Raw genomic sequence first — 70,533 nt, forward strand, 5'->3', positions numbered from 1 at the left:
CTTTCCCGCCCACGCCCCTCTTTCTCCACGAACGACTCAACCTCTTCACATAAATTGCAATCACATCAGACCAGCAGTTGCAATTACACCAGACAGTAGTTGCAATCATTTGTTTTGTTTAACAGATTTTTGGACATAGTTATATAGAAGTTGGAATCACACCAGACCAGCAGTTGCAATTACACCAGAAAGCAGTTGCAATCACACCAGACAACAGTTGCAATCATTGTTTGTTTAACAGATTTTTGGACATAGTTATATAGAAGTTGCAATCACACCAGACCAGCAGTTGCAATTACACCAGACAGCAGTTGCAATCATTGTTTGTTTAACAAAATTTTGAACATAGTTATAAAGAAGTTGCAATCACACCAGACCAGCAGTTGCAATTACACCAGACAGCAGTTGCAATCATTGTTTGTTTAACAGATTTTTGGACATAGTTATATAGAAGTTGCAATCACACCAGACCAGCAGTTGCAATTACACCAGACCAGCAGTTGCAATCATATTTTTTAACAAAATTTCCAGAGTTATTCAGTACTTGCAATCACATCAGAACAACTCAGCAGTTGCATCCACACCACACCAACAGTTGCAATTACAACACACCAGCAGTTGCAATCATTTTGTTTACATTTTTAACAGATATTTGGGTAGAATTATACAGCAGTTGCAATCACACCTAATGCGGGGGACATGGAGGCGCGCTGACAGAGAGGCGCGCGGCGGCGCGGGGACAGTGAGGCACGCGACGGCGCGGGGACAGGAAGGCGCTCGGCGGCGGTGGGGAAGAGGGTGGCGCTCGGCGGCGGTGGGGGAGAGGGTGGCGCGGGGACATGGAGGCGCGCGGCGGCGGGGGGCAGGGAGGCGCGCATACAGGAGGCCGAGGCGTGCTCGGGGTGTTATTGCAGGTGGGTGCATTCAATATAGAGAATGCACCCAGGTATATATATATATATACTGTATTTATATATTACACCTGGGTGCATTCAATATAGAGAATGCACCCAGGCCGAACCTACGCGCCAGGAGCACCTAGTCCGAGCCAATCGTCCCACCCAGGTCGAACCGACGTGTTGGGTCTATGCTTCGTCGCCGAAGGTCTTCAAGGAAGAAGCGGCTTTCGGAGGGTGTTAACATTTAACATTTTATGTTGCCTTGTTCTTAATTCATAGCATTTGAGAACGAGTCCCCAACATTGGCGCCCACCTCCGGTGAACTCACTTCCACTTTTTGAGCTGATGGCTTCGTTCAATGATCGAGTTGGGGCTGCTTCGGACCCGAAGCTGGTGCTCCCGATTACAGGCGGTTCGTCCTCAGAGCCAGCCAATAAGAAGCAGAAAAAAGACGCACAGAGAAGGGTACAGCATGTTGGGGTGCAAGGACCCTTCATCAAGTCAAGATGGTCTCACATTCCTATTACCTTCTCCCAAGAGGACCTTCAGCTCAAAGATTACCCACACAACGATGCCATGGTTATCTCTTGTGTTATCAAAGGATTTCTGGTTCACAATGTCTTGGTTGACACAGGCAGTGCAGCTGACATCATATTTGCTAAAGCCTTCAGGCAAATGCAAGAGCCAGAAGATAAGATTCATGATGCTACACATCCTCTTTGTGGCTTCGGAGGGAGACAGAATGTAGCACTGGGAAAGATCACCATGTCAGTGACCTTCGGATTCATCAATAACACTAGAACTGAGCAAATTGTGTTTGACATTGTTGACATGGAATACCCTTATAATGCAATTATTGGTCGTGGTACCCTCAATGCCTTCGAAGCAATCCTTCACCCCGCTTATCTTTGCATGAAGATACCTTCGGATCAGGGACCCATCGCTATTCATGGAAGCCAGGAAGCTGCCAGAAGGGCCGAAGGAAACTGGACTGATTCAAAAGCAATCCATAACATAGATGGAGCTGAAGCTTGCGAACAATACAAATTCAGAAGGGAGAAAGCAGCTTCAGCAGATCAGCCGAAGCCCATGCTCTTATGTGAGGATGTAGCAGAACAGAAGGTGCTGTTGGGCTCTCAGTTATCCGAAGCACAAGAGAAAACCTTGCTAAGGTTCTTGTTCAACAACAAAGATGTTTTTGCATGGTCAGCCAATGATCTCTGTGGAGTTAATAGAGATGTTATTGAGCACTCGCTCAATGTCGATCCATCCTTTAGACCCAGAAAGCAAAGGCTTCGGAAAATGTCAGATGATAAAGCTGAAGGTGCTCGCAACGAAGTTAAAAGACTCCTCAGTGCAGGAGTTATCAGAGAAGTGAAGTACCCAGAATGGCTAGCTAACACTGTTATGGTAAAAAAGGCCAATGGCAAGTGGCGAATGTGCATCGATTTTACAGATCTTAACAAGGCTTGTCCGAAGGATGAATTCCCATTACCAAGGATAGACTCTTTAGTTGATGCAGCAGCTTCTTCAGAGCTCATGAGTCTGTTAGACTGTTATTCAGGCTATCACCAAATTTGGATGAAGAAGGAAGATGAGCCGAAGACTAGCTTCATAACTCCAAGTGGCACATATTGCTATCTTCGGATGCCTGAAGGGCTCAAAAACGCTGGAGGAAGTTTCAGCCGAATGACTGCGAAGGTTCTCCAATCTCAAATAGGCAGAAATGTGCTAACTTATGTTGACGACATCATTGTAAAAAGCACGAAGCAGGAAAATCATATTGCTGATCTGCAGGAGACCTTCGTCAGTTTCAGGCAAGCTGGCTTAAAGTTAAATCCAGAAAAATGTGTCTTCGGAGTGAAGAAGGGGAAATTTCTTGGATGCTTGGTTTCAACAAAGGGAATTGAAGCTAATCCAAGTAAAATTGAGGCTATACTTCGGATGGAGCCACCAACTACAAAGAAGGGGGCTCAAAGATTGACAGGGAGATTGGCATCTCTCAATAGATTCATATCTAGATCAGCAGAGAGAAACTTACCATTCTTCGAAGTGCTGAAGTCAGCCGAAGTCTTTCAATGGGGACCAATCCAGCAGAAGGCTTTTGAAGAACTGAAACAGTATTTGATAGACCTAACAACATTGACTCCACCAATGCCAGGGGCTCCTTTATTATTATATGTGGCAGCTTCGCACTCAGCGGTAAGTGCAACACTTGTCCAGGAAAAGATCGATGGTCAAGACAAGAGACAGGCCCCGATATATTTTGTTTCCGAGGTTCTTAGTTTATCAAAGAAAAATTATACAGAGTTGGAGAAGGTACTGTATGCTGTCTTGATGGCTTCCAGGAAGCTTCGGCACTATTTCCAAGCTTACAACATAATTGTTCCTTCTTCACAACCTCTGAAGGATATCATGAGGAACCGAGAAGCTACTGGAAGGATTGGAAAATGGGCTGCAGAACTCAACGAATTCTGTATTGAATATGTTCATAGATCTTCGATTCAGTCTCAGGCATTAGCAGATTTCATTGCTGACTGGACGCCAGGGGCTCAGGAGGAAGAAACAAGTAAAGATGCCGAAGCATGGACAGTGTTTTGCGATGGATCTTGGGGAACCTTCGGAGCAGGAGCGGCTGCTGTGTTGGTTTCACCTTCCAAGGTTAAAACTTGTTATGCGGCAAAGCTTGACTTTAGTTGCACAAATAACATTTCCGAGTACGAAGCCTTGCTTTTAGGTCTTCGGAAGTTAAAAGCAATGGGAATAAGAAGGGCCATACTTAAAACTGATTCCCAGATTGTTTCGGGTCATGTTGACAAGAGTTGCAAGGCTAAGGATCCGAAGCTTGAAAAATATCTGGATATGGTTCGAAGAGTTGAAGCTTCCTTCGAAGGGTTTTCTGTCAAAAATATCCCTAGAGGACAAAATGAACATGCTGATTTGCTAGCTAAGTCAGCAGCACAGGGGCTGCCCTTACCTTCGGATGTATTCTTTGAAACAATAAAAGCTCCTTCGGTAGAACTTCTTGAAAGAGCAGTCCTCAACATATCTCCTGTTTATAGCGAGGATTGGAGAACTGAGATCATCTCCTACCTTCAGGGAAAATTCCTTTCAGATGACGAAGCTTATAACAGGAGGATAGAGGCAAGGGCTCGTCCATATGTCATGATAGAAGGAGAATTGTACAAGCATGGAGTTTGTGCTCCGCTACTCAAATGTTTATCCAGAACCGAAGGTATTGAGTTGATGAAAGAAATACATGCAGGCCTCTGCGGATCTCACATTGGATCCAGGCCATTGCTTGGAAAAATTTTCCGCCAAGGATTTTATTGGCCGAAGGCGGCTTCGGATGCAGCGGAGTTAGTTCAAAAGTGTGAAGGTTGTCAGAAATGTGCACGAGATCAAAAACAACCTTCGTCCTTAACACAACTCATACAACCCATTTGGCCATTGCAAAGGTGGGGCCTTGACTTGTTAGGTCCGTTACCACCGGCCCAAGGGAACCTAAGATACGTTGTAGTGGCGGTGGAATATTTTTCTAAGTGGATTGAGGCAAAGCCTTTAGCTACAATAACTTCGGCCACCGTCCAAAAGTTTTTCTGGCAGAATATTGTTTGTCGTTTCGGGGTACCAAAGGCTATCACTGTGGATAATGGAACACAGTTTGACTCCGAAGCTTTTAGGGATTTCTGTGATCAAATTGGTACGAAGATCCATTTTGCATCAGTCAGACATCCGGAGTCAAATGGACTTGTTGAAAGAGCCAATGGTATTATAATGACAGGAATAATGAAGTCAATTTTCAATCAACCAAGGGGAAAGTGGCCAGATCAGTTAACCAAAGTGGTGTGGAGCCATAATACAACAACATCAAGGTCTACCGGCTTTACCCCATTCAAGTTATTATTTGGTGACGAAGCAATAACTCCAGAAGAAGCTAAAACCGGATCAATAAGGGTAATAGCTTCGGCAGCATCAGGTTCCGAAGCTGATTATTCTGTGGAAAAAGATGCTTTAGAAGGGATCAGGTTGCAAGCCGTGGAAAACATCAACAAATATCAAGCCGAAACAATTAAATGGCGAGATAGAAAGGTTCGACTAAAGAATATTGAGCCAGGACACTTGGTGCTTCGGAGAGTGGCCAATCCAGAAACAGTGGGCAAGTTACAATTGAAATGGGATGGACCTTTCTTAGTAGCATCTTCGTCAAGACCCGGTTCATACAGATTGAAGGATATGGACGGCAACGACATTCCTAGATCTTGGAATGCGGATGAGCTTCGGCGATATTATGTATAATTCGATGTAATTTTTCATATTTTTTATTTTTTATTTTTTCTTTCATGGCACCCTTTTCCTTTCCGAAGGGGGAGAAAGGTTTTTAATGGGGCCATCACGTGTAATTTTCTTTATTAGTTCTATAAGAGCAAAATCCCCCAAAGAATGTAAATGTAAAAGCTGAGAATGCACCATCGAGTGCCAAAAAGTAAAGGCGAAGAAGCTCCAAAGTCGTTCCTAAGGGAATGCAGAGCTTACAGCGAAAAGTCAACGCTGATTCCGCCAAAAGTAAAGGCGAAGAAGCTCCAAAGTCGTTCCTAAGGGAATGCAGAGCTTACAGCGAAAAGTCAACGCTGATTCCGCCAAAAGTAAAGGCGAAGAAGCTCCAAAGTCGTTCCTAAGGGAATGCAGAGCTTACAGCGAAAAGTCAACGCTGATTCCGCCAAAAGTAAAGGCGAAGAAGCTCCAAAGTCGTTCCTAAGGGAATGCAGAGCTGAGGTGTGATTGTTCTTAAAATGGTTATGAATATGACTCCGGATACGTGTTTGGCCATGCATTTGCACATCACATTACATCATAACATTTGCATTCATAAACATTCATCTAGGCATAAGTAGGATAGTCATCTTCATGGCATAAATGGTTGTTTCAGCAAAAAGAGGAAAAAGAAGGGGAAGAAAGAGCTTCGTGCACAAAAAAGAGAGCTTCGGAAAAAAAGGGAAAATGTTGTTCTCTATGCTTCGCTGCGTACGAAAAGAAGGGAAGGTGTTTTTTCGCCGACGGCTCAAAAAAGAAAAATTTCGTCCACATCAAAGCATTTCCTATACAGCAATGGGATGGTAAGGATATATAATAAGGTATGAACAGAATTCATTAAAGACCTTCGGCATTGTTTACATTTACAAAAGTTACGTTTACAAAAGCTCTCAAAAGTTTCTCAAGCATTGTTTACAGTCTACTATCTAATCCCCAAGGAGCTTCGGCTTCGGCGGCTTCGGCATCATTTTTGACCTTCGACTTCAGCTTCGTCATCCTACATGAATAAGATCGTTGTAAGTCAAAATCGATCTTACAAGAAAAGGTAAGCACAAGGTATGGTTTCTTACTGGTTCAAGGTGGCTACGAGCTTCGTCTCCTGCCTTTTCTCGTCCACCTTTTGTCCATATCATTTTTATAAATCTATTCGAGATACTTCGGGCAAGATCAGGAATGTCGTCCAGGATTGATGGCGACAAAGTGAAATTTGGCCTATTCACAATTTTTCCATGCTCGCAGCCAGCCTTCAGGAAAGCCGCAGCAGTGCCTCGAGAAGCCACCCAGGCACAGAAGTCACCATGCCCAGCTATGACTTCGTCGAGCTCGTCAATCTCCCCCTCAATATGTTCGAACGTTTTTGGTAGATCTTCAGCTGAGGGGGTAAATTTTCCACTGCTGGCTCCAACTGAGTAAAAAATCTTTTTTAACCGATGAATGCATCTGTGGCTGAATTCCAAGCAGTTTTCTTGAAGACTTGCCAGTAGTTTTTTCAAATCTGAATTCTTTTGAGCTTCGGCTTTAAGTTTTGCATTAAGATCTTGTTTTTCTTGTTCGAACTGCTCAGACTGGCGGAGAAGCTTCGTGTTCAGTTCTGTTATTTTTTCTTCAGCTTCTGCCAATAGTCCTTCGGTTGCCTGGAGCTCAAAGTTCTTTTTCTCGAAGGCATCTGATTGTTCCTTTATTTTGCTTTCCAAATTTTCAATCATGACTTCGTGCTTTTTATCTTCAAAATCTTGTTGCATCTGCAAGGCTTTGCTCAGAAGCATACTCTGCACGAAAACAACCTTCGTCAGACATGTTTTCGTTCTTAGAAATAATAAAGGTTAAGGGAAAAGCAGTTCACCTTGAAGTTGGAATAAAATAAGCTGCCAACGACATGTTGTCGTCGGTAGCGGCTGATGTCCGTTTCTAGCTTCGGAAATCCGATATTCTTGGACAGAGTACTGATAATTTTGGCTCCAGTTTGATCTCGGATACAGCCCAATTTTTCATCATCAACGCCTCCGAAGAGGAGCGCTCCAGGCTTGTATCCGCAGGATTTGGCGTATTCTTTAAGCTCTTTTATTTCCGCTTTTGATAATTGTTCTCCGATTAAATTCCGGAACATGAAAGTTTCGTTCTCCGAAGCTTCATCAGCAATTTCTTTCCCTTTCACCGACGCTACGGTCGCGGCCTCTTCGGCGGTGGTGGTAACTTCTTCTGTAGTCATGTCTAGCAGTATTTGGTCAATATGTTCAAGTGTGCTCTCTAGGTTCAGATCTTCAACTGAGGCAGCTTCGGCGGCTGTGACCTCCGAAGGTGCAATTTCAATATTTGTCTCTTCCGCAGCCGCTGATATTTTTCGAGCTGAAGCCCTTGGCGGTGTCTTGTCGATAACTTCTGTCACACCGATCATCCTCTGTCTTTTTACTTTAGTTGTTTTCTTCATTCTTTCGGGCTCCTTTTCCTTCGGAAAAAAATTTGTCAGTCGAGGCCCTAGTGGACTTAGCTTCGCAGGCATGGATTCAGTCATTACCTGCAGAATGGCCTCTACATCAGTGGTAGAGGGTGATGCGGGGGATTTTTCTTCATCAGATATTTTTTGTTTCGGAGAAGATGCTTTCTTCTTCTTTGGAATCTTCTTCTTCGGTGTCTCTTCTTCATCTTTGTTTGAAGCTTCGGTCATCCTCTTCCTTTTTTGGCCTCCGGCATTTTTGTTTAAATTTTCATAGTCTGGGTATTCAAACTCCAGAGCGTCCAACACTCGGTTTAGCCTTCGCTTCGGACGGGTGCCGAAGGCCGCAGTCATCAATTGATCTTCTTTTTTAGAGTAATTGCCAAGTATTTCATTGCACATTGCTTCAATCGTATCTAGCCACTCTTGGCAAGGTGCTTTAAAGAACTTTTTAAACTTGAAATAGTAAGGTAAACGTACGAGTTCACCTTCTTTCTTTTCCCCCTGTAGCTTCGGCATTTCCCATTCTTTCAAACTGGGAAAAATTTTGAATGCTAAAAACTCTTGAACCAGGTCCCTTGTGCTGATATGCTCTGCAATAATTCTGAATTCACTCATTGCTTGTTGTGTTGGACCTTCGGGTGTCATGTTGCAGCGAGGTCGGGTTTCTCCGAAGATTAATTCCAGCGGGCTTTGTACAAGCTTTTCCTTGTCGTCATCAACCTTGACATAGAACCACTCTGATTTCCAGCCTGTTGCCCACTTGCTTCGGTAGCTAATTACAGGGAACTTTGTAGTTTTCCGATAGGCAAAGTTATAGCAACCAAAATTATCATGCAATCCATCTTTTCTAGCCTTTGTTTGATAATGCAGCTCGTGAACCCGGCAGAAGCTGTCCGCAAATGGTTCCACTGCTTGGCTTTGGAGTGCCCAGATATAAACAATAAGCCTAACGATAGCGTTAGGGGTCAGCTGATGAAAATAGATACCGAACCTCTTCAGCACCTCTCCAATGATCCCATGTAGGGGGAATCTTAATCCAGCCTTTAAAAAGCTCTTGAAAATAACAATTTCATCTTTCTCCAGTTTTGGGGTAGTCTCTTCTCCCCCGAAGCGCAAAAGCTTCTTCTGATTTTCAGTGAAAAAGCCCGATTTTACCATCTTGGACAGATCAGCCTTCGAAACAGTAGATTTTCCGAAGTCCAAGTGGCTCGGCTTGCTTGGCATGGCAATGCGATAATCATCTTCGGAATCAGTTTCCTCAATATCTTCTTCCTCTGCTTCAGCGATTGCTTGTTCTGCTTGTTCTGCATCATCATGAGGGATCTTTTCCGAAGTCACTAGACCCGATCGTTGCATGGCTTCGGAGATGGGGAGAGTCTCCGAAGCTTCAGTTTCCTCCCCCTCGCGCTCAACCCTGGCGGTAGAGCGGACTCTGGCCATTCAATTATGAACTTGTGAAACTTTAATATTTTCTTCCTCCGAAGCAGGTTTCAAACTGGAGCTTCGTTCGATTCTAACAGACAAGCTTCGGTGATGGTTAAAAATTTTGGCAGGAAAACAGTGCAAATAGCAATGAATGCTGTGGTAACTTCACACCTACTCGTCTGTTTATATAGTGCTGCAGGTAAGAAGGCGAAGCGCCAGAGTTTTTACACCAGGTGCACACCCGCTTGCGCTCGCTGCACGGTGGACCGCAGGGACAAACAGTAAACTCTGCAAGGTGGGACCGCTACGTGCTGGGAAATTAAATCGTTTCTCGACAACGAGCTCAGGGAAGGTGTTTTTTGGACCTTCGGCTCCCCGAAGCTTAAGAGACTTTTTTCACGGATCAAGCTCGTTACGAAAAACGATCTAGCACCGCGAAAGGGGCTACTGTTGGGTCTATGCTTCGTCGCCGAAGGTCTTCAAGGAAGAAGCGGCTTTCGGCTGAAGCTGTTTGCATGAGATGGCCGAAGGTTCCTTTCCATGAAGCTTCGACAGTATAAACCGACTTAAAGATAGAATGACTTTTTAGTCCATGAAGGTCTGAGTCAATGTTGTAAGCTTTTATAAGGGGCATACTTGTAATTCCTCACAGGCTGCGTCCTGTGCCTATAAATAGTGAACAGTATTCCGTTGCTGTTCACGCATTCTGGTATTTTTTGTAATCGCATCTGTCGGAATTCAACCTTTTGCCAAGGCAAAGGTATTTCTGTATTCAATAATTCAATATATTAAGCAATTATAATGTGATTTGTACACATTTTATTTGTCCTTCTCATACCTTTTATTTTATGTTATCTTATAATTTCCGCTGAAATTTTATTACGAAGGTTTAAGCTTCGTAACTATGCTCTTGTCAACCTTCGTTCGAAAACATTATTCTCAAGAGAATAATGTTTCATGGACAAAGGATGTTAACATTTAACATTTTATGTTGCCTTGTTCTTAATTCATAGCATTTAAGTACAAGTCTCCAACACGACGCTTCGTCTTCGTCCCTCCCGCACGCTCCCGACAGAATGCTACAATTTTCGAACCAGACCAGCAGTTGCATCTAGTTATATAGAAGTTGCAATCACACTAGACCAGCAGTTGCAATTACACCAGACCAGCAGTTGCAATTATATTTTTAACAAAATTTCCCAGAGTTATTCAGTACTTGCAATCACATCAGAGCAACTCATCAGTTGCATCCACACCACACCAGTAGTTGCAATTACAACACACCAGCAGTTGCAATCATTTTGTTTACATTTTTTTAACAGATATTTGGGTAGAATTATACAGCAGTTGCAATCACACCTAATGCGGGGTTGCAATCACACCACACCAGCAGTTGCAATTACACCTCTTTGTCCTGACACTAAAACCAACCAACTTTGCATAGTCAAGGTAAAAGAGGTAGGCTTCTTCCCTTGTATCAAATGTTTGCCGTACCCTGGGGACAAACACATCAAGTATGTTTGCATCCTGCAGAACAACACGCAATCATGAGTTTGCAATTAGCGGATACCCATAGTTGCAATCAACAAGCAACAAACGTTGCAACTGGAGTAACAACACAACATGCAATGGTAATCAAGAAGTAAAAACAAAGACTTAAGTTTGCAATTAGAGGATACTCGCGGCGGGGGCAGGGAGGTGCACGTACAGGAGGGCTGAGGGCGTGCTCTTATGAGGAGACGTGCTCGGGGTGTTATTGCACCCTGGGTGCATTCAATATAGAGAATGCACCCAGGTGCATTTTAGTGCCGCCGTATATATATATATATATATATATATATATATATATATATATATATATATATATATATATATATATATATAGTATTTAGAGCCCTGGGCTCTATTTAACTACAGGAAGCCCTGACCAGGTGCGCAGACCGCACCGGACCCTTTTTGGTTTATTGTACCTAACTGTGCTTACGCTAAATTATAATACGAGTTATGCTGATGTGTGTATCAGTTTATGCAAATATAGTCTGCGCATATTACGTGCATCAGGCCCACGATCCGGCCCACGCGTTCACAATTATTCAGTCCCACGCCGACACTATAAAAACACCCCCACGCCGCCAGGGATTAGGTTTTAGCGGCGCGGCGGTTCCCTCGGGCGTGCGAGCGGCGGTGATCCTGGGGGCCAGCAGCGGTGTCACCTCGAGGCAAGCGATCGACGGTGGCGCTCCACCAGGAACGAGCGATGGTGGCGCTCCACAGGGAGCTCGCCCGCCTCGCCGCCAGGTCCGTCGCGCGCCTGCCTGCTGGGGCTGGGCTCGACGGGAGCGGAACCGCCGAGGAGGCCGAGATGGCCGCCGCGCTCATGGACGTCGCGGCCGCCAGCGCCGCCGCCTCCGCCGCCGTGTTCTCGACCGTCACGTCCGTGTCTGCCGCCGCGTCGTCGTGCTCGAACAAGAAGGCCCCGACGGCCTTCATGGCTGCTGCCTTCGCCAAGAAGCCGGAGACGCCGACGACGGCCTATGTCGCGCAGGAGAAGCACGAGGAGCTTGAGCGATGCATCGACGAGTGCGAGAGCGGCAGCAAGGTGGTGTTCAGGAGCATTGTTCGGAATAGGGTTTCGTTGCTCAGCATCCATAGTCCGGCGATCTAGAGAATCGATCTCTCATATCAGTCGCCATCACAATTTAGTTAACGACTGTTGTATACTATGCTACATACGTATATATACAGTGTAAATACACGTTGAAACAATAGAGAATAAAAATATATATGTGCAGTTGGAAATAACACAGAAATTCAGTCAGCATGTATAGCCCCAGGGTAAATTATTAAAACTGTACTACTGTAATCATCAGGAGGGCATTATTTTAAATGTTGTATGATTTACGCTAAAATTCACACTCATTTACGCTGTTTTAGCTCACGTTTTACGCTGGAATCCGCCCGAGCAGAACCCGCGAACTGCGGCTATAAATTAAAATTTATTTCCTTCTACTAATGCTCCTCAAACCGTAACTGTCCCTTTATTTACGCGATTATGCATCACGTCTTTCCTTATATCAAACCGGTCAAGATTTATATAATGCATGGTTTATGCTATCATGTTACACATTGTTATGCAGTCGTAAACGGTTTATTTACGCATCGTTATGCAGTTGTTAACCGCCGCCAATATCACAGATACGAACGTGGACGAGCGGCTGTAAATGAGAATTTGTTTCCTCACGTAACTGTGCCTTTATTTACGCGAACGTGAGGCACGTCTTTCCTTATCTCAAACCGGTGGATATTTAAATGTTGCATGGTTTACGCTATCATGCTACACAGCGTTATGCAGTCGTAAGCGGTGTACACATGGTAATATTCGTTCCCGTGATTCGTGGCAAAAGATTCCTTCTATGCATGATTTATGCACATTTCTACATATATTTATGCATGCGTATATTGCCTGTCATATGCATGGCTGACGCATGCTAGCGTACAGTGGGCCGACCGCGACCTGGTTGGCGTCCTGGCTGGGGCTTCCCCCACTAACGGAAGCCCAGGGCTTCCATTACCTCTTCCCTATATATATATATATATATATATATATATATATATATATATATATATATATATATATATATATATATATATATATATATATATATATATATATATATATATATATATATATATATATATATATATATATATATATATTGACAATAAATAATATTATAACGATAATGACTGTATACTAACGACTGAATTAAAATAGAAAGAAGTTCAATTTATAAGGGGTCATTTGCTTGATTTGACGTGAATAGAACAACTTTAGAAAGGCTTGCAAGTTGCAACAGCTATATACTATACATATCTTTGAAAAGACTTGTCACGGCTATACATATTACTCAGGCAACAAGTGCACTGTTGCTAGACATACGTTTACAATCACCATGCAGTCAAGGTCCAGAGTCCAGACAACTGTGTGGCGAGGTAATCCCAAGTTCCCAACACACGCCCAATCAATGTGAATTTGCTAACGCAAACCGCAATCCTAAACAGCAAACCATGCCTCGCCACACGTTTTCTTCCGAATATAAAACAGCTACCAGGCCGCCACATGTTAGCTTTGCCATCTCAAATGAAATTGCCATCAGGTGTAGCAACAACAAAAGGCAACGCTATCACAAACCAAAACCAAAAAGAAAGGATGCCGATAAGTATTAAAACAAGCGAAGTTTCTAGCCCGCATAGAATGTCGAATTTGGAATGCCACTACCAAGTTCACTCGTCCACGATACAAAGCCAAAGCAATCCACAGACAGACAGGTTCTACCCTCAGTTCAAAGATGTGGCTAAACCATCTCATTCTAATAATTCCTATACAGCATCAGAAAACGACCATGTGCCTCACTCCTCACTTCCTCGTTAAAATAAAAACGGATTGGAAACAACTTCATGCCCTGTGCACCCCTTGTTAACCATCCTGGATAAGATTGGGTGGTAGAAAAGCATTAGACAGACAACATTAGTGCCCAAATACAAGATAGCATGTCAAAGGAACTTCCAGGTAACCTCATCAGAAATCGTAGTCTTTAAGGTCTTTCTTGGAGTCGGCCAATTCCATCTCCACCATACACTCCTCTTGGCTGAGAGGCGGGAGCCCATTCTTGTGGCGTGTGTAGTTGTGTTTGTGCCACCCACTCTTGCAGTGCTCTCTGTAAAGCTTGTCCTCCACGAGTACATCACACTCCTTGCACCTTCTCTGTTGCTTGCCTTGTGCATTGCCCTGGCTTTCAGTAGAAATGCTCTGTTTCTGCATGGTCTCACTTATCTGAGCAACAGCATCAGGTTCCTTTACAGGAGCCGCGTGTGGCACTTCCACACTGTTGTGTTGTTCCACAGATGGGCCACTTTCTACGTGCGTGGAGACAGACAGCACTTCGACCCTCCCTTGGACATCCTTCAACCGCTCCTCACATGAGCGCAGAAGAGATGGCTCGATCTCGCATACCTGTAAAACATTATTCACAGTTACATGTAGTACAAATAACAATAAAGGCTTGTTCGGTTAATCCCGTTACCTATGGATTGGACGGGATTGGAAAAAAATTGAGAAGAAATTTAACTTGGTTGGGATTTAAACCCACACAATCCCACTCAATCCACATGGATTGAGAGCTAACCGAACAAGCCCTAATAAGGTTCAGCCCTGAGAAGGATTTTGCTTTCAGCAAATGATTAACTCAGCACCACCAAAAAATAGAAACACTAAAATAGGCTAAGCAGGCTTCATTGCTAAGTTCATCATGCAAGGAACACTGTATTACAATCAGGCTTCCACTTCTAATGTCCACATTATTTCTACAATCATGTGATCTAGGAAAAACCATAGAAAACAAGAACCAGTAGACTTACAATAGAAGGCTGAGTGCTCAATTCATCCTTTGAAATTATGGTAGCATTCCATCCGCCAATCTTCTCCGTAAGGCCTGGAAAATTGGGTTTTGGTGCAGTGAACCGCACCCTTAGCGGTGCACGCTTTATGGGGAAATGCTCTGTGAGCTTCTTGATAACTTTTAGAGCCTACAAGAATAAAGTAGCTTTAACTTACAGAGTGTGCCACAAAGTAGATACCCAAAGAATAGACTAGCAACAATCCACAGTCAGCGTGCCACACTAGCGTATAGAGGTGGTAATGGGATCTAAATTTTACACTATAAAATTTAAGGATAGGATCGGATTAGGATCAGGCTCCATTCCTATTCATTTTTAAACTAAAATTAATTAAGGGCTCAAACAAATCGTGAATAGACATTTGGATCGTGATCCATTACCACCCCTACTAGCGTATAGAGCGAGTTAGGACCTATTTGGACCTAGATGATACCCAAAGCCAAGTTCATGGACCCAAAAATAGCATTTGAGAGTAAGAGGGACCTAGGTGGCACCCCTTGCCAAGTTGAAGGACCGGCCTTAAATATAGGGGCCACATCAAGGTACACTCAGCAAGCCACGTCAATGTATAGAGTAGGTTAGGACCCATTTGGACCTGAATGATACCCAAAACCAAGTTCATGGACCCAGAACTAGCATTTTGAGAGTAGAGGGGCCTAGGTGACACCTCTTGCCATGACGACAAATTATCCTCTTATTCATGCATACACATATATACTGTGTTTCGTTTGGTTTATGTTAGCGCGTGCATGGTGTATAGATGGTCTATGTAGTGGTGCTACCAACGGCACTAGGCCAACTACCGTTAACTGCCATGCCTATGCCTGTACTGTCATCATTGCAGTGCACATACAGATCTGAGGATCCAATGAATCGTCTCCATCGGCAACATTCTCTTGTTTACAAAAAAGGCGGCTGCTGTTTAATTTAGTTAGGGCAGCGGGACGGTGATGGAATTCACTGGTTGTCAAGTTGCTCCTGCGGTCCTGCCTAAACTTAGTTGCTTTAATTACTGATCTCTCATGATTTTGAATGCATGGTTCAAACATACAATACATAAGCATTTCAGAAATACTAGGCTGGATTGTTTTTATTTTCTTATGCAGATTAAAGGCACTATTCAAAATAAGAAAAAAAATTGATCAAACGGGTCCGCTCTATACACTGACATGGCACGCTGACTGTGCATTGACGCGAGTCTCTTCTAAGACTGTCTCCGGTAGCTATCCTATCTCGTCCCCTATTTCATGACTCATCCCCTATTTCAAACTTCACTCTGCAAACAGTGTAATCTACAGTGCAAATCCCCTATTTTACACGATCTACTGCGGATAGCCTAACTGTCCAAACTTTGCTCTGTGAGCTTCTTGATAACTTCTAGAAACAGAAGAAAAATACAGTATGATGGTGGCCATAGTAGCTTTACAACAATCATCATGTTCTATATGCATGTATTGTTGACAAGTTTTTAACTACTACGCTATATACAACCAATAATCATTTGTTGGAATATACAAATTCAAATTCAGGAATGGATGTATTAAGTACAAAATTAATGACCACGTAATCCATAACTATGCTTTATGTCGTGTATGATGATGAATTCAGTGCTGTAAACCTAAAACCAATTCTACAAAAAATAGGAAGTCAGCTATCTTTACGACATCCAGACAATTGTCAGGCCTGAACACTAATCATGAAAAATTCTATAGAACGATGGATCCCAATTTAGTATACAAGGGGTTCTGAAGATGATTGCACATGAATCAGGAGGTCAGCCAGCAATTATATAGGCTAAGGCTAATAATAACTTATATACATCGAATATGCTACACCCCACAGGCCACATATGACGGAAACAGATTCTAGCACAAATGAGAATAAACAAACATCCACCAGAATGTTCTACTCCAGTAGCGGTCATTATCCCAGAAGTTAGGCATCAGACGTCGTCTTAGGTACCTGTTCCTTGGAGGTGAGGTTTGGGTCGACGGCGAAGTGTATCTCGTGCATGAGGCGCTCGATCATGGTGATGGTGTAGGGGCGGCGGGTCTCTGGGTTGATGGTCTTCTCCATGACAATAGTTGCGATGTCGCGGAACTGGCTGGAGAGCTGCGCCTCCCTCTCCTTGCCGGAGACCTGGAGTTCCCCTTTCTCCAGAATCTGAGGAAGCAAAGCAGCAGCGAGGCGCGTCTAGTGCTTCTGCGGATTGTGGATTGAATGGGGTTTGGAGAAGAAGATGTACCTCGATGCAGATTTGGGTAAGGTCGTCGGTGCCGAAGGCCTTGGCGAGTTCCTTGGAGTTGGCGAGGATGCCCTTGGAGACGTTGGAGTAGACGGTGTGGGACTGGAGCACCTCGTCGATGTCCTTCTCGACGCGGGAGCGCCACGAGAGCACCTTGTTTGGGAAGCAGGCGATCTCGAAGCGCTGGCCGTGCTTGCGCAGCCGCACCACAGCCACGTTGGTGAGGCGCTTCTGCCCCACCGGCTGCACCAGCGTCCGCGACATATCCAACGGCGGCGACGAACCCTGCCGGTCACGAGCGGAGCGAGGGGGCGGAGGGGCGACCTTAACCCTAGGCAGGCGGCTGGGCTTGGGAGTTGGAAGTTCCTAGCGCGGCGGAGACGAGAGCGTGGAGGAAGAAGGGTTGGGGACGGTTTCGATTAAGGGCTACAGTCTAGACGGTTCGATTCCTCCGTGGACCGTGGCAGCGTGGCTGAGAGGGACATACTCCGCCCGATGCCCTCCGTTGCTGATCCAGCGGCACGAAGCAAACGGCGCAGGAAGGCACAGACGGATCGGCCCATATACGCGACGTGGCCCAGCCCAGGTAGCATTGAGAAGTTAAGGCCCTGTTTAGGAGAGTTTCGTTTAAAAATTTTCATATCTATTTCAACTGTATCTATCAAACATGTAGAGGCGTATAGGTCTACGAGCTCTAGCTTAAAAAAACTGAAATTAGAAGCCAGTTTCATGAAATTTTCAAAGCTTTTTAAAGGGTGTTTTTCAAAAACATTGTTTTAATACCTCCTCATGAAGTTGTATAAAATTACCATAATATCATTGGTTAAATGACCTACAATTTATGTCTATTTCTGCGCTCGTTAATTAAGAAAACTCGTACAAATTAATTGTATTATAAAAGCTAAAGTCTATATGCAAGCTAAACAATTTTAAACCCTTCCTTATCAATTTGTCGAAGTTGTTTCATAAGGCTGAAACTGAAAACCGTGCAATTCTTGAAATGATGCCTTCCAATCAGTACTCCTCTCCTTTTTAGGGGAAAAAAGAAACGGTGGAAATTTTGGTAAATTCTCTGTCCTTTCGCTTTTGTTAATTATTTGTGAAATGAAGTTATTATTTAATCTATAACTGTTTCAAACAAACAAGCCCTAAATATGAACGGGAGAACGATTCAAAGCGAGGAAGGGAGGAGGAAGCACGGTCAAACTCCGGTCCGGTCACGCAGAAGGCTGCTTAGCAATTTGACGTTTTGAATTATTTGTTGTGGTCAAACCGATGAATGAGTTTTGTACGAAGCCCAGCAGCTGAAGCAGGGCTATGACGTTCCAGTCTTTTTCGCCTCAACTGCCACATGGGCCAGACACACTTGTTGGTCCCACGACTCAGGGGCAGAACTGCTCAATACTCTGAGTCAATGACTTAAGCCAGCGAGTCGAGCTGAGTTGGACAAGAGCCCTCGCCATGTGGGATCCGCGTCGCAGTCTCAGAACCGTACTCTGGGATAGTACTAGCATTCCAAAAATCCAAAGCGAAGGTGAAGCGGCCCGCGTTAGTTCCGAGTCGTCGTCGTCTCCTGCCGCCCTGCCCGTTCCGGCCTTCCGGGCGCCTCCGCCGCCCTCGCCCCCGGCTCGCCGCGACATTTCGTCGACCACCTCCACGGCGCGGCCGTTTTGAGCCGTCGCACGCGCCACGGGGACGCCTCCGGCGCGCGCTCCCCACGCCGGCTCCGCCCCGCTGCCATGGGCTCCAGGTCAGCACCCGATAGACCTCCCTCCCTCTTCCCCTCCCCTCCCATCCCCTCCCCTACCACCACGTGGCCCAGCCCTTCCTTCCCCGCCAGCCTGCTACGCCTCCTGCTCAACCTCTCGCGGGCGCACGTGCCCGTATCGTAGCCATCCCCGTGCGCCCGTTTCCGCGCGTTGCTTCCGATCAGGTAACTTGCTGGTTCCGTTTCAGCTGGGGGATGCTGCACCCTGCAGCCTGCATGCTGTTAGGTATGTAGCTCCTCGCTCGGCTTCGCTTTCTTCGCTCCAGACCCGGACTACTCGTGCCTTGTGCTAACCGTGCTTCCCGCTGTTTGTCTGCAAGGAACAGCAGGCGAGTCAAATTTTTAGTTCCGTGTGTGTGATTGTGATCTCGGATTCACCTCAGACCCTCAGGTGGTGCAAATAGATTCTACCTTCCCACGTAAAAACGACAACCGATTGCAGCTGAGCTGACCAGCGGCCTCCCACAAGTTGCACGTTCTGTTGCTTGCTCTTGCACGTTTTGTTCTGTTTCATGGCATAGTACGGTCCCGTACCTCTTATAGTGCAAATAGAATCTCTTATAGTAGTAACTGAGAACAGAGGAAGCAATGGCTTCGATTTTTGGTACACTTGGAATACTTGTATGCAGTCAAATTGGACTGTGCGTGCAAACACATGGAAGCGCCTTACTACTAGCTAATTGTTTGATAATAACTGCTCTGAACTCAAGGTTACTACTTACTACTACAGTATTTGTCTGCATCTTTACATGTTACTACCACCTGCTTCCACTTGAGGATATTACTAACTGTCTTGGTAATTGATTACCACTAATTGTTGACAACTTGAGACCGATGGCTGCAGTTAGGATTAGGAATGTTTAACCATGCTCCTTTATGAGAGTAACATCAGAGTCAACATCAGAATCTGGTAAATTAATGGATTGAAAGCCAGTGACTAGCAAAATGGGAATCGGTCATGCTCATGCCTCCTTTTAGTTTCAGAGATAAACAGCTTAAACTGCCCATATAGGAAATCAGGTGCACACCTATTCTTTTGTATAAGTTTTAGAATAGTTTGATGATTCAAACTCGAAGCATATAGATATTTTCTGGGCTCAATGTCAGCTGTTTCAGTATTTAGCTTGATCATTATGTTCGAATTTTGGTTTGACTTGATCCTTATTTTCAAATTTTAGCTAATATGGTTCAGTGTTAACACAATGCTGTGTGATGATGCAGGCTTTCTGCAAACAAATTTGATTACTATTGGTTACAACTTACAACCATTCTCTTCTGTCGTGTAGAGTCCTTCAGTTAGATGTTCCTGCAGATTCTGAGGCCTCTCCTAGGAGAATTGTATCAGGGAGTGTTAGTAGCCCTCTTGTGAATGGTGAAAAGGGTCTCTTTCCGAATCAGAATGCAGGGTTCACTGCACTTGCAAGTCCTGTGAGGAGAGAAATTGGAAACAGGCATGTACGCGAGTAATGCAACTCTTGATTGGTGTGATTTGTTCTTTTTTCTTTTATTCATTCCCATAGGATCTCAATGTTTACTTCACCTTCACCATAGATAATTGTTAAAACTTAGAAACTTGTAATAACTCCATAAACACTGACCTTCTCTATCATTCTTTCTGAATGAAAATGTCTCCACATATGGTTATAACTGGAAAAACTTTCACAAACATGATCTTGTCTATCTAATGAAAGGTCTCTGCAGCTGCAGCAACTGCTCTGCAAGTTAACACAGTCTGCTATATTTCTGGATATAATAATGAAGTATCATGTTCTCTAGATCATTGGCAAGGTCCTTCTGTGTTGATGACAACGACTTGGAAGATGGTAAGTCCTCAAAAGAAAGGGAAAGCTCTGCACAGTTACTCAGGCTCCCAAAGATTCAGAATCAGGCTCTCCTATCTGGTCTGGCTTACTGTGTATCATCATGCAGCATGATTTTAGTCAACAAATTTGTTTTATCTGGCTATGCTTTCAATGCGCCAGTATTTTTGATGTTATACCAGGTATACTACTGGTGCTTACTTTCCATTTCTCATGCAACACAGTTGTGTGCCTGCCTTAAAGCATCTTTTTCATGTTCTGTTACTGCAGAACATTGTATCAGTGACTATAGTTTCTACACTATCCCTGTCCGGTGCTGTTCCAACTGAACCATTGACATGGAATCTAATCAAAGTTTGGTTGCCTGTGAATATCATCTTTGTTGGAATGCTGATCACAAGCATGTTTAGGTATGTAGCATGTTTGCTGTGCTATTTTTAGATCTCTACTACTGATTTATTATTTGTTAATGGAGTATGAAATAGTTTCTTGGTTTTAAGCAGTTATTTTTATGCACTTGAGTTATGAATGTATTTTCAGGGTAATGACTATGAATGTATCTAGTGTTTTCGCACCTTCCAGTCTCGAAATACAGATCACATAAGTAGTAATGGTGGTTTTTAGAATGAGTATTGAAGCCTAGAAAAAGGAAACGTGAAACTTGGCAACGTTCCTCGTTCCGGGAACTTGGGAACAATCTTGTTCCGTAGTATTAAAACCTAGTTTTAGTGGCGTACCACGCCCCCGTTCCTCGATCTCATCGATCCGAAAACCTGATTACTAAGTATTGAAGTTTGATATGTTCTGGGATAAATGCTTAGGCTATTTCTCTTCTAAAAAAATACCAAAGAATTTCATTTGGCTGTCGGTTGGTTGATTTTGAATTTTTAAAATGTGTTACCTGTTGCATGAATCTGCTCAATTCAGGGTCATTTAGTGCCTTGTACAATGATGAACCTGGACCTTTTTGGTAGTTTTGTCGAACATTTTGTACTGATGTTTTTCATATTAGCCGTGAATGATTCTCAGTTTCTCACTCTACCTTATATTTGTTGCAAGGAAGTTTGGACTGTAATTGAGAGCCTTTTATATACTTTTACTCCATTTCTTAATATTTTCTTTATTTTTCAGTTTGAAGTACATTAATGTTGCAATGCTGACTATACTGAAGAATGTTGCCAATGTCCTGACTGCTTCTGGGGAGACCTATTTTTTCAAGAAGCAGCATGGTACTCAAGTCTGGATTGCTCTTTTGTTGATGGTATGTCATATTATATCATCATATGTTAGAAAAGCATGAGGATCGAGGAGTTGATTTTCCATCACAAGTGTTTTCCATCAGATAACTTACTTTTAGTACAGATGGTACTAGTTGATCGCCTGATTCACCTGCTCACTACCAAATATCTATTCATCTGTGAAATTTTGACTTAAAATAATTATGTGTTGACCCTTCAACACCTGAGCCATTGATATGTTTGTGCAGATAATCTCTGCAGTTGCAGGAGGAATAACAGATTTGTCATTTCATGCTGTCGGATATGTCTGGCAGATCTTAAATTGTTTTCTGACAGCGTCATATTCGGTATTGCTTTCTTAGTTTAGTACATGCAGTAAACTATTGAAATTTCAGTCCAACATAATGATTTTAGTTATTATGTTCAGCCCCCTTAGATTGGCACTTCAGTTTACAAGACTAGTGCATTTAGTTGCACAGGTATTAAACCTTTACTTCAACTAATTAGCTTTTCCTTTCAGCTTACATTGCGTCATGTAATGGATGGTGCTAAGCAAGCCACCAAGTCTGGGAATTTGAATGAGCTTTCAATGGTGTTGCTGAATAATGTTCTTTCACTGCCATTGGGAATTATTCTTGTGCTTGGTTTGAATGAAGTTGAGTACCTTTTGGAGACGTAAGCTATTGGTTCAACCTTCACAATTTTTTCTATCATAAACCTATGTGACTACATGCAAACTGTCAAGATATCCATTTATTTATCAATAATAAATTTTCAATGACTCGTCATGTATTCTTCTCTGCCCTTTCTGGTTTTGTAAACCACTTTTAGGCATGCAAACATGACATGGTTCTGGACATGTATTGTTACAACTTTTGAAAACTTGATAGGAAAGCATATCCAGAGATAAGAAACGGAAACTGTACATAAACTTTTTATTCCCTAAAATGAAAGCCAGAGCTTCTGTCAGTCCATTCAAAAGATAAGAAATGGAAACTGTAACCACTAAATGATGCATCTTCTGTGGTTGAACTTTTACTCCATTAGTTAGGCTTCTTCTGAATATTTACACATTCACTCCTCCGTCTTGTGGTTATGTAATTGTAACTGAATCGGCAGGTCTCTCTTAAGGATGCCTGAGTTTTGGCTAGTCATCACTGCTAGTGGAGTTTTGGGGCTTGGAATCAGCTTTACTTCGATGTGGTTTCTTCATCAGACAAGCGCAACAACATATAGGTACCTAATGCATTTGTTGTTTGGAATATACATGTGTACACAGATAGGTTTATGTACAGAACTTTTGCTGCTTTGCTATCTGCGAATCCATAAATGGCCATCATCAGACTCCACTAAAACATTGCTGATTGTCCTCTCTGTATTCATCTGTTTTCTACTTTTTTGATGCCAATATCGCTTCTGATACAGCCTTGTGGGCTCCTTAAACAAGATCCCTCTTTCGATCGCTGGAATAGTTCTCTTCAATGTTCGTACAAGCGTGCAGAATTCTTTGAGCATTCTGTTTGGTAGGTTATATCCACAAAAAGGCTAAATATCTTGCTACTATTTACCTATATATTACTAACGGTCTCGGACACTTCACCATGCATGCAGGTCTATTAGCAGGGGTGTTTTTCGCCAGGGCTAAATTGCGAGATAACTCTCCGACATAGTGACCATTGGGCAGGCTTTATAGTTTGTAGCCGGCAAGAGATAGATACCGGTGATGGCCATGAGCTCAGAAGCACACCCAACCCAAGAATTACTATTGCGGGAAATCTGTGCAGGTGCAATGGTTGTTTGCCACCTGACCAGGCAAAGAGACAACACAAGCACACGGATTGGCCTGGAACTCACTGGTTCTTTTATCGCCACAAGCTGACCTGGACCCCAGTTGTTATTAGTCTTCTGGTGGTGGTATACTGGTATACGTCTTCGTTCTTACTGTAAGATACAAAACATGGATGCAACTGAATTTCAGGCTGTTTGGGATGGACATGGTGGTTGAGTTGATGTATTGTAGCCTGTAAAGTCATGGTGGTTGGATCGATGGGGGATGTAAATTTCCGCGTGTATCAGATTTATTGTTATGGTTGGTTCCATATGATTCCAATTGACCAATAAATAAATAGAAGAATACATCGCATAGAATTTATAACCTATTCCCAGTATTATTCACTAATTTTGGATATTACAAAGGAGGAGGAGACTTGTTAAAAGTTTTTTTATTATACCAAATTAAAATAAATAAACAACAATGAATAAAGATACTCCATTACAACCTTAGCTTTTGTAAAAAGAAAAAAGGAAAAGAAAAAGAAGAAGCACTCTAGACCTAATTAAAAAGAAATGTGGATGAAAATATATAATCATAGACAGCTCTATCTGTCAAACCACTAGCTCCGGAGGGAAAAACCATCCCGATTTCTCCAGTGCGCATAGTTCTGGCCACCCAGCTGTAATGGCGGCACGAACGGTGCCCGATCTCGTGTCGAACACGTCGTCCATCTGTTTTGTGTAGTACACAAAGCCTTCACGGACGCCTCCGCTTGCGCGAACGCACTTGCTGTGCGATGGACTCAGAAAGATCGCCTCCCCCTTGGCTAATCCACCGGCGGCAGCCCATTTGCCGGCGCTAAAATCTGCCTTGAAGAACTCGACCTTGCGAGTGTAGGAAGGGGAACGTGGGCATGATTGCCATTGGTGCCTCACGAGCAGCAGCTCTCCGCTCAGCGACCGCACCAGGTATCGACCCAGATATAACTCGTCCTTGACTTGAAGGTCCTCGCCGTCGCCGTACCCATCAAACACCTCGCTGTCCGAGACCATCTCATCGCCGTTGAAGCTATCAGCTTGGTCGTCGTCACCATCATCGACGACTGCCGGATCATCCTCCTCCATATAATCATCGTCATCCATATCCATATCCTCGTCGTTGTTGCTACTAGTGCTAGCTACTTCTGCTGGCCACAACCATCCAAATTCATCATAATAATAATTGGCCAACGTGTTTTTGATGACCAGCTCAATCCTGGCAACATTAGGTCTGCCGTCGTCATCCTCGCCGAGGTGGAAGGCAAGGAGTTCTTCGCCGGTGGTGATTCCATACAGCGTGTCTTCTCCAAGGAACGCCACGTCGACGATCCTGTAGTAGGGTAGCACGAACGTACCCTTCCCGGCGCGGCACAAGATGACGTTGCAGTTCCAGCTGTTGGTCATGACGGCGACGAGGTCATCTGGAGCCGGCGAACGCATCAGCACTTTACGCACCCGGAAGGTCTCGGCGACACGGCCGATGACGGCGTCCAGCTCCGGGAGCGGCACGGTGACGTCGCTGAAGGGGTTGTGCAGCGCGTAGGCGTGCTTGTGGTTCACGTCGGACTTGCCCAACATGACGTGCTTCCACGTGTCTCCGACGACGACGGGCCATGTCGTCCGGAACCAGGACGTGCGCCCGACCACGTCGTCCGTGCGGTCCAGGGCGAGCCAGCCGTCGTGGGCGGCGCCGAGGCAGGTGGCCTCGTCGGGGAACCCGGGGATCCGGAAGGACGAACAGGCTGCGCCGCGGCCGGCGGTGCAGACGGTGCCGTATGGGAGCACGATCCACGGGAGCTGGATGTGGCTCACCACCTCGCGCGCGGCGGCGCGCCATGCGCGGCACACGGCGGCCAAGCGGGCGCGGTCGCCGGGGATAGGAAGCCGCGCGATCACCCCGTCCACGAGCACATCGAGTGGGAGGTCGGCCCACGACATCGTGCGCCTGGCGGAGGAGGACTTTATTGGGAGTATAGAACGACGGCGAGGCGAGGCTACAGACGACGGCCTTTGCGGTGGCGAGTTCTCCTCGGCGCGCGGCGCGACCCTCTCTGTCCCTGGCAACACAATAACTATGCGGTGAATTTGGAACCCTAGCGGCTAGTACCTTATATAGCTCTGCCTCTGCGTGAAGATCAGCGACGGTTCCATATTCCTAGGAGCAAATCGTGCGCCTGCCGGATCAGTAGGGCCTGGGCTTTATTGGGCTGCTGCTGTCAAATAATGCATGAACAAAATAAAGCGGCAAGCGCATGGGCCGCAATCTGTTGCTTCACGAGCTTGGGCCAATTATTAGTTAACCTAAAGATTAGTACGTAATATTAGTTAGAGTATCTACTAGTACGATGCCCGTGCGTTGCAACGGAACACAAATTATTCGATACAATATTGCAGCATAACGACTAAATGAAAATGAACGACACATATCATCGACCTCAATATCTCACAAATTCTTTTACCCACAACCAATACAGAACTAAATTGTTACATATCAAATTACACTGCAATACAAAGATTACATGAGGTAGAGAGTCCATAGGGAGGAATGAGAATTGTAAGGCCTAAAAATGCTCTCTCAAAATGCAGCACATCAATGACACTGTGGATTATTGTCGTTGAACGTTTCAAACATATTATGTTCATCCTAGATCACAAAATTTGTCACTGAACAAGGGATTAGGTTTGTTGTGCTCCTGGTTTTGACTCCATAAAAACTCTTATTATTATTGAATCAAGTCTTTGACTTTGTTGTCTTCTCATTAATCCTCAGGCAAGTCATCCTAGCAAAATATAGAAATTTTAAAGTTCTCATGAGAAAACGAAGCATTCGATCAGTGGACTAATTCATCACTAGCAACCAATAGATTTTGGAAGAATAAAAACTGAATTTTCAATTGAGCTTTGCCTTAGAGAGGATAAAAAAATGCAGCTTAAAGTGTTATAATGTAGGACGTGTAAAGCTCCATATCAATTGAAACTCAGGTGAGCTTATTATAGTTCTTCCTGTTCTGTTTCTTAGCGCCAGCAATTTTAATCTTTATGTTTCAATTTCCTCTTCTTTACTTTGCATTTTTAATGATTGTGTAGTCAACCTTCATTGTCTCTATTTTTCTTAGCATATAGAAAATTTTCAGCTTGCAGAATTTTATGATCATTTGTTTATGCATATTCACTAAAAAGAACACAAAAAAATAAGGTTACCTACAAACACAACTATTTTGCCCAAAAACTTGTAATTCCTACCAACGTCCCTAGAATTCTCTTCAAAATGAGACTTGAATCTACAAGGTAAAAAAGCTATCACTGTTAGAGAAAAGATATTATTGGTCCAGAAATGGATTAAAATGAAAATGATCTTAACAATTGATATAGACCAACTAAACAACTGGGCCTTAAGGGGAAAATAATGACTATCGGTTATACACAACAAGGTTTAATTAACCAAGCCTACGAGTAGGTAATGTTTGAAATAAGTGATATCGATATCAACCTGAGTATTAACATTACAACTGAGAACCAGATAAATATAGATGTCTCATAAACAATTTGAATTGTAGTTCAAATTTATGGAGCATCATAAGCACCAGGTACTCATATCTTCTCACATAGTTCTACATGGAAAGTGTCAGCCCAAAAGTGATGAGATCGAATGTACATTGTATGAATTAAGTAGTGGGCTTGCTGTATGAATTAAGCACACTGTATGGAACATCACAATTTAAGTAGTGGGCCTGCTATGGTCATGACTCGTAATACAAAATAGTACTGTGCAATTCAACACTTCACAACGATTAGAAGGGTGCAGTAAATTCAAACCATTGAAACCTTTGAGAACAGTTTCAGTTTTTTAGGCAGTAACTTATAAGAAAACATTAGCCCATAGCTTGGTATTGGATTAGCAGCACACAATCACACATGATGGAAATTCAGGTAATGGAATACATGTCTCCTGACACTGAGTCTCCCTTTTTTCAGTATGTGTATCAATCAACTATGTAGAAGGGAAAACAAGTCTAGTTCTCTAAAAAGAAAAAACAGAGAAGATTTCTGAACAAGACCATTTATAAGTTTAACTGTGATGCTCTAACGAACTTCGACCAAGACGATTGGGGAAAGTCGCAACAATGAAACAGCAAGGTTAATTCCTCATCGGAGTGAATCGAACACACTTAAAACAAAACACACAGATAGAAGAATCGACTCACCTCAGAACGAAGCACCATGGAGAAACATAACCAAAGTATTTGAGGAAGTTTAGGATGAGCCCTGCCACCACAAGACTTTTTTATCTGAGCAACAAGTAATGCCAACATGGTAAATAGAAAAAAATAGCTTGACAAAAGGGGAAAGTTGAGATTTCTTCTTTTCATATTTAAATCACTTTATAGCTGAATATTAGGAAAATCGTATAGCTTTTCTACAACAAAAAAATTAGAATGATAACTGGCTCTGTCGTCTGTTATCCAGAACATGTCAGACTTCTAATAAATTAAAATGGTGACGACCATGGATCAATGAAAAACTTATGTGATAATGATTGTCCCTGGCTCTAGGTAGGGTTTAATTCTTATCTCCTACTCACCACCATCAGCAAACACAGAAGGATTGATCACCCCGAGAATCAGGACTCAGGATGTGTAGAAATACAGTTTGTGAATAGTAGCAATTCATCCTCGGTCATAAGAACAAGTCAATTCAATCATACACATTGAGATGATGACTGACCTTACAAGTTCACTAAGAAATACCTCCTTGTGGCTGTTCAAACTATGTACAATTAAGTCCAGCACGCGGCTAACCTGCAGGGTATAGAGAAATGCTACATAAACAAAGAAGCGTTCAAGTGCCTATTCCATGAAGACAAGCAAAATTCTCTTGAGCATGAAATGCGAATTTAGCCACATCAGAGTGCAACAGCAGACTGAATGTGCCACACAATTGGCAATTTAAGCGACACAAACCCATTTTTCATAAAACGAACCAATTTCCCAATCTCACATGAGCCTGGTACTTAGTCGCTGCATTGTCTCCTCACCAGCAGGCTTCTCGGCGATGGCGATTGCGATGTCGCACCCACCTCGACCATCCCACCCCAGGTCGTGGGCTGGAGGATTAGGGCGTTGGTCCTAGCTAGGCGTGGGCGCGACTGCTACCTGCTGGCGCGACCGCAGGCTAGAGCAGGGCGTCGGGGCAGGGCTCGGCTGTGGGCTAGCGGCTGGCTGGGGCGGCCAAGAGGGCGGTAGTGCGGTTGAGGCCTACGGGGCGAGACGGAGCCACGAGGATATTGGCCGGTTGCGGCTGGCCATGGACGGTAGTGCGACTACTGGGGTTAGGGCGCTTACCGTTGGCTAACCAGCCGCCCGTTGGCGTTAGCACGAAGGTGGGGCTGGGGCTGGGCCTGCGTGGGAGGAATACGGGCGAGGGAGGCTGTTGGCGAAAATGATGCTGGACTGCCTACCGGTCGCCGTGTTCGGGCCGCGAGTGGTGAGGGAGGCGGCTGGCGATTTGCGCCGACGACACAATGGAGGACCGGACACCGTCCATGGAAGGATGATGCTGAGGATGGAAGGGGCCGATGGTGAGGCCTGTATTTTGGCGTGGATTCCTTCCTACAACGATTCCTTCCATGTCCGAGGCCTGGATTGCGGCGACGCAGCTACGAATTTAAGTGAGCCATCGAGTGCACATGGATTGGGGCGAGGAGGAGGCGTGAATCCTGTGCCTCCCTTAGGGCTTGTTCGGTTCTACCCCAATCCATATGGATTGAGGGGGATTGAAGGGGTTTTAATCCCTATTAAGTCAAAATCTCTCTCAATCTGTATCAATCCCCTACAATCCATATGGATTGAAAATAACCGAATAAGTCCTTACGCGGATGATGTTGCAGGGGCAGAGGGGAGAGGGGCAGGGCAGAACCATGGTGCACGGATGGCCTACATTAGAGTCTTATAGAGTAGTATAGATTTGAGGCCAGGGCTTTGCTTCTGCGAGTGCGATGAATCCGCTCCTCCCCCACGCGGATCCCCCACCCTCCTCCCCACCGCCGCAATCAACGCACTCCTCGCCCCCGCTATCGCCGCTATCTACGCGCTCCCCGCACCCGCTATAGCCACCTCAATAGAAGGTCCTCTGTATCATTCACCACTCTCTATGCGCTGTGGATCCGCCACCTCAACTCCTCCCAGTACCACGCCATCAAAATCTCACGGCGCTGATCGACGATAAGGTGTCATACATGATGGAGGAGGTCGACGCGGACGACGATGGCTGCATCAGCCTGTCCGTGTTCGCCACGCTCATGGAGTCTACGTCCGCCGCCGCCGCCGTCGAGGAGGACCTGCACCATGCCTTCAGTTCTTGCCATGCTACTTTCATGTTAGCTATTACATTGATGTGCCATTTTTTATAATTTTTCCTTTTGTTCCTTGAAAGAGAGTTCTTTGACGTTTTTAGCAATCAATTGTTCATTCCACATTACTTTTAAAGCTTATCTTCTATGTAGGTTGATTATGTAGAATGGCATGTGCCACATACAAGGTTTGTTCTGAAGAGAGCTCTGGAATTTGGATATGATGTTGTTGTAGTTGTAAATAAACAAGATCGATAGACCTACTGCTCGTCCTAAGTGTGTGGTAATTCAACATTTGAGCTATTTATTGATTTAGATGCAACTGATGAACACGTAAATAGTTACAGCTATCCTATTATTCATATAATTTGTTTTCAATTTATCAATACACGGCTTATCCTAATCCTCATGTTCATGTTCTATTTTAGCATGCCAATGTGATTTCCAAACAATCTATTCAAGTGGAATTAAAGGAAAGGCCAGTCTATCTCCAAAAAAATTAGCTGATGATCTAAGACCCCCTTTTGAGGCAATTCTTATATGCATACCAGAGCCACGTGTTGAGAAAGATAGTGCCCTACAAATGATTGTGAGTTACAATTTTTATTGTTTTCATTCTTTATTTCTGGTGCATAAACATTGCAGTGCACTGCACTGACAGACTAGGAGTTTTCCTAAAAGAAAAGGCTATAGTTCACAGGGAACGATCAAAAGGTTTCTATGCACTTGGGTCATTTCTAGCATCTTGTTTAATTGATGCTTTGAACATAGATAGTTGTCGGCGTTTCGACACCGGGGGGTCCCTTGGGCCGACGAGTGAGTGTCGCCACGTGCCCCAGCCCAGATGGGTCGAGCGCGAGGGCGAGCGCGAAGGGGGGAGAGCGAGGCGGCCGGAGACCGGCGTGAGAGAGGTGGGAATCCTGCGGCCTTCGTGTTCGTCCCGCGCCCAGGTCGGGTGCGCTTGCAGTAGGGGGTTACAAGCGTCCACGCGGGTGAGGGAGCGAGCGGCTTCCAAGCGAGCGCCTGTCTCGTCCTCGTCCCCGCGCGGCCAACCTTCTCTAAGAGGGCCCTGGTCCTTCCTTTTATAGGTGTAAGGAGAGGACCCAGGTGTATAATGGGGGTGTAGCAGAGTGCTACGTGTCTAGCGGAGGAGAGCTAGCGTCCTAAGTACATGCCGATGTGGCAGCCGGAGAGATTTTGGCACCCAGCTGGTGTGATGTCGTGGCCGTCGGAGGAGCGATGGAGCCTGGCGGATGGACAGCTGTCGGAGCGGTTGAGTCCTTGCTGACTGTAAAGCCCAAAATTGGTATAAAAAAATAATAAAATAAAATGAATAGATAATTAAATAAGTAAGTGTTTTTTTTCATGAATTCTTTTTTTTAGCATACTCTATGATGGGAATTAAAGTAGTCAAATATCAAATAAATAAATATGAAATTAAGCATCTCATTCTCTGTTTTCTGTGTTGTTGCATTTGTATCTCAGCGTTGAATATGAAGAAAGAATTTAAAACTTAAATTCGAAATTGATATCAGAAAAAGAAAACAGAAAAGAAAACACAAGAAGCCACTTGGGCTGAATTCCCCCTCCTTCGGCCCACGTAACTACTAACCTGTGCCAGCCCACTGCGCTGCTCTCTCATAGGCTGATGTATCGGGCCCACGCTCCAGCCTCTCTAACCGCGCGCTGGCATTGTGCCTTGTCTCTGATTTGTGGGGACAAGCGGTCAGCTTCTTCCTCCGCGTATCTCAACCACCCGTGCGCGAGATCGATCTGACCAACAACCTCAGCTAGGATTCCGCTAATTTCCTCCTAGCGCCTATAAAGCCTGGGGCGCTCTGCCTGGTCCCCAGGAAGCAGCTCATAGCCACATCGGGCGCAGGTGGTGGTGTTGGAGCCTGGGTCTGCTCGTCGGCGGCAAGAGATCCCGTGTGGGGGGCACGCCGTCGTGGGGACTCGCTCAGAGCATTGGCGGTGGGTGTTCCTCCCACGATCGACTGAGGAGTCGTGCGCCACTGTCGGACACTGGGATTGTGCTGGGCGGGTTGAAATCGTCGCCGCTCTCCTTGCCCCGCCCGTGGGTGAAGCTCCCCTTCATTCCGGCGTCCGTGACCTCGCATCCGCGTCCTCTCCTTCACAGCGGGCGAGTGGATCTGCGCTCCCAGACTCGGTGAGGTCTCGCTCGCGCTTCTCCATGTTTAGAGCGATGGTTAGCACTTGGATTCGCTAGGGTCGAGCACCAAAGCGCTGGCGGGGGCGGTCCAGGTTGCTGGTTTGCCGGGGTGAGTGCCAGCTCGGCCTTGCGTCGTGTGGTTGAAGAAGGGTAGGGGCCGTTCGATCACCATCTTGCGGCTACGGATTGATCTGAGGACAACTCTTCGCGTGGCTAATCCGGTCCGTGGGATCTGGATCGGGTGGCTAGGAAAGAGCGTAGGTATTCTAGCAAATCACCGTCATAGATTGAAAATCGGACGGATCAGATTTAACGCAGGTGTGTAATGGATAGGTTTTATTCCACGCCGTAGATCTAGGATCCTGCGGCCACCATTCAACGATACCCTTTCGGCTGCGTAATATTGCAAAAGAGTCCCTGAGTAGTTTAAAAATAAACCCTCCGTCCTATGCGGCTGTACACTGAGTCTTGAAATACTTGCGCCATAGCCCCTGTTTTTCTGTAAAATTGGCGCCCAGTCCAGACAGTGAGAAAAACCTGTAAAATAATTTAGAAAAGGAAATTTTAATGTGAAAACAATTCCTAGAACTTGTTTAATTAATATAAAATTCACATGAAGTCCAAATCAATCCATTCCAGTTTCTAAAATTTTATAATATTATTGTTTATCATCTAGTATCTCTGTTTGGACATGGAAGTCACAATAAAATTTATATCTTATTTAATCTTGTACAAAACACATAGAATCTCTGGAAATTCATAACTTAAAATCTATAACTCCGATTTGATCCGTTCAGGTTGCGTTAGTCTCGTAGCAACGCGTAGATCATTATTATTCAGTTTGTACTTATGTTTGGTGTGATGTTAATTTTATCTATACCATGTTTGTTTGTATTGCTACGACTAGCGCGAGGACACGTGTCATCTGAAAAACAAGTTGGTACTGGAATCTCAAGTCCCAGGCAAGTTGTGCCCTTGTCCACTTTGTACCCAATAATGTTCTTTATAATCATTTACCATGCATAGGTTTAAGTTTGATGGGACCCAATAGGTCACCCTAGTTTGTTTATCCTGAATACCTTGTTTACCCCTGAATCACTTGGGTAGTTCTGCTACTGCTTTATATGGTTTTGGGTTAATATTTCATTATATCTATGTTCCAATTATCTTGTTATTTTATTTATGTTCATGACAAGATCATTAAATGTTAATTGGAACATAGAGCTTAACTTGAGAAACACGTGCCACCATAAGGGTTTATGGACGCCCTTGGCTGATTAATTAGGAAGGCTAGTGGAGGACTACCTTACCCGAAAGGGGCAAGGGCAGTAGGGGAGTGGTCAGTGTAGGGAGGCCCTCGGGAGGATTTTGCTGCGATGGCGGTCCTACAAGGGATTCCTGCATTGGAGCTTCCTATAAACTGTAGCGGGTTTTCTGAAGCTAGTGGAACTTTGTAAAGGCCTCGTAGTGTTACCCTGCCTCGCCTCCTCGGTAGAGGTGTATGGGAAGTCGTGATCCCTTGGCAGATGGGTAACATGACTTGTGGGTAAAGGGTACCACCTCTGCAGAGTGTAAAACTGGTATACTAGCCGAGCTCACGGTCATGAGCAGCTCAGGACTCTCTGATGATTAAATTATGGAACTTAAATTCAATTTGTCATATGCATTGCATCGCAGGTGATGTTGTTATTACTTTTGTTCTACTACTTAATTGGGTTGGTATTTACTTATACTTAGTAATTGCTAATAAAATTTTGACCAACTTTAAAAGCAATGCTCAGCTCTAACCATCCTCTTTGGTAAGCCTTACACTTCACGTGAGCTCCCACCTTTGGCGAGTTCATACACATTATTCCCCACAACTTGTTGAGCGATGAACGTATGTGAGCTCACTCTTGCTGTCTCACACCCCCCCCCACAGGTCAAGAACAGGTACCGCAGGATGAGGCGCATGGAGGATGCTGCGATGAGTTCGTGAGAGAGATCTAGGCCGTCGTCTCCCAGTCAACTTTGGGTTGCTGGACCGTTGTCTCCTTTTGATGTAATTATTTATTTATTTATTTTGTATAGAACTCCTGTTATGTAGTAAAGATGTGACATTCGATCCTGTGCCATGAATCATCATATGTGTGAGACTTGGTCCCAGCACACCTGGTGATTATGTTCGCGCCCGGGTTTTGGATCCCTAAAATCCGGGTGTGACACTGACGTCCTCTTGCTTCCGTAAGGGGGCTGAGAGCCGCCGTCGTCACAGAGTATGCGGGGCGCCATCATTGCCTATCTTGCGGAGCTAGCCAGAAGGGACACCGGTCTTGTTCCCTGCGGCCCGAGTCAGCTCGGGGTAGGGTGATGATGGCGCCTCCTGTTGACGTGGCTGGCCTGCGCCCTAGGTTGGGCGATGTGGAGGCTCCTCCGAAGCTGAGGTCGAGTCTGTCTCCCATGGCCGAGGCCGAGTCCGAGCCCCTGGGTCGGGCGAGGCGGAGGTCGTCGGCAGAGGCCAGGGCAGAGTCCGAGCCCTGGGGTCGGGCGGAGCGGAATTCGCCGTCTTCCGGGGCTTAGCCCGAGTCCGAGCCCTGGGTCGGGCGAAGCGGAGCTTCCTATGGTGCCTTCGGCGGGGCCTGACTGCCTGTCAGTCTCACTCTGTCAAGTGGCACTGCAGTCGGAGTGGCGCAGGCGGCGCTGTCCTTCTGTTAGGTCGGTCAGTGGAGCGGCGAAGTGACGGCGGTCACTTCGGCTCTGCCGGGGGGCGCGCGTCAGGATAAAGGTGTCAGGCCACCTTTGCATTAAATGCTCCTGCGGTTTGGTCGGTCGGTGCGGCGATTTAGTCAGGGTTGCTTCTTAGCGAAGGCAGGGCCTTGGGCGAGCCGGAAATATGTTCGCCGTTGGAGGGGGGCCTCGGGCGAGACGGAAATCCCCCGGGGTTGGCTGCCCTTGTCCGAGGCTAGGCTCGGGCGAGGCGTGATCGAGTCGCTCGAATGGACTGATCCCTGACTTAATCGCACCCATTAGGCCTTAGCAGCTTTATGCTGATGGGGGTTACCAGCTGAGAATTAGGAGTCTTGAGGGTACCCCTAATTATGGTCCCCGACAGTAGCCCCCGAGCCTCGAAGGGAGTGTTAGCACTCTCTTGGAGGCTTTCGTCGCACTTTTTTGCAAGGGGACCAGCCTTTCTCGGTTGCATTTTGTTCCGGTGGGTGCGCGCGAGCGCACCCGCCGGGTGTAGCCCCCGAGGCCTCGGAGGAGTGGTTTCACTCCTTTGAGGTCTTAATGCCTTGCGCAATGCTTCGGCTGGTCTGGTTGTTCCCTCATGCAAACTGGCCGTAGCCCGGGTGTACGTTCGGGTCCCAAGTTCTCGGGCTGGTATGTTGACGCTGTCAACGGTTCGGCCGGAGCCGGGTTTGCGAGAGCAGCCCCCGAGCCTCTGCACAGGGCGAGAGGGCGATCAGGGACAGACTCGGCTTTTTTACATACGCCCATGCGTCGCCTTTCCGCAAGGAGGAGGGGGGGAAGCGCCATGTTGCCCTCTATGGGCGCCGAACATGGTGTCTCCGGTGAGCTGCAAGCGGGTAATCCGAGTGGACGTCCGTGCCCCGTTCGTTAGGGGTCGGCTAGGGGCCCAGAGGCACGCCCAAGAGTACCTGTGGGTGATCTGCCGGACCCGGTCCCCTGGCGACGGGGTCCGAGGGCTCGATGCCTCCCTCCGATGGGATTCCGTTACAAGATCGTTCCCGCTGGTCTCGGAAATGTCCTAGGGTACCTCGGGAGCGCAGCCCGAGCCTTGGTTATGTATCGAACGTACCCATGGTCATCCCTCACTCGGCGTCTGAGGCGGCTGTGAACCCTTCGGGGGCCAGCCTTCGAACCCCTGATCAGTAATGGGCGCGGAGCCCGAGTAGCCTGAGGCGGCCGTGGAACCCTTCCGAGGGGCCGGCCTTCGAACCTCTGACCAGTAGTGGGTGTAGGGCCCACGCGATCTGAGGCGGCTGTCGAACCCTTCCGGGGGGCCAGCCTTCGAACCTCTGATCAGTAGGGAGGCTCGGAGCCTGGTTCCTTCGCGGGGAAGGATCCTTTTCGGGGTATCCCCCTTTCCTGGTCCCTGTTGCAAGAGAGAGAAAGAGGAAAAAAGGAAAAGGATACGAAATCGAACGACGCGGCGTACCTTTACTGTCGCGGTCATTATGGCGAAGGCGAAGCGTCGCCCGCTTCTCCTGCCAGAGGCGCCGCCTGTCCCACCGCGGAGTTAATGCGACGGGGCGAGTGGTTGGCGGGGCGGCCGTTGCGCGTGCGCGAGCCGTTCGAGGAACGGATCACGGGCGCGTTGTCTTCACGCCGTGAGAGGGGGTTCTCTTGCTGCCCCTGGATGGGACGTGAGCTTGGCTGACGATGTGACCGCTGCTCCCGCCCGCCTGCCACCGTTATTACTGCCGGCCCATTTTTGGCCGCATTGATCGCCGTGCTAGGCTGGCGCTGCTGGGTCGTGCGCTGGGTCGCCTTGAGTCGCGGTATTGGTTCAGCAATCGAGGAGGCGCGGTGGTGGCGCAAGTGGCGGTGCAGTTGCATGCACGAAGCAGTCGACGCGCCGGTTGCGTGACGCGTGGGCCTGGGCCGCCATGCTGGGCGTGTCGGGAGTCAGAGAAGCGCGTCCACTTGGCGCGGTTGTGTGCCGCCTGCATGGCCGCCCGCCCCTTTCGCCCGTTGGTCTGGGCAAAAGTGGAGGGTCACTTGTAACCGCTAGGCGGTCGTGCGCACCGCGCGCGGCGGTTTGGCTTCTTCTGCTCTAAGCCGGTTTGCATGACGTGTGGGACCCAGCCCCCGCGCCGCAGGGGAGGGCCTTGGAGCGTGTTGGAGAAGACTCAGCCCGCGACGGTTGGGGGCGCAAGTAGGGAGAGTCGCCTTTAAAAGGAGGGTGACCCCCTTCGGAAGGCGACCATGTCTTTGCACTCCCTTATGCATCGTGTCTTTCCACCTTCCAAGCCCCCGGATGGGGGATACCCGCCGTCTTTCCGCCTCATCGTTGGAGGAACGCAACTCCGTGGGAGTTGGTACCTTTCAGCCATCGTTCGGCTTCAAGGATTTTCATCATGCAGCCCGGCTGCACCCCTCCGCCGGCGGCCACCCAAGATGGCGACCTCCAGCTTGATGGTGGGGGAAAGCGAGCCGGGCTGCGGCCTCTGCCCCTCCCTCAGCCTCAAGGATTTTCATCACCAGGGCTGGGGAGGGGAGTGTGCCGAGTTGGGGTCGGCCCCTGCGTGGGCGGTGGCCCGCTCCTTCACTCAGTGATCGGAGGGAGGGGCGGTCGTCGTCCGTGGCGCTGGCAGCTACACCGTGCCTGGCTTTCGGACGCGAGTGGCTTCGGAGCCGCTCGCGGCACCGGCGTCTGCCACGGCAGCTGGAAGAGGTTCTTCCGCCGACGAGATAGCCAGGGCCGCCCACGGACCGACCTCCAACTCTACGACCTTCTGCCCGTCCTTGCCTCACGAGTTTGGGCATGGGCGGGGGCCTCCTGGCGGCAGCATCCGCCCTGAGGTCAGTGCTGCCGCTGTTCGGCCCCCTGGAGCAGAAGTCGTCGTCGTCGCTGCTGCTGGAGCGGGCGACGGCACGCCGTTCGTCGGTCTTCTGTTGCTCCGCAGGCCCTCCCCCATCGAGTGGGGTTGTTCGTACCTGCGGAGGGGGAACCGGAGTTCCGTTTGTGATGGCACTTTGAATGCCAGTGTTTTTGTCCATTATGGCTGTCGAGGCCTGGACTTGTATGTAATTTTGGCACGGAGCCGTGTTTTTTCCTCATTTTCGAGCACTAAGACTCGCCTGTTGGTTGTCCGAACCGCTTCACCAAGCATGAGTCGCCCCGTGTCAAGGTGACGAGTGAGGTATCCGTATCCCGGAGGCGTAGGAGTCCCTCGGCTCGGTCGGCCTTGTTGTCTGAGGCTTCTCTAGCTTAGTTAAAGGGACCCCTTGGCCGCTCTTCGATGAGCCGAGGCCAGGGGTAGCGATATCAGCATGAACAGGGGCAGAGTTGGCTCAAAAATGAAACCTGGTTGGCCGGAGCCCAGCCGGGCCGTCCGCTGGCGGGACCGATGCTGGAGTTGACCAGCCGAAGCCTCGGGTCGGGCTGGCGCCCTATGAGGACGGCTGGCCGAGGCCCTGGGGCGACCGGCTGAGCCGCCTGCTCGGGCCGGATTCCCGGAGAAGACCCCGGCAACGATTGCCCGGGCGTGGCGATGACGTCGTCCTTCGGAGTGGAAATCCTCGGACCGCGTTGCCGTCCGAGGCCAGGTCGGACCTCGCCGAAGATGTCGTCGATGCCGAGGGTGTTGCTGCCCCCTTCCAGCGTCAAGACCCGAGCCTGCAGGATCGAATTGTCTTGTAGCGTGTGCCTTCTGCGGCCGCCGAGGCCAGAACACACACCCTCGCTGCGTTGTAAAGTTGCGTCTCTTTTCCTCTTGTTTCGAGTATCTGGACTTTTTTGTCGGTAACAGGGATGTTTGTGCGAGCGAGAGTTGCTTCTCGCGGAAGGTGATGAGTGAGGTATCCATGTCCCGGAGGCGTGGGAGTCCCTCGGCTCGGTCGGCCTTGCCGCTTACACGCACTTTTACCCGTCCATGAGACCCTGTCACCGACTCAGTCGAGAAGGCTCGAAGGATCGCTTCGGCAGAAGAACTTCCGAACGTGAAGACTTGTTCGGTCCGCGGAATCACTTATCCGAACGTGAGTTACTTATCGCAGAAGGTGATGAGTGAGGTATCCGTATCCCGGAGGCGTAGGAGTCCCTCGGCTCGGTCAGCCTTGGCTGCTTACGTGTACTTTGTCGTTTTCAGGATCCACTTTTCGAAGTAGTCAAAAAGCACGAAAGATATTCTGGCAGAGGAGATCTTTTTTCGAGGAAAATTTCAACGCAGAGGGGGTTTCCCCCCTTTTAGCCCCCGAGGGAGGGTCGGGCTTTACCGAGGCGAGGCCGACCCTTCCTTGATGACTAAACTTTGCGTGGGTGTGAGGTATATGAACAACTTGAAAACATCTTAAGGGTAGAAGCGACGTAGCTGTTGGATGTTCCAAGCGTTGTCGTAGACCTCGCCTTGGCTGTTGGCCAGCTTGTACGTTCCGGGCTTCAGAACCTTGGCGATGACGAACGGTCTCTCCCAGGGGGGCGTGAGCTTGTGCCTCCCTCGGGGGTCTTGTCGCAGCCGAAGCACCAGGTCGCCCACCTGGAGGTCTCGGGACCGGACCCCTCGGGCGTGGTAGCGTCGCAGGGACTGCTGGTACCACGCCGAGTGTAGTAAGGCCTTGTCTCGAGCCTCTTCCAGCTGGTCCAGCGAGTCTTCTCGGCTAGCTTGGTTGCTTTGATCGCTGTAGGCCCTCGTCCTCGGGGAGCCGTATTCCAGGTCTGTGGGCAAGACGGTCTCGGCCCCATAGACTAGGAAGAACGGCGTGAAACCCGTGGCTTGGCTCGGCATTGTCCTCAGGCTCCAGACCACCGAAGGGAGTTCCTTCATCCATCGCTTGCCGAACTTGTTGAGGTCGTTGTAGATCCGAGGCTTGAGCCCTTGTAGGATCATGCCGTTGGCACACTCTACTTGCCCATTTGACATGGGATGAGCCACGGCGGCCCAGTCCACCCGGATGTGGTGATCCCCGCAGAAGTCCAAGAACTTCCTGCTGGTGAATTGGGTGCCGTTGTCGGTGATGATGGAGTTCGGGACCCCGAAGCGATGGATGATGTTGGTGAAGAACGCCACCGCCTGCTCGGACCTGATGCTGTTCAGAGGTCGGACCTCGATCCACTTGGAGAATTTGTCGATGGCGATCAGCAGGTGCGTGTAGCCCCCGGGCGCCTTCTGCAAAGGGCCGATGAGGTCCAGACCCCACACAACAAAGGGCCAGGTGATGGGTATCGTCTGCAGAACCTGAGCGGGCAGGTGGGTCTGCTTCGCATAGAATTGACACCCTTCGCAGGTGCGAACAATTCTAGTGGCGTCAGCCACCGCCGTTGGCCAGTAGAAGCCTTGTCGGAAAGCATTCCCGACAAGGGCTCGAGGCGCTGCGTGATGGCCGCAAGCCCCCAAGTGTATCTCCCGCAGGAGTTCCTGACCCTCGATGACGGAGATGCATCGCTGGAGGATGCCCGAGGGGCTACGGTGGTAGAGCTCCTTCTCTTCGCCCAGCAAGACGAACGACTTGGCGCGCCGCGCCACCCACCGAGCCTCGGCTCGGTCGAGGGGTAGTTCTCCTTGTTGGAGATATTGCAGGTACGGGGTCTGCCAGTTTCGATCAGGCGTGGCCCCGCTTCGCTCCTCCTCGATGCGCAGTGCCTCACCCTCGGAGGCCGAGGGTACCTCGGGCTGAACCGAGGGCGCCTCGGGCCGAGCTGAGGGTGCCTCGGGCTGTGCCGAGGGTACCTCGGGCTGGACCGAGGGTACCTCGGACTCGGGCGTGTCATCGATCTTGACGGAGGGTTGATGCAGATCCCGGGAGAAGACGTCCGGGGGAACCGTTGTTCGCCCCGAGGCTATTTTAGCCAGCTCGTCCGCAGTCTCGTTGTAGCGCCGAGCGATGTGGTTGAGCTCGAGCCCGTAGAACTTGTCTTCCAGGCGCCGAACTTCATCGCAGTAGGCCTCCATCTTCGGGTCGCGGCAGTGGGAGTTCTTCCTGACTTGGTCGATGACGAGCTGCGAGTCACCGCAGGCGTCGAGGCGCCGGACCCCTAGCTCGATGGCGATCCGCAACCCGTTGACCAGAGCCTCATACTCGGCCACATTGTTGGACGCCGGGAAATGGAGGTGTAGCACATAGCGTAGGTGTTTCCCGAGGGGCGAGATGAAGAGTAGGCCCGCGCCGGCTCCCGTCTTCATCAGCGACCCGTCGAAAAACATGGTCCAGAGCTCCGGTTGGATCGGAGCCGTCGGTAGCTGGGTGTCGACCCATTCGGCTACGAAGTCTGCCAAGACCTGGGACTTGATGGCCTTCCGAGGGGCGAACGAGATTGTCTCGCCCATGATTTCCACCGCCCACTTTGCAATCCTGCCCGAGGCCTCTCGGCACTGGATGATCTCCCCCAGGGGGAAGGATGACACCACAGTTACCGGATGAGACTCGAAGTAGTGTCGCAACTTTCGCCGTGTCAGGATCACTGCATATAGCAGCTTCTGAACTTGTGGGTAGCGGATCTTGGTTTCAGACAGTACCTCGCTGACGAAGTAAACTGGCCTCTGAACGGGCAATGCATGCCCCTCTTCTTGCCTCTCGACCACAATCGCGGCGCTAACCACCTGAGTGGTCGCGGCGACGTAGACCAAGAGGGCTTCTCCGGCAGCTGGAGGCACCAAGATAGGCGCCTTCGTGAGGAGCGCCTTTAAGTTCCCGAGAGCTTCCTCGGCCTCAGGGGTCCAAGTGAAGCACTCGGCCTTCCTTAAGAGGCGGTACATAGGCAGACCTCTTTCGCCGAGGCGTGAGATGAAGCGGCTCAGAGCCGCGAGACATCCCATGACCCTCTGTACGCCTTTTAAGTCCTTGATGGGCCCCATACTGGTGATGGCTGCGATCTTCTCCGGGTTGGCTTCGACGCCCCGCTCGGAGACGATGAACCCCAAGAGCATGCCTCGGGGCACCCCAAAGACACACTTCTCGGGATTGAGCTTGACGCCTTTCGCCTTGAGGCATCGGAATGTCACTTCAAGGTCGGAAAGGAGGTCGCAAGCTTTTCTTGTCTTGACTACGATGTCATCGACGTAGGCCTCGACCGTGCGACCGATGTGTTCGCCGAACACATGGTTCATGCACCGCTGGTACGTCGCGCCCGCATTCCTCAAGCCGAACGGCATGGTGACATAGCAGTACATGCCGAAGGGCGTGATGAAAGAAGTCGCGAGCTGGTCGGACTCTTTCATCCTGATTTGATGATACCCTGAGTAGGCATCGAGGAAAGACAGGGTTTTGCACCCAGCGGTGGAATCCACGATTTGATCGATGTGAGGCAGAGGGTAGGGAACCTTCGGACATGCTTTGTTGAGACCTGTGTAGTCTACACACATCCGCCATTTCCCCCCTTTCTTTCTCACAAGCACAGGGTTGGCAAGCCATTCAGGATGGAATACCTCTTTGATGAACCCTGCCGCCATTAGCTTGTGAATCTCCTCGCCTATGGCTCTGCGCTTCTCCTCGTCGAATCGGCGCAGAGGCTGCTTGACGGGTCGGGCTCTGGCCCGAATATCCAGCGAGTGCTCGGCGACATCCCTCGGTATGCCGGGCATGTCCAAGGGACTCCACGCGAAGACGTCGGCGTTTGCGCGGAGAAAGTCGACGAGCACTACTTCCTATTTGGGGTCGAGCCCGGAGCCGATCCGGATCTGCTTGGAGGCGTCGCCGCTGCGGTCGAGGGGGACGGCCTTAACCGTCTCCGCTGGCTCGAAGTTGCCGGCATGACGCTTCACGTCTGGCACCTCCTTAGAGAGGCTTTCCAGGTCGGCGATGAGGGCCTCGGACTCGGCGAGGGCCTCGGCGTACTCCACGCACTCCACGTCACATTCGAACGCGTGTTTGTACGTGGGGTCGACGGTGATGACCCCGTTGGGGCCCGGCATCTTGAGCTTCAGGTAGGTGTAGTTGGGGACGGCCATGAACTTCGTGTAGCATGGCCTTTCCAGTACCGCGTGGTAGGTTCCTCGGAACCCGACCACCTCGAACGTCAGGGTCTCCCTTCGGAAGTTGGAGGGCGTTCCGAAGCAGACGGGTAGGTCGAGCCGTCCAAGGGGCTGGACGCGCTTCCCGGGAATGATCCCATGGAAGGGCGCAGCGCCTGCTCGGACGGAGGACAGATCGACGCGCAGGAGCCCGAGGGTCTCGGCGTAGATGATGTTGAGGCTGCTGCCTCCATCCATAAGGACCTTGGTGAGCCTGACGTCGCCGATGACGGGGTCGACGACGAGCGGGTATTTCCCAGGGCTCGGCACGTGGTTGGGGTGGTCGGCTTGGTCGAAGGTGATGGGCTTGTCGGACCAGTCTAGGTAGACTGGCGCCGCCACCTTCACCGAGCAGACCTCCCGGTGCTCTTGTTTGCGGTGCTGAGCCGAGGCGTTCGCCGCTTGCCACCGTAGATCATGAAGCTGTCGCGGACCTCGGGGAACTCTCCTGCTTGGTGATCTTCCTTCTTATCGTCGTCGCGGGCCCTGCCACCCTCCGCGGGTGGCCCGGCCTTGTGGAAGTGACGCCAAAGCATGACGCACTCCTCAAGGGTGTGCTTGACAGGCCCCTGGTGATAAGGGCACGGCTCCTTGAGCATCTTGTCGAAGAGGTTGGCACCTCCGGGGGGCTTCCGAGGGTTCTTGTACTCGGCGGCGGCGACAAGGTCCGCGTCGGCGGCGTCGCGTTTCGCTTGCGACTTCTTCTTGCCTTTCTTCTTGGCGCTGCGCTGAGTAGACGCCTCAGGAGCATCTTCCGATGGGTGGCCCTGGGGCTGCTTGTCCTTTCGAAAGATAGCCTCGACCGCCTCCTGGCCAGAGGCGAACTTGGTGGCGATGTCCATCAGCTCGCTCGCCCTGGTGGGGGTCTTGCGACCCAACTTGCTCACCAGGTCGTGGCTGGTGGTGTCGGCGAGGAACGCGCCGATGACATCCGAGTCGGTGATGTTGGGCAGCTCGGTGCGCTGCTTCGAAAATCGCCGGATGTAGTCCCGGAGAGACTCTCCCGGCTGCTGCCGGCAGCTTCGGAGGTCCCATGAATTCCCGGGGCGCACGTACGTGCCCTGGAAATTGCCGGCGAAAGCTTGGACTAGGTCATCCCAGTTGGAGATCTGCCTCGGAGGCAGGTGCTCCAACCAGGCGCGAGCGGTGTCGGAGAGAAACAGGGGGAGGTTGCGGATGATGAGGTTGTCGCCGTCCGTTCCACCCAGTTGGCAGGCCAGACGGTAGTCCGCGAGCCACAGTTCCGGTCTCGTCTCCCCCGAGTACTTTGCGATAGTAGTCGGGGGTCGGAACCGGGTCGGGAACGGTGCCTGTCGGATGGCCCGGCTGAAGGCCTGCGGACTGGGCGGTTCGGGCGAGGGACTCCGATCCTCCCCGCTGTCGTAGCGTCCCCCACGCCTGGGGTGGTAGCCTCGGCACACCCTCTCGTCGAGGTGGGCCCGACGGTCGCGATGATGGTGCTCGTTGCCGAGGCGGCCCGGGGCCGTAGGCGCGGTGTTGCGCGTGCGCCCGGTGTAGACCGAGGCTTCCCGCATGAATCGGGAAGTCGCGGCATGAGGTTCCGAGGGGTATCCCTGCCTTCGGGAGGCAGAGCTCTCGGCCCGTCGGACCGCGGCGCCTTCCAGGAGATTCTTGAGCTCCCCCTGGATTCGCCGGCCCTCGGTGGTTGATGGCTCCGGCATCGCGCAGAGAAGCATCGCTGCTGCAGCCAGGTTCTGGCCGACCCCACTAGATGCGGGTGGTGGCCTGACCCTGACGTCATCGGCGATGCGGTGCTGGAAACCCTGGGGCAGATGACGTATTTCTCCGGCCGGGGGTTGGCTCACCCATGCCTGCCCGACGTCCCGGTGGATCGGCTCAAGTGCCCCTGCTCCCTCGTCGAGCCTGGCCTGCACCCCGCGGATTTGCTCGAGCTGTGGGTCATGGCCCCCCGCCTGAACGGGGACCACAGCTAGCTCCTGTGGGATGTCAACGCGGGACACGGGCCTAGGGAGATCACCGTCCTCCGGCATGCCGAGATGATTGCCTTCGGAGGGACCCCCTAGATCGACGTGGAAACATTCGCGGCTTGGGCCGCAGTCCTCGTCGCCGAGGCTGCGGCTACCATCGGAACAGTCGGAGAGGCAGTAGTCGCATGCGGTCATGAAGTCCCGCATGGCGCTGGGGTTGCCAAGTCCAGAGAAATCCCAACAGATGTTGGGCTCGTCGTCTTCCTCGGACCCAGAGGGCCCGTAGGTCGAGACGTCCGTCAACCGGTCCCAAGGCGACCGCATGCGAAACCCCAGAGGGTTTGGACTCGCCTCTATGAGAGCGTCCGCCAAAGCGAGGTCGCTAGGTGGGTGGAGGCTGAATCCAAATGACGTAGGATGGGAATCGGTCGGTACCTTTTGGTCGACGAGCGGCGATGAAGTCACGTCGGGGACTGACTGCACCGTAGTCTCAGGTACGAGGGCGACGTCCAGCAAGCTCTCCGCGAGCGCGCTGGCGTCGTTCGCTTGCTCGGGATTGGCGTATCGCGGGGAGACGGCGCTCGTCTTCGTCTCAGGCGCGAAGTCGATACCCGGTGCGCCCCTCGTTGGGGTGTCGGTGCTGTCGGCTCGCTCGACAGCCAACGAAGCGCTGCCTCCTGCTTGGCCTTGGCTGCCCCGCCTTCCCCTCCGTCGGCGGGGAAGAAAGCGGGACGAGCTCGGAGGTTGTTCTTCCACCACGCGGGGAAGACGTCGTCGATTCCTCCGCCGGCGGGTGGGCTGTCGGCCGCCATTGTCGTTGTCGCGCGGCGGTGGAAGGAGTATCATGTCGTAGCTGCCGTCGAGGGACATGAACTCAAGACTCCCGAAACGGAGCACCGTCCCGGGTTGGAGAGGTTGCTGGAGACTGCCCATCTGGAGCTTGACGGAAAGCTGTTCGTCAACACGCAGCAGGCCCCTACCTGGCGTGCCAACTGTCGGCGTTTCGAGACCGGGGGGTCCCTTGGGCCGACGAGTGAGTGTCGCTGCGTGCCCCAGCCCAGATGGGTCGAGCGCGAGGGCGAGCGCGAAGGGGGAGAGCGAGGCGGCCGGAGACCGGCGTGAGAGAGGTGGGAATCCCGCGGCCTTCGTGTTCGTCCCGCGCCCAGGTCGGGTGCGCTTGCAGTAGGGGGTTACAAGCGTCCACGCGGGTGAGGGAGCGAGCGGCTTCCAAGCGAGCGCCTGTCTCGTCCTCGTCCCCGCGCGGCCAACCTTCTCTAAGAGGGCCCTGGTCCTTCCTTTTATAGGTGTAAGGAGAGGACCCAGGTGTACAATGGGGGGTGTAGCAGAGTGCTACGTGTCTAGCGGAGGAGAGCTAGCGTCCTAAGTACATGCCGATGTGGCAGCCGGAGAGATTTTGGCACCCAGCTGGTGTGATGTCGTGGCCGTCGGAGGAGCGATGGAGCCTGGCGGATGGACAGCTGTCGGAGCGGTTGAGTCCTTGCTGACGTCCTCTTGCTTCCGTAAGGGGGCTGAGAGCCGCCGTCGTCACAGAGTATGCGGGGCGCCATCATTGCCTATCTGGCGGAGCTAGCCAGAAGGGACACCGGTCTTGTTCCCTGCGGCCCGAGTCAGCTCGGGGTAGGGTGATGATGGCGCCTCCTGTTGACGTGGCTGGCCTGCGCCCTAGGTTGGGCGATGTGGAGGCTCCTCCGAAGCCGAGGTCGAGTCTGTCTCCCATGGCCGAGGCCGAGTTCGAGCCCCTGGGTCGGGCGAGGCAGAGGTCGTCGGCAGAGGCCAGGGCAGAGTCCGAGCCCTGGGGTCGGGCGGAGCGGAATTCGCCGTCTTCCGGGGCTTAGCCCGAGTCCGAGCCCTGGGTCGGGCGAAGCGGAGCTTCCTATGGTGCCTTCGGCGGGGCCTGACTGCCTGTCAGTCTCACTCTGTCAAGTGGCACTGCAGTCGGAGTGGCGCAGGCGGCGCTGTCCTTCTGTCAGGTCGGTCAGTGGAGCGGCGAAGTGACGGCGGTCACTTCGGCTCTGCCGGGGGGCGCGCGTCAGGATAAAGGTGTCAGGCCACCTTTGCATTAAATGCTCCTGCGGTTTGGTCGGTCGGTGCGGCGATTTAGTCAGGGTTGCTTCTTAGCGAAGGCAGGGCCTTGGGCGAGCCGGAAATATGTTCGCCGTTGGAGGGGGGCCTCGGGCGAGACGGAAATCCCCCGGGGTCGGCTGCCTTGTCCGAGGCTAGGCTCGGGCGAGGCGTGATCGAGTCGCTTGAATGGACTGATCCCTGACTTAATCGCACCCATTAGGCCTTAGCAGCTTTATGCTGATGGGGGTTACCAGCTGAGAATTAGGAGTCTTGAGGGTACCCCTAATTATGGTCCCCGACAATAGCCTAAGATACAACACTTTGATCAATTGATTTTTGTAGTGACTTCTAGTAGCAGGTGTGGCAATTGTGTTGATATGTAAGTATTTTTTTTAGATTTAGAAGGAATCAATTGCTGCTATTTTCATGAAGCAAAAATTGTTCATTTATATTATCTACCAAAACGTTGAGTTCACTATTCTAAAAATTCAATACAATGGAATTACCATATCCAAACTTTTGCAGCTCCAAACCAAGAGTCGGTACATTCAAATCGTATTTTGATTTTTAAATGTAGAGTCGCTAACCAGGACCAGTCTCATCTTATGTTGCTGAATTTGCTGATACTTTTATTGGTACCAGTTGATCTTCTTGCTCATTCGTGGACAGATCCAATAGGTTAAGTGGTATAATCTTAAATCTGTACTACTTATTAAGACAGCAAAAGTAGTCTGCCTCTAACGGTTCTGCCTGTTCTGCCTCCAGTAAATCTGCACCGTCCATCCATCCTGCGCCATCGTCCATCGCAACCACCGCCGCTCGATCGTCTCTCTCCCGAGGACCACCCGCCCGCTCAATCGTGTGCTGGAACCTCGCCCTCCCGAGGCGCATCCGCCTGCTCGATCATCGCCCTCCCGAGGCCGCCATCGTCCATCGCAACCCCTCCCCTCCGTCGAGGTCGCCAAATCTCGTCTAACCGTCGAGGGCTGCACCCCTCCGCCCGGTGCCACGGCGCCCAAATCCCACGCCCCATCCCACACCCTTGATGACGACGACGAGCGTGTCGCTGCTTCTCCTCTCCCCTCTCCCCAGTCTCCACTCTCTCCACGCCGTCCTCCGCGCGATGTCTCCAGACTGCAGCAACCGCTCCCTCTTCTTTCACTCTCTCATGCGCACCTGATTCGCATTCCCCATCTCAGAAAGGTCTCCAAGGAAACCCTCGCTCCAGTCCTTCCTCGCCACCGGCCGCCAGATCTCCAGCCGTTGACGCCGACGGTAGGGCCTCTCGGTCGCCCTCGTCGTTCTCCAACGGGGCCTTCCAAGAACACCAACCAGACCATGTGGCTGCTGCTCCTCAAGGCGCGCACCGACTGCTGGGTGCCTAGCCTTGCTAGCCTCCGCCACCGTCGCACTGGCCGGTGCGGCCAGGCATAAGGTGGCCGTGGGGAGGACTGATGTGCGAAGCCGGTGTGGTGGTCTCCACTGGCAAGATCCCAGTGGTGTGCTCCATGTTCTACACCTTCATCAAGGCCCTCGTCGTCATCTCCTTGCTCCTCCTGGCCGTCGAGGTCGCCACATACTTCAATGGCTGGGATCTCGCCGCTTCCACGCTCGCCGTCTCCTCCTTGTGCTCCGCCTCCTCGCCCTCCTCCACGTTCTTGAGATCCGCACGCGTCATAGCCTCCACGTTGCCGAGATCCGCACGCGTCTTCGACCCGGAGAAGCCGAGCCTGTCGTCGCCTCGCTCGTCCCCAGATCTGCGCCCAGCTATGTCTCCTACCTCGTCACCAGCGTATGCCGCCCCGACCAACGCCGCCATTCCGTGCACTGCTGCTTCCACGACTTCGTCACACTCGCAGACTGTTGGAACTTGCTCTCAATCGCAAGGAGGCCAACAAGGGTGAATAGTGGTGACAACAGGGTTACGTGCTAGGAGGCTATAGCTCTGTTAATCTGCCCTCCCACGGGCACTGTGCAGGGGCCACCCCTCGCTCGCAGTGCCCGTGGGAGGGCAGATTAACAGAGCTATTGCCTCCTAGCACGTAACCCTGTTGTCACCACTGTTCACCCTTGTTGGCCTCCTTGCGATTGAGAGCAAGTTCCAACATTTGGCGCCCACCGTTCGTGCTACGACAAAACCACCCGCGATGGCACCCAAGAGAGCTAACCCGAAGGCTGACGAGGCTGCGAAGGCAGCACTGCTCGCCGCAACAAAGGGCAAGGCCCTCGCCCTCACCCAATCCACCCACCAAGAGCCCACTGAAGACAATGTTCCCCGCACCTGTGAAGACGACACCTTCCGCACCTGTGGGCCCGAAGGACAATCGCAGCCGCCCCTAAGCTTCGCCCCACTGGAAGGCGCGGACCTCACCGAGGACGGTGAGGTCCTCAGCGTCTCAACGGAAGAACAGCTACAGCTGCGCGCCCTGCGCCTCAAGAACCGCAATCTCCAGAGGCAGAAAGAGATACTGGAGGCCAAGCGCCAGCGTGTGTCCGCACTAGCCAAAGTGCGACAAATGATACGCGACGAGGAGCAGAAGGCCCAAGACCTCGAGCGCGAGATCGCGCTGATGCAGCGCGAAGGCCACCTTGGCCTGCAGCAAGAGCCACCCCTCCAGCCGCGCGCACAACCGGAAGACACGCGCGAAGGCCACCTCGGTCTGCAGCATGGGCCACCCCTGCAACACCGAGCACAGCCGGAGAACCCGCGTTTCCCCCAGCGTGACTACACCTTCCAGCACGGCGCGCCATTCCAAGGGGTCAACTACCTCGACGAGCGAAGTCCCCTGGCGCCACACCTGCAAGTGACGCCTTGGCCAGCTAACTTCCGAGCAGGGACCTATCCCAAGTACAACGGCAGCACCGACCCGGCGCAATACATAATGAGTTATCAGGTCGCCGTTGCATCCGCCGGAGGGGACGACGCCACAATGGCGAAGTCTTTCATCATCGCCCTAGAGGGCCCAGCACTCACCTGGTTCACCAGATTGCCTCCGTTGTCCATTGATTCATGGAGAAGTCTCAGGGACAAGTTCTTGCTCAACTTCCAAGGGTACCGCCCAGACACCGACGCCTTGGCCGAGCTCTCGCTTTGCAAGCAGCTGGAAAAGGAGACTCTGCGGGAGTATTACCGCAAATTCTTAACACTCAAGTCACAGCTGCCCTCCGTCGATGATCAGATCGCTATCCACTACGCCATCAGTGGCCTTCGTGCCGGCGTCCTCTACAGCCACTGTATCAGAGATCCACCCAAGAACCTCTAGGAGCTATATCAGCTCTTTGAAAAATATGCCAAATCCGAAGAGCTCCACCAGCGCAAGGTTGAGTCACAGTGGAAACCCAAAGATGCCCCGCAGTCCAGCCGCACGTGGACGAGGACTCCGCAGCCAGACTCCGGTCGAGACGGCCGCAGTCAGCAGCAAGTGCACAACATCGCCAACCAGCAGCCTGCTGCTGACCCCCCTCGTCGCCAGGAATATCCCCCCCAGGGCCGCGGAAATGGAACTCGTGGCAGGGGCCGAGGGCGCGCATAGCCGCCGCGCTGATTCTACTGCCTTTTCCACGGCGAAGACTGCGCCCACCAAACCAAAGACTGCCCCGAAACGAAGGCCACCAGAGACAGAATGGCTCGGGCGCAGCCAGCCGACAATCCCAGAATTGTCGCGCATAATTACCAGCCACCCCCTCCACCATATATCCACGCTCCCGCCCCGCATCCACCGCACCACGCTTACCAACACCATCAGGAAGTACAAATCGTACCTCCTCCACCCCCACCACCACACCAGCAACATCAAAACATCCCCATGCCCCAAAGCAGGAAGACTTCGCCGATCAACCATATCGCGGAGTCATTCACATGATAACGGGGGGGTCCAGCACTGACTTCGACACCAAGCGGCAGAAGCGGGACCACTACCGCATCATCAACCATGTCGCCGTCACTGGCCCAGTCGTGCAGACAAAGTGGTCCCACATACCGCTAACCTTCGACGCACGAGACGTCGACCTCCGCAGCGCCCCCCACATCGACGCTATGGTCATCAATTGCAGCGTGGCAGGCTGGGACTTACACAAAGTCCTAGTCGACAACGGCAGTCAGGCGGACATCATCTTCCTCCACGCCTTTGACCGCATGGGTATAAGCCACAGCCTGCTCAAGCCTTCGGACAACCCATTGTATGGCTTCGGCGGCAAGGGCACCTTTCCCGTTGGCAAAATAGAGTTGCCCCTATCCTTCGGTGTAGCACCCAATGCCCGAAGTGAGCAAGTAACCTTCGATATCGTCGACATGGTATATCCATACAACGCCATCATGGGCCAGGGCTCCATCAATAAGTTCGAAGCCGCCATCCACGGACTATACCTGTGTATGAAGATACCAGGTCCGCTAGGCGTTATTACGGTCTACGGCAACCAGCAGACGGCGCGCAACATAGAGCGGGACTTCGTGCCCGGTCAGAGGAACGTGCACTGTCTCACGACCCAGTGCGAGGTCCCTGCGCCCGCCAGCCCAACCGATAAACAGCACGACAAGGCACAGCTGCAGAGCCAAGACGGGACCAAGACTGTCCCCCTCGATCAGGCCACGCCCAAGCAGACAGTCACTATCAGCGAAGACCTTACATCACTTGAAGAAGAGAAGCTTCTCTGCTGCCTGTCCAAGAATAAAGATGTCTTTGCCTGGTCCGCCCTCGACCTGGTCGGAGTCAGCCGATCCATAATTGAGCACAGCTTGGGAATTGACCCTTCGGTGCGACCAAAAAAGCAAAGGCTTCGCAAAATGTCCGACGAAAAGACAGAGGCCGCCAAGGCGGAGGTGCACCGCCTCCTAGAGGCTAAATTCATCGAGCCAGTGGCTTACCCCACATGGCTCTCCAATGTTGTAATGGTGCAGAAAAAAGCGGGAAATGGCGAATGTGCATAGACTTCACCAGTCTCAATAAGGCCTGCCCAAAGGACAATTTCCCGTTGCCACGGATCGACAAAATAGTCGATAGCGCGGCCAGATGCGAGGTCATGTCACTCCTCGACTGCTTCTCCGGCTATCACCAGATATACATGAAGGAGGAAGACAAGGCTAGCACCAGCTTTATAACACCCTTCGGCACATATTGCTTCATCAGAATGCCGGAGGGACTCAAGAATGCCGGGTCCACCTTCTCCAGACTCACCAAAACAGTACTCGAAGGGCAGGTTGGCAGAAATATATTTACATATGTGGACGACATCATCGTCGCCAGCAAGAATAAGGAGGACCATCTCGCCGACCTCGCCGAGACATTCGCGAACATGCGAGATGCACGACTCCGCCTAAACCCGGAAAAGTGCGTCTTCGGTGTTCGCCAGGGCAAGATATTGGGCTACCTGGTGTCACACTGCGGCATCGAGGCCAACCCAACCAAGATCCAGGCCATCGTAGACATGTCGCCTCCGCAGTCCGCCAGGGACGTCCAACGTCTGACAGGCAGATTGGCCGCTCTCAACAGATTCATCTCCAGGTCCGCCGAGCGAAGTCTCCCCTTCCTCAAAACACTCCGCGGTGCGAAAGACTTTGCCTGGGGACCGGAGCAGGCAGCGGCCTTCGCCTCACTAAAACAGTACCTATCGGAGCTGGCCATCCTCACAAGCCCCGACTCTTCGCTCCCCCTATTGCTCTATGTCGCGGCTTCGCCGCACGCGGTCAGCGCGACACTAGTGCAGGAGCAGACAGTTGAGGGCGCGGTCAGACAGTGCCCTGTGTACTATGTCTCCGAGGTACTGACACCGTCCAAGTGCAACATGACAGAGCTGGAGAAGATCGCCTACGCAGTCGTTATGTCTTCGCGCAAACTGCGCCATTACTTTGAAGCATTCAAGGTCCGAGTCACCTCAGACAGGGGACTCGGCGAACTATTCAGAAACCCGGAGGCATCGGTGAGGATTGCCAAGTGGGCAGCCGAACTATCCGGCTACCACATCAACTTCGAGCCCAGGACAGCCATCAAGTCACAAGTCCTGGCAGACTTCGTCGTCGACTGGACTGGGCCAATAACACAGCCAGACCCGTCCACAGAGAAGGTTTGGACTATCCATTGCGACGGCGCATGGTGCCATGCGGGGGCAGGCGCCGCCGCAGTCGTCACCTCACCAGCCGGAGTCAAGCACAGATATGCAGCACGCCTCAGCTTCGCTCTGGAATCCGACAGATGCACAAACAATATAGCAGAATATGAAGCAGTTATCCTCGGCCTCCGCAAGCTAAGGGCCCTCGGAGTCACCACATGTATCATCAAAACAGACTCCAAGATAGTTGCCGGCCAGGTCGAGAAAGACTACGCAGCAAAAGACCCCGCGCTCATGCAATACCTAGCGGCCATCCGAAGTCTCGAGAGACAGTTCAAGGGATTCACCTTGCAGCATGTGGATAGGGCCAAGAACGAGGAGGTCGACGCATTGGCCAAGGCCGCCGCCAGGGGCGAGTCCTTGCCCTCCGACGTGTTCTTTCACATCATCGGCACGCCAGCCGTCCGGAGCCCCGAAGGGCTCCAAATAACTAATGATAGCGAGGGCCACCGCATAGTCAACCTAATCATGACCGAGGACTGGCGGGCACCAATAACCCTGTTCCTACAGGGGTACTATCATCCAACCGACGTCAGCGAGGCCAAGCGCCTCAGACATCGAAGCCGGGACTTCGCACTGATTGAGGGCCAACTCTACAAGAAAGGGGTCAGTCAGCCAATGCTTAAGTGCGTCACCGAAACCGAAGGCATGCAGATCCTACATGAAGTCCACAGTGGCACGTGCGGCTCGCACGCAGGGCCAAGGGCCCTAGCTGCCAAGGTGATCCGCCAAGGGTTTTACTGGCCCGCAATGATCTGCGCCGCAAATCGGGTCACAAGGTCCTGCGAAGCCTGCCAGAAGTTTTCTCCTCGGTCAGGCAACCCCTCGCAGTATACAAAGCTGATTGCCCATACATGGCCTCTCCAGCGCTGGGGCCTGGACATTGTCGGGCCCCTGCCCACCGCTCAAGGGAACCTTAAGTTCGCCTTCGTAGCCGTCGAATACTTCACCAAATGGATCGAGGCGAGGGCTGTTTCTACAATAACATCAAAGACTGCCCAAAAATTCTTCTGGCAAAACATTGTTTGCCGCTTCGGAGTACCGTCCGAACTAACAGTTGACAACGGCAAGCAGTTTGACAGCCAAGATTTCAAGGATTTTTGTTTCTCCATCGGCACCAAGCTTGCCTTCGCTTCAGTTTATCATCCGCAGTCCAACGGGGTCGTGGAGCGCGCCAATGGGAAAATCTTCACAGCTGTCAAGAAAATGCTCCTCGATGAAAAAAAGGCAGATGGACCGATTTGTTACCTGAGGCAGTCTGGGCGCTAAACACAACTGAGTGCAGGGCGACTGGGTTCACTCCTTTCCGCCTTCTATACGGATCGGAGGCCATGACCCCGCAAGAAATAAAGCATGGGTCCCTGCGAACAGTTCCGTCAGCCGTCCCCGACGTGGACGAGCCAACTTCAAAGGATCTCATTGACGGAGACCGGGTCTTCGCCCTACAGGCCCTAAACAAATACCATGCCCAGACCAAAGCATGGCGCGACCACGCAGTCATCCCGAGGGAGTTCAGCGAAGGGGACCTCGTACTCGTCCGAACAGCTCGGACGGAGTCCAGGGGCAAGCTGGAGCCCAAGTGGGAGGGCCCCTTTATAGTCAAGAAAAAAGCTTCCCCCAGCGCTTACAGGCTCACAACGCCAAACGGCGAGGACCTGGAGCACTCCTGGAACATCGACAACCTCCGCAAATTTTTTGTTTGACTCATTAGGGCTGATTTCGCCCTTGTAATTCGCCAAAAACAATATTGTACCGGCCCGCACTCTTTTCCTCCCGGGGGGTGAGGTTTTTAACGAGGCGGAGCCATGTAATATATGTGAGAAAAATCCTCCGCAAAAGCTTGCGTCGAAAAAAGACCGCGACGACGGTCTTCGACATTCGACCAATTCGAGGTCACCACGAGGCTAAGCGCTAGCCACCCTCGCGTGCGACAAATCCGCGCAGAAGTCGCCTAAGGGTACAGCCGGACCAGCACAACAAGTGCGAAAAAACAGAAGTCTACCGCGAAGACTATCCGCGCAGAAGTCGCCTAAGGGTGCAGCCGGACCAGCACAACAAGTGCGAAAAAACAGAAGTCTACCGCGAAGACTATCCGCGCAGAAGTCGCCTAAGGGTGCAGCCGGACTAGCACAACAAGTGCGAAAAAACAGAAGTCTACCGCGAAGACTATCCGCGCAGAAGTCGCCTAAGGGTGCAGCCGGACCAGCACAACAAGTGCGAAAAAACAGAAGTCTACCGCGAAGAAGTCGCCTAAGGGTGCAGCCGGTCTAGCACAACAAGTGCGAAAAAACCGAAGTTTACCGCGAAGACTACCCGCGCAGAAGCCGCCTAAGGGCGCAGCCGGACTAGTACAACAAAAGCAGAAACGACAGCATCAAACCGTCTGCGCCAAGACCGACTATAATCACACCAGCACAGCATAACAAAACATACCAGACAAAGTACACAACGCCTTCGCAGGCACAGGCAAGCGAGGGCACACAACTTCATCGTACAAGCCTTTACACATATACAAGCGAGGGCGCCACACTCTACATCGGCTCAACCTTAGGAATAATTCCCATCTCCCTATAATTAAATAACATTATCCTAAGCTCCTCACCCGCAAAAAGACTTCGCAGTTCCCCTTCCCCTGTACTCGTGGCGGCCGGCAAAGACAACAGTTCCTGCCGACCAGCCCTACTCACACGAAGTCGAGTCCCTTCCTCCGTACTAACCCTACGCTTTGCAACCGCCCTTCGTCGTCGGCGCCCGGTGCTAGGACCTGGCACGTCTGGCGCGTCCGCGGCGTGTGGCGAAGCCTCCGCCGCAGCCACGTCCAAGGCCGCAAAATAATCCAAGTCCTCCTCCGACGACTCCTCAGTCCACTCAACCGAGCTCCCAGAGTCAGTAAAATCAAAAAACTCAGATGCAGATCCACCATATTCATTACCACCTTCCGCGGTCGAAGCCGCCAAAAATTCAGTAGTAGCGGTTGCGTGCGCAGGCCCAAAATCTTGAACCTGCGCAGCAACCAAAATTCAGCAAAATATCCAAAATTCCTTAACCCTATACACCCACTACGCCACCTGCGAAGGCCCTGACACTACGGGAGCCTCCGCCGTTGGCTCCGCCGCTGCTTCCGCCGTTGTTTCCGCCGCCACCGCCGCGGGATCTTCAGCACTCGGCACAGTAGCTGCGGGGGCATCAGGTGCGCCTTCGGCCACCTTTGGGGGCAGGTCTTCGCCGGCCGCAGCAGATGTGGGGGCATCCGGTGCGTCTTCCGCGGTCTCCGGGGTTGGCTCCAGGGCGACCCCAGACACGGCCTCCGCAGGGGTCGGCTCCGGGTCAGGCAGCGCGCTGTTCAATGCCCCGAAGTCGTCCACCCGCTCGCCACGCGCCGCCTAAGACAAAACACACAAAATTCAGCAAACACACGCACAGCCCACATCCAGCAAACGCCAAACAAACGACAACGTTACCTGAGCCCTCGCAGTCTCGGCTCGCTCCCTGACCACCTCACGACCGTGCGGACCCCACATCCGGTCATAGAGGGCCCCGGCAGATTCCTTCACTATGGGGTCTTCGACCTTATAGACATCTCGCTCAAAATCTTCATCTGCTTGGTCGAAGACCTCGAAGTGCCGGCACCCTTCGCGGGAGAGTGCGTTCATCGCCCCCTCGCAGGTGACCAGGGAGGCGTACGACATAAACCCCCCCCCCCCCCACGACAGTGGGGAGTTCCTGCAGCTCCTCCTGCACCCATTCCAGACAGCGAAGCCCGGGCTCTCGGTCCGGCACCTCGAAGTCACCGGTCCGCGCACCCAGCTCACGATATGTATCCATAAGCTGTGTGCGCGTCCGTTCGGCCTCCGCACGCATCGCGGCCTCGGCCCCCTTCGCGCGGCTCTCCAGGGCGGTGAGCCGCTCCTGCAGATGTTCGGCGAGCTCCTTGGCAAGATTGCCCTCCGCCCGCACCAGTTTGGCCTCCGCCTGCGCAGCCTGCTCCTTGGCGATGGCCTCGTTGGCCTCCCTCCTCTCCCCCGCCAGTTGGCGCCGGAGGTCAGCCTTCTCCCTCTCCAGTGCGGCCACCTTGTCCGTCAGTTTACGGCACTTGCTGTCGGAGGCCGATTTTTCACGGACAGCGTCAGCATGTTGCGTTCGAAGTCTCTCGACTTCGGCAGACACAGCTGCCGTGAGAGCCCCCGACGCAGTACGGCTGGCGAAGTCAGCCACCTGCAGAGCACACGTAAGGTCGTTGCCTAAAAAAAAGAAGGAGAGAGAGTATAGCTCAGCGGACCTGACTCAGCGCCTCCGTCACCTCCTTCAGCCGGCGGGTCGCTGCGCCCGCCTCGTCCCTGACAACCGCGAGGGCCGACACCTCGCCTCCGGCGCCAAGAGCCTCGCCCCTCGCCTTCGGCACTATGGCAGCCGTCGCGATCGCCGCGGCAGGCGCAACTATAGCAAGTTGGCCTTCGTCCGACCCTGCAACGTATCAACGAATTAAAAAAAAACGAGCCAACGACTTACCACCAAGATAGTCGTCCACATTAATATCGGTGCCGAAGTCGGCAACACGCCTGCCCGACAACGGCAACGCTCGGGCCGCCTTCGCGACCTCCGCCACTCCGCTGACCGGCGGCACCACCTTCGTCGATTTGGAGCCTCCGGCGCCTGCCGTTGCCTCCGGCGCCTTGCTAGATGCAGAGGCGCCCGACTTCGCCGCCAGTGGCGGCTTGCCTCCGCCGGAGGCTGCAGCCTTCGCAGTCCCCTGCTGCCTTTTCGGCCTAGCTTCATGAAGCCTGACAGCCGCCTGGCGTTTTTGCGCTGCCCCTTGGCGATCCTTGTTCATCACTGCCGACAGAACAGCAGCAATATTCCGCCCGTAAGGAAAAACTCTCCATTTACAAACCATGCGAGACGTAAAACAGTCCTCGTCAGCCGCGCAGGGGATAGGAACATTCCTAGGCCAGCAACCCCCGGTAACCCTCAGCATCCGAGCCGAAGACTCCCGGAGCTCGGGCGAAGACATCCTTTCCCCTGGGGCCGCACACGTCCTCATCAACTCTCTAGCAAAACTATCAGACACCCCAAGTCCTCCCATCGCAGTACCTAATTTTCTCTTTCTGGAGGAGGGGGCGGCCGCCGGCGCAGGGTCGTCTCCAGTCTCCACCACCGGCTTCTTTCCACGGCGGTCCGCTTCGTCTTGACCAGGATAGCCGTCGTACGGCAATTGATTTAATTCGAAAACCCTGTTCAAACGGTCATTTGACCCGCGGATATCAAAGCTGCGCTGGCCTTCCGTCCTCGGCACGTAACATCCCACGAGCCGCACCGCCCCATCCTCCGCATCGCGCACAAAGGCGGCCGGGTCGCGGTTTCGCAGATTCAGTGCGAAGGCAGGACTTCGCACCACCCTTCCTCCGTGAAAAGGCATCTGGCGAGGGCACACTTCGCCCAGCGCCCAACCATGCGCCAGGGGCCACACCCCGTACGCCACGAACTCTTCAACTAAATCACGCCCACTGCTCTGACCGGCGGCGCACCGAAGGGCCCCTTCGTCCGCATCCTCCTCTGCCACTTCAAAGGGCGGATACGCTGAGTAATAATGAGAGCACATCTCGGACACGGGGAGTCCCTCATGGCCTTCGACGGTACCCTCAGCAACGTAAAACCAAAATTCATTCCAGTTGCCCCACTTGTTGCGGGCGCATGGAACCAACTCCACTACTTGCATTGTGGTCTTGCCGATCTTCGGCGTGAATGTGCATGACCCAAACTGAGCAACTTCGTCCCCAATCATCCTCTTCTGCCAGTGCAAACAATAATACTTCGCAAAAACTTCAACCGATGGCTGTCCGCCGTACGAAGTCGTCGCCCAGACATACTTCGACAGCGCCACCACGGCATTCGGTGTCAGCTGATGTATTTGAACGTTGAACCTACGCAGGACTTCGCCAACAAACCGGTGCGCAGGCAAGCGGAGACCGGCGGCGAAGAACGCCTCGAAAACGACCAACTCACCCTCCGGCTCGGGGACTTCCTTTGTCCCCGGAGCACGAGCAACTCCGCCGCCAAAGTAACCCAACCGCTGCATATCTTGAACGCGGGCTGACGTCATCCGCGACACACCAAAATCAACAGAATCGCCGGCGCGCAACTCCTCCACCATCAAACTACTCAGCGTCTCCTCAGACGAGGCGGCGGCCGGCGGCGTAGCGGCAGCGGAAGAAGAAGAGGACGGCATCGCTACGTACCGTCGGCGGCGGTGGGCGGTCTGCTTCACTCGAGCCAGATCTCCGGCGAACAAGAGCACGACGGGCAAACGAGCAGCAAGACGGCGGGCGGCTAGGGTTTTCACGGAGCGCGGAAGGCAAAGTTCAAAAAGCGCTGACCCCCGCCCCCTTTTATAGGCAGGGCGCGGCTCTTCAGGAAACCCGCAATCCGACAGGGCGCGGCGCTTCGGGAAACCCGCAATCCAACAGTACGCCGTCCATCAACGGTCACATCAAAAACCCCCACGGAACCACTTCGAGCGAGGGCAGCGTCTCCGCCATCTAGCGACGTCTTCGGCACCAGGTGACTTTGTCGAACTGGTCCCTCGGAGGGCAAATGTTGGGGCGAAGGCAAAGGCGCCACCCCTCGCTCGAAGTCTTCGCTGATAACCGCTGGTCAGACAGGGACAGAGCAGGCAGGGACACCCTTCGCTTGATCGGCACCAGACGAAGACCGGCGACGAAGTCATCCCACAGTGCGGCCTCGTCCAGCTCAGAGGCCCACGTGCGTTCCGGCCCATTGTAACGGGCCCTGCGTGGCCGCCGCGAGTTACGGGCCTGATCTGTAAGGCATCCCTGTAATTACAGTCTGTAACCCCACTTTATGGGAATATTCTGGGGATAACCAAGGTGGCTGAGGGCACATGCGCCCTTAGCACAAGGCGCTGGGCACTCAGGTACCTATAAATACCCCTGCACAGTGCCCGTGGGAGGGCAGATTAACAGAGCTATAGCCTCCTAGCACGTAACCCTGTTGTCACCACTGTTCACCATTGTTGGCCTCCTTGCCATTGAGAGCAAGTTCCAACATAGACCACCTCGCCGAGGCCTTCTGTGGCCATTTCGTGCCGTCTCTCCCAGACAAGAATGTCGGGCGGGGAGCAGAGGACGAGGGAGATCACGCGGGGCAGCCACGGCGACGGCATGAGCAGGCCAGCCATGACAACAGCATGGGCGGGGCTGCCTGATTCCGGCCAGGAGTGGTTTGTGCTCGTGGACGCAGGTCTGATTCCGGCCCCTGTTCTAATCCCTTCTATCCCTAATCCTCTTCCCAGTGTTGTTCGCCACATGCTCTTAGGCGGTGAAGATTGGCTGGTTCTTAGGTCTGTATGCGAGCATTCATTTTACATTTTGAGTGGACTGTCCACACGTCCCTAGATGTGAATTTATGTTGCTGAATCGTGTTGATATCTCCAACTTTTATAAGTTGCTAAATGGGTCAATTGGTTTAATACATTGTTGAATTGCCTTAGCACACATGGTAAATAATCCATTTCTTCGTTACCTATAGTATGTTGTTGGTAAGTGCAATAATAGGGCCGCATCCTGGAACTCCTCTCCGGTCTTAGATTCACGGAGGAGGAAGCGACTTGCCCACTCTCTAGGAGTCTCTCCCAACCTTCACCGTCGTCGGAGACCAGGTGTTGCCCGTCTCAATTCCTCTCCGGTCCTACATCCTCTCATCCCTCTTGATGGATATATTGTTGACCAGTTTCTTTTTAGTACAACAAGGATTTTATAGCATTAGTTCCTTGGATTACCAAGTAGTTGCCCGCAACGTGTCCCATTATAAGTTGTACGGTACCAGACTATATCACGTAACTGAAGAAGCCTCCAGTTCAGTCGATAGGGTTTGGTTGGAGTCATGCTACAAGCATTAACTATGTGGTGGTCTATCAAGTATTGCTTTTTATTTTTGGTCCAATCCATGAACTTAATCATTAATCTTCTGTATATATTGTGAGCTCTGTTTACAACCTATTGGTTCTAGGCTATTAGAACACAGTACTCATTTGTTCGCTTTTCAGCTAACAGTTTAGCTCATTAAACTACTTGTGGTCCTGCTGATCATAATAGCTTTTTATTTTAGCAAGCCCTGATAGTGGGTGTCTGTGATTTATTGTTCATGTGTACTAGGTGTTCCTATGATATTTGTGATTTTCTTTAATATATGAATTTGGCATCTATGCAGGTTGAACACGAATTAGAGAGCAGAAGTTTATGACATCGAACGAGGTCATTGAGTTCTTTTGTGAGTTAATTGTTACACGCATTCCCATCATCACAAAATAAAGGTTTGTCTTTCACTATGATCGCTTACCTTCCTAAAATTATTTGTTCTCATAAAATTCCACTTCCGCTTTGATGCATGATTTACCTAGGCTTGGCATGGCAAGTGCTTGCATGCTTGCCAAATGTCTGCGGTATGCTCTCATTGCATAGTAAATTGCACGTACGATATGGCTCTTTTGTTGTTCTTAGCATAGCTGTGAAACTTGATCGATAGTATTGTGCAAAAACAGTACCGATGGTTGTGGTTATTGGATTATGAGTGATGATAACTCTCTAAACATAAGTCATTTCTTGCTTATGTTTGCTCTGTCAGTAAATTCTATGTGTATATTTTAGCTCGATCAGTATATTGTGTACCATATTTTAACTTCACCCATTTGTTGCTTGGTGGTGTCGGTGCCTAAATAGGTCTGTCGAACTGTCTGAATGTAGGATCATTAGAATCTGGGCTTAGGAGGAGCTGGTTCTCCAATTCACAAGTTTGAGGGGCACAAAGCTTCAGTTCTTTGTGTTCAGGCACTAGGCATGTAGAGATATTTTTTTGCTGTTATTTTCTCTTTATGTGGATGTGGTTGCTTCATATGATGCTTTTGGATACCTTTTTTCTATAATTCTCTCTTTTGGCTTTCAGTGGTCACCTGCAAAGCATCTGTTTTGGTCATTTCTATATGAGATGGTTTCTTAAACGTGTGGGGTCGTGAAAAGGTAATCACTCATATACACCGAACTATTGTGTCTTTTCTTAAATGTGTTGGATTTCTTTTTTGTCTACACAGAATGAACTAATAGAGATTATTACCTTGGCTAGCTGCAGTGCAATATCATTTGTATATTGCATTGTATTGTCGGGAACACTACAAGGGGACACCATGACAGACCATGCTCTCGACACTCAACAACGGCGATGCCAACAGCGGGAAACCGTCTGTGTCGGCAGATGGCGGAGCAAAACCCGTCATCGAGTTCAATTGTTTTAACTGTCATATATTTAAGACTCTATTAACTGTTATCATTTTAATATTTAGTGTGCCTTCTATACTATAGTTGTGTGGTTTATACAATGGGTTTATGATTTTGGTTCACTAAAGTTTATACATGGGCATTACATTTTTATAGTTTTTAAGCTCTGATGTTATGAATTTTAGGTTCTTCTACATGCCACCATTGAATGGCAGATGTTCAATGTACTATCCACTAGAGCATTGGTGAGATGACCATCCAGGGTGACGATGTACATGAATTCTTCATTTTTCTCTTACATATTATTGAATTATACTTGAGTCTTGACAGTGAGAATGCATCAGTTACATGGTAATTTGGTTTTCTTCTTGGTTTATGTATCCTTAACTTTTCTTCTTATATTGTGTCTCTAAATCTATTTTAGATTTTAGAAATGAATGTACGCATATCTTAATGAGTGAAGTGGTACTATCATGGCTTGTTGTAATTATAACGATGATTTTAGTTGAACCTCTACACTTTGGATAAACATTAGATCTTTAGGCTAACTGTGATTGCAGTCAGAGGTTTAAAATGGATCAATAGTATATTTGTGTAAACAAAAAAAAGGATACTGTTCTTGGGGTTATTTCATTAGACACTAAACCAAAACCATTTTGTCTTGTGAATTGTACTTCTGTAGGGGGCACGTTCATGGACATTAGAGTTAACTGATGTCTAGTCTGGTATCAAGGAAGAGATGTTTTTAATTGTGTTTACGCTAATCAAGTTAATGAATTTGGTACATGTAATAACATCTAAGCCTTTGTAAGTTTGAATATTCATGTGTGACTTAATCAGCTACTTATAGCTTTTATTAGGCTGTATATTGCTCAGTCCTGTAAGTTTGGTGTTACACATTGCACATTTGCTTTAAACCAATGGCTTTTCTATTAATAAGAAAAACTAGGAAAAAGTAGTTGTGATTCTGATAATTTTGAACGGCCATACTTGGGATAAAGTTTGAATGTTTTCTCTTTTCTTACCAAAGTTCTAACATAGCATTTTCACATTTCTTCCATGGTATACAGTTTGCTACAGGAATCCACAAACTGAGTCTTTTCTTATGCTTCTGGAACTCCCATCCTCGTAGGCGTCCACATTCGAGGATGGTGCACGATTCTAATGCCTTGTCTGTTCTAATGCCTTGTCTGTTCTGAATCTTCTGATGCCTTGCCTGTTAGGAGTGCTTTGTCTAATGCCTTGCCTGTTGTCTGTTCTAATGCCTGTTCTCTGCGAACTGTCTTTGTCTGTTTCGGTGGAGGCTGCCGGCGTGAAGCACTGGCCACCGGGTGCTGCATGCCAACAGCCAACAGGGGGCACCGTGCAGGTGGGCAGAAGCAGCCAGCGACAACAGTAGGGCACAGGTAAAACGATCCCCCACTTTAGAAATTGCAATCCCTATTTTGATCCTCGGATGTGCGCCATGCACCCCTGGTCCCTAGATGTATTTTCAATGAATTGGCTATCCTAGGCTACAAGCAGAAATGGTAAGTTGAACTGAGTTAGAAGATAATTAATTATTCAGCGTGGATAAATATTGTTTCTAACCAAGCTTTCTATCCTATATTTGCATGTTCTTCAAAGGGATGTATATGGACCTTCCAAATACACTAGACTTTTGCAAGCAACCAAAGATACTATCAGATAAGAAGGTTTGCCTTGCCTTGAATACTTCTTGACTTATGTCATATTGAGCATTTGAGCTATTGAGAAACAGACTAATACAGACATTGTTGATCTTGCACTTGCATGCCTCTATGTAATAGGCTAAACTAAGCAGCATTGTACATGATACTGATACTTTTGCACTTGCACTGTCTCTTCTTGCTAGGTAGAGTCCTACCCCATAGTCTGGAACTAGAAGAATTCTAATTTTCCTTTTAGGAATCAATGTCTATTTGAGCTTTGTTTGGTCAGAAATGCATTGTAGAAAAATTTAGATGGTGAGATTTTTATCTTTGTTCTCATTTTTGTTCATTGTAGTATAATTTTTTCAGAGGTTGTTCTCATTTATCTATTCTGTAGAGGATCTGCCTTCGTAAGATCGAGGTTCTACAGAAGTACTGATTTTTTCTGAGGTTTCCATTATTTCATCCCAATCCACTTCCCACACACAATCATGAACCTTAAACAATGTTTTCTTTTCTTTACTTTGGATTTCAGATCAAATCCTTCTTTTGAAGACAATAATGACAATGATGTTGTTCCAAAGCCCGTGGTTGCTGTGGCTGAGCATTTGCATGTGCCTTGGTCTAAAGAAGTGACGCTTGATGATAAAGACTTGAGGGTTACGAGTTTTCATTAAATCCATTTGACTTGATTATGTTATGTAATATCCATGGAGTTTAAATTGGTGTTGTAATGGCAGTATGGTGCTGAAAAGGAGCTTGGAGCAAATGGCCACAACCTTGACCGGTGTGATAGTGTTCAAGAGGATGAGGTGAGCATGGCCTACATGTTCGTCCACATGTTCGGGATTACGCTGTTCGGCATGGCCTACATGTTCGTCCACGACGGCCTGGTCCACCGCTGCTTTCCGGTCGGCCCCATCGCCAACGTGCCCTACTTCCGCCGAGTGGCTGCCGCTCACAAGGTACGCACGAGGGCGACGAGAGGCCAGCTAGCGACCTCTCGCTCACCGCCTCCTCATCCTTCTCGAAGCTTCTGTAGCATGCATTCTACTGTACTGTACTTTCCACTTGCCAGTACCGACCTGACTCCTGAGCTGATTTTTTTACGCCCTTTTTGTGCGCTCCTGTGTCTGGCTGGGCTCCTCGATGACGTCGCGAGCAGATACACCACATGGACAAGTTTGAGGGCGTCCCGTATGGGCTCTTGTGAAGAAATGGTCTACCTTGATGGCTTTCCAGTTGCGTACAGTCCGTGCTCTCTTTCCGATTTGCATACACTTCTATTCTTGCTCTCTGTAGGCAAAGCTTATATGTCCATCATATTTGGAGGGTCTGTGTAAACTGTAATTTGTAGCTGTTGAAGCCTTTGTTAAATCATTGTTTAACATTTCTTATTTTTAGGGAGATAATGATTATCTTGATATGGTGTTTACTCAAGTGTCCTTGGAAGGTTACCTGTTGATTTGTCTTATTTGAATGTAAATGTGAAGTGAACATTTTTAGATAACTGAGTTAAACCATGTCTAAGTTCTAATCATTTTCATCTCATTTATCGTAATAAGGTGTCTACTGACCATGTTATTAATAATTACCACATATATATTTCTCTGACTTAGCATGACCAAGTGTTCTCTTTTGCAGAAGTAGAAAACTTGTGCCGGTATGAGCTTCCTAATTAGATGGCTACTATCCTTTGCAATTGATCAAGAATGGTGAGCTATTCTAAGGAAGCTTCTGAACAATATACCTGCTGTCCTGGAGTGTCACAGATCAGGTAAGAACCATGACCAACCATCGCTTATCTATACTACTTATTAAGTAAGCAATAGTAGTCTGCCTTTCCCTGGTTCTGCCTCTCTCTGGTTCTGCCGCATGTTAATCTACACCGTCTGTTCTGTTATTCACGCTGATCAGCACTGCCCCACTCGGCCACCCCCGCGCGATGGCCGCGTCCCCATCCCACGTCTCTCTCCCTACCTGCCATTCTCCGCAAACGAAGCAACGACGCGGCCACCTCCCTCTCCACCACACGCGGCGACGGCACCCCTCCCTCTCCCGTGTGTGGCGGTGGAGCCCCTACCTCTCCACCATGTGCAGCGGCGGCGGTGCCCCCCTCCCTCTCCAGCGCGCCCGTAAACCTACCCAACCCTACCTCTCTCTGATCGCCCCTGTAAACCCTCCAAGGGGTTTAGGTTTGTCTGTGACGAGGTTTATGTGCTTCTTTTGCCTGGGCGTGCAGGTGTGGAAGCAGGACGCGGAGGCGAAGGGAAGGACGCGCTGTTCGTCGAGTTGTGGAAGGCCTGCGCGGGGCCGCTGTCCTGCGTGCCGCCGCTCGGGCAGAAGGTCTACTACCTCCCGCAGGGCCACATCGAGCAGGTGAGGCAGACAGGGAGGGAGGGTGCCCTGGCGATGCCCGTCTCTCGTTATTGCTGGGACGGGTTCCCTGTGCGGTGCGTGCCCTCGATTTGGGAAATTCCGGGCTCGCGCCTGCGCCGTGGCCCCGGATTTCAAGTCCTCGTCGTCCGCAACTCGGATTTGTGGTTCTGTTTCCTGTGAAGCCCGCGCATGTGCATGGAATCGTGGACTGTGAGGGGAATTGTCTGGCTTTTGGGGTAGATTCGCATGGCCGCTGCAATCTGCGCTGGGGTTTTGCTTTTGATTTGGAGGGTTCAGCAGTTCTAATTTTGACACGTAGGCACTTTGGTCGCTCAGACCTCAAAGTCCCATGCGTCTTCTGATTTGGGGATTTTTTTTCTGGAAGTGCATTTATTCCCTCACTTCCCAAATTATAGTTCACTTTAGCTGCATTGGTTATTCTTAGAGGTAGGGCAAGGGCCAAACTGTGTTCAGACTGCAGAGATCGATAATGAACGAAATCAAATCTGGCCTGTGTTAGAGAGGGAAGACCGTCTGAAATATACATATGAGCTGAATTAGACAGCTCAGTTCAACCCTAAACCATCAAAACCCTTGTAGGCCCCCGTGCATCATGATCAGGTAGATCCGTTCTCAGCGACATTATATAGGATTGCAACATGGCAGTGCTGATTGGCGTATTTGGATCCATTGTCTGCAGTAGTTTTTTGGCTCCAACCCTGTATTGTAATAGGGTGTCATTATTATTTTCTTAACCATGCAGTTATTAGCCTTACACTTCTGTTCCCTAACGAAACACACACACTGACACTGCAGGCAAGTTGTTAGAGGCGACGTGCCAGATGGCCGGGCTCTTCGGTCAGCGATCACGATTCGCGAGCTGCCAGTAGACGGAGAAAGGATCTGTTGATCTCCACGACACCGAAAGACGAACGAACGGCAGGAGGAGGGGGAGCCGTCCACATTATATTTTAAAAAACATACATGCCTATTTTAATTACATTAGATACGTATCTAATATGTATTTCTTTGATTTCAGTGGTTTATATTGTATGTTGTTTTCAAGTCATATTCACCAATGATTGCTATGTGTTTGCACTGTGCCCTTTCGCAGGACCTCAATTTCAGATGAATTTAAAAGACAAGGAGTACTAATTTATATACGGTTATATTTCTTCTGTTAATCTTATAGGATAACACTAATTGGATGTTACTATGCATAAACTTATATATCAATGATTTATGGTTTTAATACAGTATAGGAGTATAGAATTAGAAGAGTTGTTTCCCTCACGTTTTCACATTGTTCTCCTTTTATGGTATGTCACTTGCAAAACATTGGAATAGATACAACATTGGCAACAATGGTGAGGGACAAGCATGTTAAATTTACACTGAAATTTGAGTATGGATTTGGCTATGAGTAAACAAGCAGGTGACAACAGTACCTTTGTGCTCTACATTAATATATAGTGGAATTGATAGATTTCACAAAAGTATGGTTAGTTGAAATAGTGTTGATCTTATCCATCTATATTGTGGTTTCTTCTATTTATTATGGGTTGACCTTGTTTAAAAAGAGTACCTTGAATTAATGTTGTATACAAGGGAAAGGGAGTGGTGTTCTTCAATTTCTCATCCGAGTGTTCTTCAATTTCTCATCCGAGTGTTCTTCAAGTCCCATGCATATATTAATAAGCACTTGCTAATGTGCTTCACAACTGGTTATGCATGCAGCCTCTTCATGCTTTGAAGGATACATCTTCAATCTTTCAAATATTATGATACTGACAATGACGTTAACAGGTATGATCAACTAACTTAAACGCGTGGCACCCCTTCCAGCTCGTTTACTGTTAAACAACGTAACTATTCATACTACATTGACACACATACAAAAAGTGGAGTTTGACGATCGAGTCTATTTGTACAAATACCGATATATGTACAAAAACCAAGGATTACTCATAATTTTTTAGTTGCTTACTTAAAGACTATGCATGCTAATAAACCAACAAACACATTTGTTGTATATTTATTTAAAAAGGCAACACCTTACATTTTTAATCTGGTCATACTACATTGACACAACATTATTTTTTTTGTTTTTCCCATGAATCCTCGGCAGAGATACAACAAATTTGATCTGTTCATTCCTGATATTGCAAGTCGCCTCAGTGCTTGGAACCATCACAAACTCCTTTCCACAGCCTATCTGTCGCATAACTCTTTTTTAATGTCTAGCTTATATACCTCTGCTCGCGCAGACAATATATTGTTAAAGGAGGTGCTCGCACGGAGGAGGACCTCAACGTGGTGGGCATACTTTGCAGGTTGAATCGTTTCTAACCTTATTAAAGTCTCATTCTTGTAACATGAAAGTCATATATAGTTTTCTGAATGGGACATATTTTAACTAAACGAAACAATGTTTAACACACAAATTACTTGTTTAGAGCCTCCTCTCGTTCATAAAGATTGTCCACGTTTATGAGCAGACTACTGTAATTTCATATCTGAACACCGATTTAGTTAGATATAGATCTTCTGTTCTACGGTCGCGCTGTGTTTTTTAAGTCCTGCTCCAAATTGCAAATGCAATTCTGTTATTGGAAGGTTTTAATTAATATACTCGTTTTCGAATCAAACTGCTGCTCAGGTCTCCTGTTCTTCAGCTGAAGATCATACTTGCTGTGGAGCCTTTGATCCCTTCAGAGGGACCAAGGATTGGAGAGCACATTTTCGGTTACATGGTCAGTACATAATCTATTTAAAGCTTCATTTGTCTCACTATCACCAGTATTTATAATCCGTCTAGGTGTCCTGATTTATATTCGTCAAACTGTGCGAACATAGTTTTTTTCATAAAGACAGTGTTTGTAGCGATTAATGGTGTTGTCTGAATGAACTCATACATGTGTTTTCTTCGATCGTACCAGGAATCGAATGTTGCTGGTTAGATTCATTTATGTTTAGTTCGTGCTCATGGTGTCTTGTAGAATAGAGAGTGTATGTCTGTGTTCTCTTCGAAAAGTGTATTTTGGTGCAACAACCCCTATTTTTTGAACTCAGGTTGATGCTCCTTTTTTGAATATTCGCTACATATAATGAATATGGGTTGGGTTTAGAAGGTGCTAGACAGAGACCGATTTTTTAAGGTTGACAGCCTAATTATGATGCATACAATTTTTAAGGTTAACTAACCAGTCTACAATTTTTCAAGTCAACGAATCTGACATTATATTTTCGCATAGTATTGAGTGCATACAAGATTAGCATTCACTTCAAGTCCTTTAAATATGTACTCCCATGTAAATTCAAGCCCTCTTGCCCCAATCCAGAGAGGTGCCAGTCGGTGCAAAACTTAATCAGCAAAAGCCCAACCTGAAAACCCCAAAACAACCAGCTTTTGATGATAAGTAACAACAGAGTTATCATACACTGAGAAAGGACCTAAATCTCACATTTCTCCACTAATTTATGCAGAGAAACTATCAAAATAAGATCTTGTCAGATTTCAGATACCACTGACAGTAACCATGTCACACCCGGTTTTAGAAGGCAAACCGAATGCGAACCATGTACGTGCCAGGATCAGTTATTGACGTACACAGCAGTTACATAACATGGACATCATCACACAGTGCTCAAAATAGTATTAAGAAGGGAAATAGTCGATTACATCATACGTCTGAGACGTCCATGTAGTCCTTACAATAAATCAAAGTGCGGAAAAGAAACGTAGATAACCGCGGCCTTCACAGGCAGCCGACTGGGGGTTGCCGCTAACCCACACCTAGAACTCGTCGTAGTCTTGAAACTCCTGGAAGTCTCCTTCCACGGCTTCATCTTCTCCTGAGCAGTGGTTGCAATGCTGACAACCTGGGGATGGGGGGGTTTGGTGTGTAGAGCAAGGGTGAGTACACATCAACATACTCAGCAAGTATCCTGTTTGGCTGTAGTGGACTAGCTTTATGTGGGGATAAGTCAAGCAGTTGCTTTTAGTTGGTCAGATTATTACTTACTAGTAGAAAGCCAAGTTTTAGCATTAACCCAAGTTATTAACCCGATGTACTCCTTTCCAAACGGAAAGAGTACCACTTACCAACACCATAGTCATAACCAGAACCATCAATCTCATAACCACTTGTACCAAAGTATCTCTGATCAAGTACCACTAATCACTGGAGCACCCTTGGCCGCTCATAACCGCGAGCACGGCTGATATATCAGTTTTCAAACACTCTGCAGAGGTTGTGCACTTTACCCACAAGCCGTGATTCCCATTCTGCCCGGAGATCATGACTCTCCATTGATCACTACCAAGGTGACCCAGCAGGGCATCACTACGTAGCCTTTACAAAGATTCCCCGGGGCTGTAGCCACCCGTTAGGTTTCCTAAATGCACCGCACTCCTCCCCAAGGGGCGAACCCAAACTTGGCAGAGC

General features: G+C 49.8%; 4 protein-coding genes across 5 annotated transcripts in view; 2 read left to right on the forward strand and 2 right to left on the reverse strand.

The window, feature by feature from the left end:
- Positions 1 to 13,275: 13,275 nt before the first annotated feature.
- On the reverse strand, positions 13,276 to 17,214 carry LOC100282435 (uncharacterized 100282435). The gene is made up of 5 exons (NM_001352121.1): positions 16,778 to 17,214; positions 16,495 to 16,695; positions 14,494 to 14,661; positions 13,651 to 14,089; positions 13,276 to 13,561 (listed from the first exon to the last, which is right to left on the reverse strand). The coding sequence occupies exons 1-4, from the start codon at positions 17,039 to 17,041 to the stop codon at positions 13,655 to 13,657; spliced, it is 1,068 nt and encodes a 355-aa protein (NP_001339050.1). The 5' UTR covers positions 17,042 to 17,214; the 3' UTR covers positions 13,276 to 13,561; positions 13,651 to 13,654.
- A 1,045-nt stretch (positions 17,215 to 18,259) lies between these two features.
- On the forward strand, positions 18,260 to 23,755 carry LOC109940308 (GDP-mannose transporter GONST1). Its single transcript, XM_020539750.2, has 10 exons — positions 18,260 to 18,527; positions 19,832 to 19,996; positions 20,322 to 20,547; positions 20,636 to 20,775; positions 21,497 to 21,626; positions 21,852 to 21,950; positions 22,124 to 22,278; positions 22,723 to 22,839; positions 23,029 to 23,126; positions 23,215 to 23,755. Exons 1-10 carry the CDS (start codon positions 18,517 to 18,519, stop codon positions 23,271 to 23,273), a joined length of 1,200 nt encoding a protein of 399 aa, XP_020395339.1. The 5' UTR covers positions 18,260 to 18,516; the 3' UTR covers positions 23,274 to 23,755.
- An 85-nt stretch (positions 23,756 to 23,840) lies between these two features.
- On the reverse strand, positions 23,841 to 25,461 carry LOC100191637 (Retrovirus-related Pol polyprotein from transposon TNT 1-94). Its single transcript, NM_001137066.1, has one exon. It carries the CDS (start codon positions 25,351 to 25,353, stop codon positions 23,989 to 23,991), a length of 1,365 nt encoding a protein of 454 aa, NP_001130538.1. The 5' UTR covers positions 25,354 to 25,461; the 3' UTR covers positions 23,841 to 23,988.
- Positions 25,462 to 65,626: 40,165 nt separating this feature from the next.
- LOC103628946 (auxin response factor 4-like) overlaps positions 65,627 to 70,533 on the forward strand; it is a 19,867-nt gene continuing 14,960 nt past the window's right edge. The window contains exons 1-5 of one of the 2 annotated variants that reach the window (XR_002262988.3): positions 65,627 to 65,841; positions 65,949 to 66,085; positions 66,902 to 67,891; positions 68,353 to 68,418; positions 68,745 to 68,838. Coding sequence is in view for 1 of the 2 variants with exons in the window: in XM_035959862.1 (XP_035815755.1) it covers positions 65,652 to 65,841; positions 65,949 to 66,085; positions 66,902 to 66,913 (339 nt within the window). In the remaining variant the exon portion in view is untranslated. Of the gene's footprint in view, positions 65,842 to 65,948; positions 66,086 to 66,901; positions 67,892 to 68,352; positions 68,419 to 68,744; positions 68,839 to 70,533 lie in introns of those variants that run through there. The other variant, XM_035959862.1, reaches the window with a different exon arrangement.

The sequence above is a fragment of the Zea mays genome, chromosome 6 (genome assembly GCF_902167145.1).
Source record: "Zea mays cultivar B73 chromosome 6, Zm-B73-REFERENCE-NAM-5.0, whole genome shotgun sequence".
NCBI classification, from domain to species: Eukaryota; Viridiplantae; Streptophyta; class Magnoliopsida; order Poales; family Poaceae; genus Zea; species Zea mays.

Coding starts and splice junctions, on each gene's coding strand:
- LOC100191637 (NM_001137066.1), bottom strand. CDS start 25,353: ATGTCGTGGGCCGACCTCCCACTCGATGTGCTCGTGGACGGGGTGATC.
- LOC100282435 (NM_001352121.1), bottom strand. CDS start 17,041: ATGTCGCGGACGCTGGTGCAGCCGGTGGGGCAGAAGCGCCTCACCAAC. Junction 16,696..16,777: donor TTACCCAAATCTGCATCGAG/GTACATCTTCTT, acceptor TTGCTTCCTCAG/ATTCTGGAGAAAGGGGAACT. Junction 14,090..14,493: donor TGAGCACTCAGCCTTCTATT/GTAAGTCTACTG, acceptor AATGTTTTACAG/GTATGCGAGATCGAGCCATC.
- LOC109940308 (XM_020539750.2), top strand. Junction 20,776..21,496: donor CTGATCACAAGCATGTTTAG/GTATGTAGCATG, acceptor TTTATTTTTCAG/TTTGAAGTACATTAATGTTG. Junction 22,840..23,028: donor ACAAGCGCAACAACATATAG/GTACCTAATGCA, acceptor CTTCTGATACAG/CCTTGTGGGCTCCTTAAACA.